The sequence below is a fragment of the Cibotium barometz genome, chromosome 13, assembly GCF_041138505.1.
Source record: "Cibotium barometz isolate CiBa-2024 chromosome 13, ASM4113850v1, whole genome shotgun sequence".
In the NCBI taxonomy this organism is placed as follows: domain Eukaryota; kingdom Viridiplantae; phylum Streptophyta; class Polypodiopsida; order Cyatheales; family Cibotiaceae; genus Cibotium; species Cibotium barometz.
Window position 1 is genome coordinate 29,425,031 of NC_141058.1, and position 72,089 is coordinate 29,497,119.

Below are 72,089 nucleotides of genomic sequence, written 5' to 3' on the forward strand. Positions count from 1 at the left end.
CAATGTCCATTTTGCATTTCTAAGGAGATGACTCTATTGTCATCATTAGTCAAGTTGATTGTTAGGTCATACTGCATAAATTTTTCCTCTGAATCCAATGGCATCCAAGTCCCTCTACTATTTCTCCATCATTTGTACTCTAAGATAATGTACAAGGTTTGTTGAGAGATGTTGTATGCCATCACCACAAAATCAATGCAAGCATTACATTTTATAAAATCACCCCTACGGATGGCTTCACTCACTTTTCATTTTGCTCCAACTGCATTATCCAACTCAGACTCATATATGTGTGTAGACAGCCACATTGCTTTTGTCCTCTTCATGTTTGCTTCTCGAAACACAAATACATGGAGAGGTATAAACCATGATAGCCTAATCCTCTTAAAAATCCTTCCTGCTTTCATAGACTTTTGAATATCCAAGACAAACTTGGATTTAAATGCTAATAGAGTACCTTTGTCTGGAAATTCCCAATCTAATGAATTTAGGCTTTGTATAGCCAAACTCTCCAGTCTTCCATAAGCTTCTTGTAGGGATAATATAATTAGCATTGTATAAAAATATCTGTTTATTAATGAAAAAAGTAGATGGTTGAATTAAAAAATAATACTTTCCCAAGATTAGCATGCATGGCTTCGAAAGTCTCGGTAAATGACTCCATAGTTTACCACTCAATGCTTGTTGATGGATAAATATCTATGACATATACAACACATGTGAATAAACCATAGAATCATAAAGAACATAAATAAACTACAAAAAATATCTTATAATGAGCTTGCAATGCGGATGCTGAAGTAGAAGGATGCATATGCATGTCTCTTATCATGTACACATGTTGCACCTTTGCCTTCCACCCATCTTTTGCTATCTTGAACTCCAAGATACATCCCTTCCAATGGTATTGTACTAAGCCTCTTCTTTGCCTTTTTATCCTATGAGGACCTTTGCATGATGGTTGCATAGTCATCCAATCGTTTAATTTGAAGTTTATACCTTTTCACACATCCTGATCATCTTTCACATTATGAAGGATGCATGATAAAATGCTCAGCAAAATGGTGTTGCTGAGAGGAAGAATAGAGTCATTTGTGATGTGGCTAGGGGCTCAATGAAAAAAGCATGCCAGCTTATTATTGGGCAGAAGCGTGTGCCATCGCGGTGTATGTACTTAATAAGACACCCACAACAGCCATACATGGAAGTACGCCAGAGATGCGGCTTACAAGTTTTAGGCCAGACATTGGACACCTCAAAGTGTTTGGTTGCATAGCTTATGTACATGTGCCTGACGAGAGAAGGAGGAAGTTGGATCCTAAGGCAGAAAAGTGTGTGTTTGTTGGTTATGCATAGGATCGCAAGGCAGATAAAGATTAGTGCATAAAGAGTCAATGTATGCGAGATCTTATGATGATTGATGCATATAGTAATGGCTTTGTGTCAAAGCAAGCACTAAAGGCAAAAAGAGAGGTAATATGTCTAGTTAAGAGAGCTCAAGACCATGATGACATGCATTCCAATCTCTTGGCATTTGCAAAGTTGGATCATAGTGTTAGACAGCGGGCAAAGATCCTTGAGGACCCACAACCAACTGCTACTTCTACCTCCCAAGCATCTGTTTTCCAAGCAGCTGAAGAAGCCCAACCCTTTCTTGTGAGACAAATTTCTACTGCAGGTTTGGTTTCTAAGCTTATACGCTCAAAGAAAAGAAAATAATTTTTGTAACTATTCACTAGATTCTAAGAGAGCTTTCTTCTACAAGGAGTCTCTGAGCTAGCGGCATTGATTTTGTAAATATCTTTTTCTTTATTAAATATAAATTTGTCGTTTACCTTAAGGTGTCTAGTTAAATATTTTGTGGAAGTTATTCTTGTCTCTTCATTGCACAATAGAATGGCCCTAGGTCCAAACTACATATGAAAAGTCAGGTTTTTTTGCTATGCACAATATAGTGATTTAATACTGGTCATAGAGCCATTCTTTTTATGCACATTAACCTTAAGATTGGCCCTAGGGCCATTCTTGCAATGCTCTAGTGTATTCTTTTCCAAGAAAGGCCCTAGGACCATTCCAGTCTTGCATGCTCTTCGAGCCTCAAGATTGTATTGGAATGGCCATGGACCATCCAAGACTGGCCCTAGGGACATTCTTGATGAGCATGTGCATCCTTGCATGTGCATGCAAGGATGGCCAGGGACCATTCTAGCCTTGGTGCCACCAAAATTTCTTGCATGCTCTTGGGCACCCAAGAAAGTTTGGTGGCCTTAGGGCCTTTCTTGGGCACCCAAGAAAGGCCCTAAAAGGCCATTCTATTCTTGCACAATAGGTGCAAGAATGGTCCTAGGGCCATTCTTTCATGGGAACTAAGGCCACTATTTTGATATAAGGGCCTCAAAAATCACCCTCTGAGGTACCCTAGGGCATGCAAGAATTTCCCGTGAGCCATTCTTGCATGATCCCAGGGTTATTCTCTAAGACTAAGGTCATTCTTATATCCTCTTTTGTTCTTAAGGTTGTGTTGGAATGGCCATGGCGTGCACAATAAGTGTAAGAATGGGCCATTCTTGATACTCTTGTGCAAGAATGGCCCTGGGGCCATTCTAGCATGGGCTTAGTAGATCACCCAACTTTCTTGCATGCTCATGGGCATCTATGAATGGCCCCTAAGGCCATCCTTGCATGGCAAATAAAGCCCTTTTGCCTTAAAGGCCTCAAAGAACATGTAAGAGTGGCCCTGGGGAATCCTTGAATGGCCCCATGGCCATTCTTGCATGACCTGATGGCCTCAAGGAGATCATATTTGAGATGGCCATGGGGCATCCAAGAATGGCCCCTAGGGAAATTCTTGGATCATGGGGCATCCAAGAATGGCCCCTAGGGAAATTCTTTTCATGCACATGAGGTGCAAGAAACGGCCACTACTTGCCTTCTAGGCCTCAAACAACATGCAAGAGTGGCCCCCCTTGGGGCATCCTAGAATGGCCTCAGGTGCAAGAATGGTCCTAGGGCCATTCTTTTATGGCAAATAAGGCGTGAAAGAGTATTCAAGAGTGGCCTGAAAGAATGGCCATTTTTGTCATGCGCAAGAATGGCTCATGGGCCATTCGTTTCTTGCACCACAAGTCGAAGAATTATCCCAAGGCCATTCTTACATGACCCAAGGGCCATTCTCCAAGGCCATTCTTGCATCCTCTTTCAATCTTAAGGTTGTGTTGGAATGGCCATGGAGCAACAAGAATGGCCCTAGGGCCATTCTTTTCCTACACAACAAGTGTAAGAATGGCCCATTCTTGATGCTCTTGGGCACGCGCCAAGGGACATTCTAGAATGGGCTTGATGAATCACCCAACTTTCTTGCATGCTCCTGCACATAATAGTTCAATTCTCATCTCTCCACGTATAGATGAGCATAGAGTGGCCTCAGGGAAAATTTATTCTCCGTATATTGATGAGAAAAGAGATATTCTCTTCTTTAATGATATAGATCCAATTTATAGCTTTGTTACCATTTATATATTGGCTTCAAGACATGCTTTTCTACTTTTTTGTGTTTGATGAAGATTGGCATCTACTCCCCTTGTACCTTTTGTACCTTGTTGGATATTAGAATGTACAACAGGTGCCTATCTAGTCTCCCTTGTGTCTACTAATGGTGTATAGTAAACTTGTAGCATGGATTTCTAATTTCACTTATACTACTTGTGCTTGGTAACAGACCCAAAAAATCAAGCATACCTCCCTATACCATGTGTTGTGCAATATGTGAGAGAGCGTGATCCTCTTGGAACATATTCTAGTTTTCCTGTTCCCAGTGATGAAATGTTTGAAATAAATAATGTAGCCTTTATGGTCCATTCTTCAACCATACAAGAAGTAGGTCTTGGACTTTTTTTATCCTCTTCTCTTCCAAGAGGTGTGAATATTCTTCATTATGGTGAGACAAGTACTATCTCCATGATTGGAAGGAGTTGTGCAAATTGATCCAAGAGCTTTGAAGTACTCATTTGAAGAGGATACCAAGGTAGATAGTCCAGAGGATAGGGTGTTCATGGAAATGTAGCAGGATACATAAATAGCTGTCAAGGAACAAACATGGGACCAAATGTATATTTTACTCGTCACCTAGAATTACCCCCTTGGGTGTACATCAGATCAGATAAGAATGTCAATTCAACAGAGTATGGCTACATATGTGTGGAAACCTTATGCAATATTCATGCTGGTGAAGAGTTGTTAGCTAATTATAGCTTTCTTTGATTCTATGTACATTCTTGATGATTGATGACATAAATATTAATCATTTACATTGTCATATTTAATTATTTTTCCAAGTTAATTTCTTTCATAGTTTTAGTGTAAACGTCGTGATTGTTGTACATAGTCTATTTGTGTAATTATTTTGCATGGAAAGAATGGCTTGAATGCCCCAAGCCACTCCAACATGGCCTTGAGGCTAACTAAGAATGGTTAAGGACAATTCTTCTATGCCTCTCATGATAACTCCAACGTGGCCTTGGAGTGAAGCAAGAATGGCCTAGGGCCATTCTTTCTCCTCTTGTTCATGTGAGAATGACTCCAAGACTATTATTAGATGCATTAGGGCCATTTCAACATGACCTTCAGGTCATTAGGGCATGTGAGAATGGCCCTAGGACCATCATTGCAATTGTTGTGCATGAGAAGAAAGAACCTAGGGCCATTCTTAGATGCCCAAGGTCACTCAAACATGGGCTTGCATTAGAGCATGCAAGAATCTCCTAGGGCCATTCTTAGATGCTCAAGGTCACTCGAACATGGGCTTGCATTAGAGCGTGCTACTCATTCACATCCATTCTTCACATACACATTCACATCCATTTTCATCACATACATTCACATCCATTCTTTAACATACATCCACTCACATCCCATATCATTCATTTACATCCTGATTTACATGACATGACATCTCATCCATCCATTCATATCACATCTCATCACATCTATTCACCTCACATCTCATCACCTCTATTCACCTCACATCTCATCACCTCTATTCACAGCACATCCATCCATCCATTCATTCACATCTATCTAATTCACATCACATCTATTCACCTCACATCTATTCACCTCTATTCACATCACATCCATCCATCCATTCATTCACATTTATCTGATTCACATCACATGTATTCACCTCACATCTCATCACCTCTATTCACATCCATCCATCCATTCATTCACATTTATCAGATTCACATCACATGTATTCACCTCACATCTCATCACCTCTATTCACATCACATCCATCCATCCATTCATTCACATCTATCTGATTCACATCACATCTCATCACATCTATTCATAGAATTTAAACATAGAACTTAAGAGAATTCTAATTTTGATATAAAAATTATTTATACATCTATCTATGCATAAAAATCAATTTTAATGAGAATGGAATAAAAATAATTCCTTTATGCATCTTTATATGCATAAAAATCAATTTTAATGAGAAAAACACTTTTGGAATAAAAATAATTTCTTTATGTATCTTTCTATCAGGGAAATACAAGAAGCTCTCTCCTAGATATTGTGGGCCTTATGCTGTCATAAAGAAAGTGGGCGATCTAGCCTACAAACTTCTTTTGCCTCCCCATCTCACGGTACATGATGTATTCCATGTCAGTTTGCTTAAGAAGTATGTATCATCCCTAGTCACATTCTTGATGATGAGCAATTGATCTCTCCGACTCAAGGCTAGATGGCACTCCAACCTGAGGAAATCCTTGACGTTCAAGAGAAGATTCTTAGGAGCCGAGCCCTCATAGAATTCTTAGTAAAGTGGAAGTTGACTAGTGCCATTCCTATTCCTATTTGTACATTAGAAGAATGGCCCTAGAGGTCGTGTTGGAATGGCCTTGGGGGATCATAGAATAGCCCTTATGCATGAGAATAATGGTCTATTCTTGGAATGGTTGTGCATGAAAAGAATGGCCCTAGGGTCATTCTTTCTCTTCTTATTTATGTGAGCACCGCTCTATGGGCTATTCTTAGATGACCTAGGGCCATTCCACCATGACCTTGAGGCCATTAAAGCATGTAAGAATGGCCCTAGGACCATTCTTGCCTTGGGGTCATGCAAGAATGGCCCTAGGGCCATTCCTAATGCTATTGTGCATGGAAAGAATGCCCCTAGAGAAAGGTTATCATATTTTAAATTTTGTGTAAGTTAGAGATTTAAATTGGCTACCACGTCTTTTTGTTTCAGACTTGTTTACTTGTAGTTAAGTTTTATATATCCTTTTAGTTTGTTGAGATTTGCATGATGAACTGGATGCTACCAAGTCGTTGCAAAGTTCTAATGCAGTAGAATTAAAGCCATTTTGCTATGGCAACAAATATATCAAAAGTTCTATCTAGGAGATTTATTACTTCTAGGTAGATATACATTTCCTTGAGAAAATATTTGCTTAAAAAAGAACATATTTGTTTACTATGCATATGGGTACACCATTGTGTAGGCCATAGCATTCTTAAAAATGTTATCATTAGAGTTATTTTGTGCAAGAGCCTCTTATGATCCATATGAAATAACTATAACATCAAGCATCACGGATACTAGCACGAATGAAATTGCCATTGAAGTTGTGGAGGAGTCAATTCCACTTGAGAAGGAGATTTGTTCAATACAAAACACATCTAAGAGAGCAATGCTGACTGTGGTATTGTATTTAAATGGATTACTCTTGAAGCATTGCTTCGAGCCATGTTCTCTACACCAATCCATTATGTATGCTCCAAATAGATACCTTATACTTCATCTAGGGCGTATACAAAACACATCTAAGATAGCAATGCTGACTGTGGTATTGTATTTAAATGGATTACTCTTGAAGCATTGCTTCCAGCCATGTTCTCTACACCAATCCATTATATGTATGCTCCAAATAGATACCTTATACTTTGTTTAGGGCGTATATCATTTTTGCTGAATGTTTTAGAAAAATTCAATGTTGGTATCTGGTCAACTATAACACATGAGAATGTTCTCCAGATGGTGAGAGCTTTGCAAGAGAAAGCTGGGAGAATACTTCCTTTCTTTGCTATTTGGAGTCAGAATGCATGTTCTAGTTTTGAGAAGAGAAAAGTGTTCATGCCAAATAACCCAGGTGTTGAGGCAATGTTTAAACCACTTGCAAGAATGTCAAAAGCCTTTCAATGTGATCCAGGAAGGACAGTTTTTATTGATGACTCTCCATATAAAGCTTGTGTTTCTCCCTCTAATAACTGCATCTTTCTAAACAAGTTTGATTTAGATAAGAAAGATGACAATATTCTCATGGGAGAGCTACTACCACACATAATGCTTCTTGATGATGCAGAAGATATGCATATTGTTGTTGAAAATAATTGATATGGTCAGCTCCCAGTATCGAATAGCCATGATTTATATAACCTTGTTGGTGATGTTATTGACAAATGGAAAGAGTATAATGTGATTTGGTCGCAAACAAGGTTCAACACTGGTAAACTTCCTCTTGTAAGTCAATTACAGGACTCTTCTAAGGTGAAGGACACATGTGGAAAGAGAGGTGATAAAGGAGAATTGATTGGTGCAAGAAGCATGCAAACCCTTAGTGGTAGCTCATCTCACATCATGGGAGATGAGATAAATGATATTCTAATCAAAGGAGGTCCTCAAATTTCAAGCATGAAGCCATCAAAATTGATTTCTCTAGCTAAAAGATTGGGTTGCAAAGGAGGGAGTAACTTGAGGTCTCAGTCAGCAAAGGCATTTATCAATAAATTGATAAACGATCATGGTCTTCTAAATATAAGTAAGTAGAGCAAAGGTATTATCCTATCTAGAATTTCTCACTATATTATAGATATATTCAGAAACTATGTACTCTAACATTCTAACTTTCATGACCTTTTATGTGTAGGTTTTTCTAGGTTGTAGAATTTCCAAAAGATCTATTCATGTAATGCAATGGATCAAGAAATTTAAATCAAGATATAACTTGGAAGTTTAGAAATATTCACAATGATGTACATGTTTATTCTCTTGATGAATCTATTCAATTTTTGTGGAGATATCTCTATTCTCTTGATGTACATGTTTATTCTTTTTATTTAAGTTTTGATGGATTATTTTAGTCTTTAGGGTCTTGAACTTTGTTGCATTTTTTCTAGTGTTAGCCTATAGTGGGCGTGCATCCTATTCTAACAAGGCTCCTTTACTATTATTTGTCTCAGACAATTTCTTCGTCGAAGTGCACTCTACTTCTTTGTCGGGGTGCATCCTCTTGGAACCCTCTTGAGGCTTATTCATAAGTGTGTTCACAACATAAAGTTTATATACCACTTGTTTCTTATAATGTACCTAAAAATTATTATGCAATCTATTATTTAGTATCTTCTCTTTTGTTGTTCTATAATTTAAAGCCCCTCGCTCAAGGTTTGATTAGCACCTTGTACTAATAGCTTTGCACAAGGAGTTTTGAATGGCCCTAGGACCATTCTATAACATGCACCTAGGGCCAATCTTTTATGGTAAATAAGACCATTGTTTTCCCTTGAAGCCTGAAGGTCTCAAAAAGCATGCATGAGTGGCCATGGGGCATCTTCATGCACAAAAAGAGCAAGAATGGCCTAGGCCATTCTTGCATGACCCCAAGTCCTCAAGGTCATGTTGGAGATGGCCGTGGGGTATTCAAGAATGGACCTCAGGCCATTCTAGCATTGGCTTTGTGGATCACCCAACTTTCATGCATCCTTCTAGGCATCAAAGAATGGCCTTAGGGCCATTCCTGGATCATCCAACTTTCTTGCATTCTCCTCAGCATCAAAGAATGGCCTAAGGGCCATTCTTTTCATGCACAATAGGTGAAAGAATGGCCATGGGTTCTTTCTTTTTCATGGCAAATAAGGCCCTTGTTTAGCCTTAAAGGCCTTATAGAGAATTCAATAGTGGCCTTGGGGCATCCAAGAATGGCCCTAGGGCCATTCTTTTCATGCACAACAAGTGCAAGAATGGCCCTAGGGTAATTTTTGCGTGACCACAAGTCCTCAAGTCCTTTGTCTATAAGTTTTATCAAGGTCTAGATTAGCATGCCTCACTAGGACTATTATATTGTGGTAATATATTGTTGTGTAAGAAGGGGTACATAATGATTCTAGGACCATCCTACTATACACACTTTTGTACTATTTCTCTTCGAAATGTCCCCAAGATCACTATACCACTAGTAAGTCCTTGTTTGAGCCTAGACATAAAGGGTTTTATTCTTTCCTTGTCTTGTAAATGAATGAACGAACTTGGCTAATTATCTGTGTTCCTATTTCAGATGATAGCATAGGAGAAATCTTGGCAAATTAAAATGTTTGTGAGCCGTCAAATCCGTTGATGCTATGTTGGCATGTTTCATTATCTTTGGTACCATGACAACCAATGTTCGCATCTGTGCCTTCACTTAAGGATCAAAAGAAGGGTTCTCATTCTTGATATGATTGGAATACTTCTTGAATCGTTTGAGGTGGACCATGTTGATGAGATGCCATATTGGACTAAGCATATGTGAATAGTTCAAGAAAGCAATGAACTGTACCATGCTGTGCATTTGGATATAGAAAATGTCTTAGACTTTTGCTTTAAATGTTCGAGGTTTGAATTTGGAGCAGATGCAAATTAGATGATATTCTTCGCATCCTCAATTTATGTCTTCCAAAACATCATATGAAATTCAAGTACGTGCAAGAGATGTGCCAAGACACTAGGATGTTCTTTAAAAGCCTATGTTCTTTGGTTATGAGCATGCTTACAACAAGAACCTACCAGCAATCTGGACATATTTTCAAGACTTGGATGGAGATAACACTTTGATTTTTGATGACACACCATTTAAAATTATGTGGAACATGCCAGGTTCCTATCTTGTATTTCCAAAGCCGTGGAATTAGACACCAAAGGAGCTTCAAGGCTTCTTAAAAACCACAACTATCCATTGGTTGTGTCAATGGTTATATGCTCATAATAAGAGACACTACATATAGAGCAATGTCTTTCAGACTAAGATTAATCTTGAAACAAAGATTATATTGGAGAAATATTTATGGAGGCAACGTCATTAAAGGAAATGTGCTTTGGACACAAAAGCAATGTTCATTCATGTATGTTATCACAAATCTTGTAAATACTTCAAGCCAAAAGACCCATCTTGACATACAAAATCTCAATGGGTATCCCTTCACTTGTATAACAGAAATGTAATTCTACTGTGTACTCTTTATGAGAGATAATGTACATTTCTCACACGAGAAATAAAAATTTAATGTTATTTGCTAGAGCCTCAAGTCTTATGTATCTTGTTTATTGGTATTCCTCTTTTCTTTATTATTCATGTAGAAGTCTCAAATTTGATTACAAATGCAAGTTATTTTGAATCATTCTAGTTTATACCAATTCAAGTGTCAAAATCAATAACTATCATGCATGGCCTATTGTTATTTGAATCATTCTAGTTTATACCAACTTAAGTGTCAAGATCAGTGTCCATCATGCATGGCGTATCGTTTGTTGGTGTCTCCTTTCACATTATTTTATATTTTCATATTTTTCTCATCTTGCACCACTCCCATTATAAACAATCAGAGGTACAAAATGGTCCTAGGGCCATTTCTCTATTAATACACGTGTTTGTTCTTAAATTTAAGGGAGTCTTGTGCAAGCATAATGCCAGATAAGGGACATAGTTTAAGGGACCTATGTAGCAGCGTCTAGAGTAAAACTTATTCTATTATTCGAACTAAAACTTTACTTATTATTTGAAGGTGCACATTAGCGCTAGAATGGTTGATTGCCCATAAACTCCCATGTAACTTCAATGTGTTGCATATAGGGTTTGTTCTACTTTTATTTCAAAGCACCAAATTACAAGAGTTTCTCTTTACTCTATAGCCTTAGAATGGCCCTAGGACCATTCTTTTATCTTGTTCTTTGGACTACACATGGGGCTCCTAATTTCATAGTATATATCATATATTTCTTAACAATTTTGCACACTCTTTTAATATTTTTTCACACAAGAAATATATATCATATATTTCTTAACAATTTTGCACAGTCTTTTAATATTTTTTCACATAAAAAGCATACAAAAATGAAAAACACAACCAACCTAGGAATGGGATTTTTCTCACTTTATCTAATATATTGGTGTTTATATATATATAGGAATTTAAAAAAAAGGAAAAAAAGAAAAAGAGAGCTTATATTTATATAAACTTCAAAGTCTTTTATTTAAAAAAAAGCTTTCTATTAAATCTTCTACTCTTTTCATTTTTGTATATATATATATATATGTATGTATGTATGTATGTATGTATGTATGTATGTCTATATATATAACAAGAGTTTTAAAATCTTAAAATTTTATATTACGATCTCTTAAAAACTAAATTCAAAGGCTTTCAAATGTTTTTATCTCCTATATTTTATCTAACTTAAATCTCCCATGATTATATTATTATTATTAATGTTAACTCTTTCACAAAATGCCACAGTTACTCCAAGGCCTTCCTTCTCAAGGCTTAGAAGAGACCCTAAATTCTTTGTTCCAATCTAATTATTTTTGTGATACAGAGATTACAATATTTTCAGGATATCTACAACAATGCGCGAAACTTCAAGAGTTTTCATATTTTTATTGTTGTGATATTTGAACACCACTTTTATTGTTTTATTCTCAACTCATCACACCTTGAGGTAAATTATCTAGTCTTCCACACCAATCATGAAGCCATCCTCTCATGTGTTTATGCAACTGTATATCGGGGACGCTCGTATATGGCATGCTTTTGGGCCTCCACTATTTGTTTCAATTGGTTCGTATGGAGGGGTGATTCCCGGGTTACTTTATTTCAATACTTATGGGTTGTCTATATCTCAAGACGACGTTGGGATTAATTGATATGTTCAATTAATTATTTAACTAATGTGGACAGTGTCTAAGTATAGCCAACAAGAAGTGCGAGGGTACCGATTGAGGTGTCGTATGGCTGGTGGATTGATTGATGGTGTGAAGTTGATCATTTTGTGTGAATCATGTATTAGACTTTTTGTGCATATTATTTTTTATTTGATGATCAGTGTGACGGTCACCAATTTAGGTACCGCACGAGTTTTTCTTGTTGGTATTCCATGTCCATAAGAACCTCTGAGCCATGCCTTTGTGCCTCTGAGCTATGTTCGGACCTCTGAGTTTACCTTGCATGTTATGACATCAATACCTACGAGTTTACCATGCACGTTATGACATCAATACCTACGAGTTCTCTCAACATTTTTCTTAAACAACTGAGGACATCAATACCTACGAGTTCTCTCAACATTTTTCTTACACAACTGAGGACAGTTGCGTCCTCAAACGGGAGGACTATTACAGGTATATATTTTATCATAAATTTTTTATGAATTAATAATCGTAGAAAAATATGCTTAATTTAATTTATGTAGGGTTCAGCTTAATGGAATGTGCGAATGTGGATTATTATATATGCAAATGTGCACAAAATCTAGAGTTAGACCCGCGTTTGTACGAGATGGGGTCAAGATCTGGACATCTGTCCTAGTGTAAAGCATCCAATGATGGCGTTCACATGTCAACAAAAAATGTAAAGAAATACCCAAAAAGTGGGAAAATCAAACCCATTTTGTACGCACATCTATTATTATCTCCTTGGGCTATTTTTATAAATAAAAATTCTCCAAATACTCATGTCGTGGAGGTGGAGCTACACGACATGGGGGGAGATTGCACCCAATCTTGTCTTGATGGTGATTTTATTCTATTTCTCTTGCCTTGTGTTATGCTATGTTATTTAGCTTCAATTTAATTCAAGTCTTTGTTTCAATTTTTGATGTATTTTATGAGTCTTAAATTATTTCTTCAAGAAGTACAAAAGGGTCCCATGACAGAAACATGGCTATATCCCCATATTTCTTGTAGTTTTTTGAGATGTCTTTGTGCACTCTTTTTAAACTTTGGTGGTTTTTGGGTCGAGTCTCTCCTTTCCCCACATGGCTTAGATGGGACAGCTTCATCTTGTACCCCCCCTCTTTCTAACCCTTGGACTCTCCTATCAAATAAAGCACATGTTTCCTTATGCGTTTTTGACCCACGTTTTGCTTCTCGCCTTTAGCTTCTGTGGAGATGGAGCGTGAGGCTGGGGCTTTTGTAGAGGTGGGGGGGATCCCAACTTCTTGGGAGTGGACTTGCATTTGGTGGTGCTGAGTCCTTTCCCTTCCTCTATTTTATCATTATTCTTTTGTTGTTACTACCATTTCCTTCTTTGCATCATCTTTTCCTTGTTTGGGACCCTTGTGCCTTACCTTTCTTTCTCCTTCTATCATTGTTGAGGCTCTTGGATCTTGAACTTATTCCATCCTCTTGAACTTTGGCCTTCTTTGCCTCTAGTTCACCTTCTTGAAAATTATTCCTCTTCTTGGGCAATCGGCTCTCCACCTTCTCTCCTTCCAGCATGATCTTGGTCAAGAGGAATCAAGGGACCTATGGTGGAAATGGCTTTATTTCTATTCCTTTGGAGACTTGGGTGGCTCTTTCTGATTGTTTGAGTGGGGCTTTGATGGAGTAGGGGACGAGGTGGTTTCTGGGACAGGGAATGAGGTGATTCCATCTGGCCTCCTACTAAAGGGGAGAAACATCTTTGCCACACAAGCTTTGTGGCACAAAGATTTTTCTAATGGTTGGATTTTATCCATCCCTTTAAAGGCATCCCCTTGTGCCACTAAGGAGTGTCTCAACTTGAGTCTCCTATTATCATTATGGAGTATATGGCCAACTTTCGGGTCACACCTCCATGCTCAGTCTCCTAGTATCATTATGGAGTATATATGGTAGGGGTTTGCTCTCTATGATCTTCAACCATGATTCATTCATGATGGTTTTGTAACTCTACCCCCCTCTCCTCCTTTAGCTTAGTGTTCTCCACTACTTGCATAACTTACTTGTATAACTTGTAGATACACAAAAGGTCACACCATGCTCAATCTTCCTTATTATTTCTTTTGTCCTAGCCATACACAAGTTATAAAACGATGATGGCCAATTCAAACTTTTGAGCTATAGATTTTTGCCATGTTCCTTGATGCTAATGGTGCCAATAAAACCAAGTCAGCCCACCTTACGTGTAGTTCGGAAGTAGTTAGTCCTTGATAGTGTGATTTCTTCGTTCCTTGGGTGTTCCATATAGAAAAAAGGGTCCCTATTCTTTGATGCAAGATATTCCATGCACAAAGACAATTTTCTTCATATGTAAACAAACAAAAAAGTACATTAGTGACCTTATATCATATCCATATAAGGAGATTTATATCAAATAGCCATGATGATAAGCAAGTGACAACAATGTGGGTATTTTGTGAATCTATATGGGAGCATATAACCAATCAAGCAAGCCATCCAAAGATGGGTAGTCTATGATTAAAAGTGTGGATGGAACTAACTTCATCAAACTCTTGAGATAATCAAGATCTCAAGCAAACTACACGGATGATTATACAATGGCCATGAAAAATAAAGGCTATTGTGGATGCATGGGGAGAAAAGGACATGACTTATCATTTTGTAAGGGTAAGAATGCCTTACAATATATTTAAGGCTATTGTGGATGCATGGGGAGCAAAGGACATGACTTATTATTTGGTAAGGGTGAGAATGCCTTACAATATATTTAATAAATATGATATAAGGTCACTCGAAGGTGCAAAAACAACAAAGAGTTCGATCAAGAACTACAATAGAATGATAGTACAGTAGCATTTTTACAATCATTATTATAGCTACAAACCTTGGTAAATGTCGAGGTCATTTTACTGCTGCTAAAGATGCCTGTAGTGAGAGCGCTGCTTTTAGCAGTGTTCATAATAGTAAAATTTCACTGCTCAGGAGTGAATAATGTTGCCTAGCAGTGTTACTTCACTTTTATAGGCATTGTAACTCAGTAGTGAAAACAAACCTGTAAAAAAAAGTTGGGGCAGACTGGGGATATAACTCCCCAGTCTGCCCTAGCTTTTAAAATGTTTTATATGTCCTCCATGAGAATCCATTTTAGAGAATAATTTTTTGCATTATTAAATGCATGCATTTGGATAGATGCAGTGGTCTAATAGAGTAAGCATGATCAAGATGAAGCCACATCATCACTAAATTTGGGAACTTCTTGAATATGCGAAATCGCCCATCATGCTATATATCATTGGAAAGGTCTCGAAGAGTAGATTCCAAATGTCCAAAATATGCTCACTTCTAAGTTGATTTGTAACAATTTCACCATAAGCCCATTTTTGTAGAGAGAGAATGTGTAACAATCCTTAAAGGACCCAATTTGAGTCCAAAGTTCCCCTAATACCTGACTTCATTGAGCACTCTTGGTCTTCTTTCCTTGTGACTCTATTTGCTTCATCTTATCTCTACTTGAGGTCTACCTAGGGTCATTACAGGTCTCTCGGGGGGTCCACTATGACGAAATCATGTGTAGCATGTGCATTCAAGGAGTATTTAAAAAACCCCGTACACTTACATAGTTTGGTGAATAAAATGACCCCTTTTTCTTCATAGACTTATAGTTTTTTTTTCAAAATTGGTTATAAAACCCCCTCCTATAAATGTAATTCTGAAACTTTCTTAAATTAATATACCCCTCCTCCTGATGAACTCATGTGCTACACTTACATATTTTTAGGTGAAGCCACTGGGGCACGTTTGCATCAATTAGTTGTGCTCATACTTGCCATTAAATATAAACATGGATTTATGGTGTCAAACAGATCCACTTATCCTGTACATGCATTTCAAGGATTTGAGCCTCATCAAGCTCAAGGGCAAAGACAAGATTACCACCATTACTCTCACAACAAGTGTCAAGGCAACATGTATTCACCTTACATCCACAAAGACATTGTTAAATATATAATATTTAAATATGATTTTCTTATTCTTCACCTTCTATAGTGGTATAGATTCTTCAATGTGTTTAAGCTCACCTATTAGTTATAGAATAGCCAAGTTTTGTTGAAGTCTCACATTACTCACAATATATGGTTATGGTAGACCAAATACCCTTAGGCAAAAAGGTTTAAGACCTTTGAATCATAGCTTGGAGATAGCACAATATCCCTTAAATCTACTTATTTCAACTGTATATCACAAGCCTCCACCACCTCCTCTGGCTCATGAAGGTCTTTCAAAACTTTCTTCCTTCTTTGAGACAACCCTTCAACTTTTTCAAGATAACCTCAAGCTAGTTTCACTGCTACAAGATCTTTAGCCTTTGACGGTCAGTTTTGTGGCGGTACTCGCATCATCAAAATGAATGTCGGAAAGACCATCTATGTTCAGGTCATCGTAAGAGCGTCGAAATATATGTCGAGGGATAACATCTATACTGGCATCGAAAAAAGCGTCGAAAGCATAACCTTTTTTTTTGTTTTTTGACATTTGGTCTGATTTTTGAAAAAAGTTCAAGTGTTTTTAGTTCTCATAGTCCTAATCAACCCACATTTTAGTTACTTTTCAAACAAATACAAAGATATATGCAGAAATATTTATAAGAAATTAATATGACAATATTTGTCTGCCACCAAAGCTTGCACTAATGATCCCAAATACAAGGATATATCTAGCGATATTTACAAGAAATTATGACAAGTGTCTGCCAAACCTAACATTAATGGTACCAAACAAGAAAACTGTGACAAAAACATATATTTCTTGTCAAATAAAAAGAAATAAGATGTTATAGCTCATTCATGGGCTCTCTCATCTTCCATGGCTCCAAATACATCTATTTCTAGAAAGATCTATCCACATCTGCATCTTCATCACATGACTTGCACATATGAATTCGACGAGAATGACTATACATACATTCATGGCTCAGGACTTGGAACTTAAAAGCACATTACATAGTACATACATATCTCATGAGTGATGACACAAAAGGGAAGAGAAGGACTCTTTCCTGGTTTCAATTATCCTTCGAGAGGTTCGAGAAAGAGGATCTCGCGCTTTGTTTTTCTCTCTCTAGATGCAAACAGAAAATACATGACACATGGCATGCAACGTTTGATTGCTCTTTCAATTATCTAGTGAACCTACCGGGAGTCTGGTGCGCGGAGGGGGTAGAGGGATCTCACATTCATCATGACTTGCACATATGAATTCGACGAGAAGGACTATACATACATTCATGGCTCAAGACTTGGAACTTAAAAGCACATTACATAGTACATACATAGCTCATGAGTGATGACACAAAAGGGAAGAGAAGGACTCTTTCGTGGTTTCAAAATGATCCTTTGAGAGGTTCTAGAAAGAGGATCTCGCGCTTTGTTTTTCTCTCTCTAGATGCAATAGAAAATACATGACACATGGCATGCAACGTTTGATTGCTCTTTCAATTATCTCGTGAACGTCATGATGATAACACAGCCAATGGATGTTGCCTACACATTCTACTTGCACACGATCACCACGAGCTGAACAATGATATTCTCTCCACCCAAAATATTATAATAAGATATGGTCTATAGCTTCCATATATATACATATGGTTCATTATCCAAGTGTTACATTTTTCACATCGTATCATTTTCGCACATTGCTACATATATTAGTAAATAATACTAGTCATAATATATATATTAGTAAATAATACTAGTCATAATATATATATATATATATATGGTGTCGGTCGTATTTTATGTTTATTAGAACTCGCGTGGGCGCTTGCTCCCGGCGGCGGCAGCATAAGGATATGCGCAAACATATGGCATTGATTATGAGGAAACTTTCAGCCCAACTGCCAAGATGGCAACAGTGAGAGTTGTGATAGCAGTGGCTGCGTCAAAGCAATGGTCTTTACATCAGATGGATGTAAAGAATGCATTCTTGCATGGGGATTTGCAAGAAGAGGTGTATATGTTGCAGCCACCTAGTTATGAGGATGTGGGTCACCCCGAGCATATTTGCAGGTTGAAGAAAGCCTTGTATGGCTTAAAACAAGCACCAAGAGCATGGTCTGATAAGATTTTTGAATATCTTGTCACTATTGGCTTTCATGTAGCCAATGCAGATTTCTCGTTGTATGTGAGACATGGTGATAGAGGGGTTGTGCTTGTTGTCATCTATGTAGATGACTTGATCATTACGGGGGACCATGATGCAAAGATCTTTGATGTAAAGATCTTGCTTAGACAAAAATTTGAGATGAAGGATCTGGGGGAGCTCAGATATTTCTTAGACATTGAGGTGATTAGGTCACCACATGGTATTGGATTACTGTAGAGACAGTATGGCTTGGACATGTTGTCCAAGTATGGTATGACAGGCTATGAGCCTATTTCCGTGCCATTGGATCAGAATGGCAAGTTGAGTGCAGATTCAGGAGAGATCTTGGACGATCCTACTATGTATAGGTGCATAGTAGGAAGTTTGATCTACATGACGATCACCAGACCAGATTTGAGCTATGCTGTTGGGTTGGTGAGTCAGTATATGCAGGTTCCACGGAAACTGCATTTGGATGCATTGAGACGCATACTGAGGTATGTGAGGTCTACTTTGCATTGTGGACTATTCTATGAGACTAGGACAGAGATATGTGTACATGGGTACACAGATGCTGATTGGGCTGGTAGTATCTTAGATAGAAGATCTACCAGTGGCTTCATGTTTTCTTTGGGGAGTGCTGCTGTGACTTGGAGCAGCAAGAAGCAGCCTACGGTTGCTCTATCCAGTACTACAAAGGTCGAGTACAGAGGAGCTGCTATGGCAGCATGTGAGGTAGCTTGGTTGAGAAAGCTACTTGCAGATTTGGGTCTATCAGTGGATAGACAAGTTGTCATTTTCTGTGACAACATTAGCAGTATACAGTTGGCCAAGAACCCAGTTTTTCATGCTCGTATGAAGCATATAGAGGTCCACTACCACTTCGTCAAAGAGAAGGTCTTGGGGGGCAGGAGAACTTGACCTTGTTTATGTCAGCACAGAGGATCAGGTAGTTGACATCTTCACCAAAGCATTGGGTACAAAGAAGCTCCGCAGATTCAGGGCTTTGCTTGGTGTACATGAGATGGAGTTGAGCTCGAGGGGGAGTGTTGAGATATCGAGCTCGTCTAGTGAGGCGGTGGACACTGATGAGGGGATAGGCCCCACACTTACACCACTGGCATCGTTGGTGAGATCTTGGGTGATATGCGGCCAGTGGGATGACAGGCTGTGTGACAGCCATTTTAGAGACTGGCATAGTTATAGCGCCAGCTCATTTAGTTGGGTTCACACTATAGAGAACCCTCGTATGTATTTGGTTGAGTACCTTTCATATTGTGAGTACTCTTATCTTGTATATGGTGTGTTGAGTGTTGAGTGAAGAAGTAGAAGATTTTCAGCCTCTCACCGTGTGTGTTCTCTATTAGGGTTTTGTGAGTGTGTGTGTGCTTGCAAGAGCTCAAGCTCTCTTCCCTCCTGCATCTTTTCAGGTGGCACAAATCAAGGAGCAGATCATGGATGTAAACACTATAAATTGAGGCATTGGCTTAATGAGTATTTTTTTTGGTTTTTGAGTATCCATGCCTACATTAAGCTATCAGTAAATTGCACTAATCTCATCCTAATCATCATATAATCACTCACTAATGATGTTGATTCTTCCATTTGATCCACCATAGCTCATCACTTTGCTGAAATTCAACTTGGTATCAGAGCCAAGCTTAGGATTCATCTCGTTTTTAAGCCTAATTACCTTGCTAATAATTCTACTAATCATAATTATGAGATAATCCAATTTTTAGCTCTTTTTCAATTAGCCCACTGTACCCTAGCTGGTGGAGGAGATCTCTCTCCCTTCACACATACCCGTTGCCAAGACCTTTTAGAGGCTCATAATAGACTCAAGGGCCTACACATAGCTCAAAGGAATCGGGTGATTTTAGCGTAGAACGGTGGCGGCAGTGCGAATTTCAGGTGCTAAAAAATTTGGGAAAAAAGCTTTAAGCAACGCTTCCACTTCAAATTTGCCTAATTCCAACTAGGCTTGGGGGTTTTCAAGCATGCTCTACAAGATGGTGAAGGTGGTTTTTGATTTCATCAAGTCTACAGTGAGATCCAGCACTGTGCACAACAGTCAGGGAAGTACCTCTGCTAAAATCACTTGATTAATTCTTCATTAAAGCTTTAATATTGATGTTTGTGGGCTCAAAACATCTCTAGATACATTTTTCTACTACTATATTAAAGAATTTTGAGATTAGATTTGTGCAAGTGGACCAATTGAAGACTCTAAGTTGGGACAGTCTTTTGCACATGAACAATGAATATCTTGGCAAATTGCTTAATTAATCCACCTAATCAAGGTGTTAATTAGGAATTGGTGGATCTAATCCAACATTGGGAAGGTGCTACACATGTCTATGTATTCAAATTGAATTTTTCCTCACAATCACTACCTCGATTAATCCCTCCAAATCAGTGTATTTTTTGCACACACAAAATAGGAGATTATTTCACTAATCATTGTATTTTTTGCACACACAAAATAGGAGATTATTTTACTAATCAATGGATTAATCAATATTAATCACTATATTTTGGTGCAATTGAGGGTTCAAATTCACTATATTTTGGTGCAATTGAGGGTTCAAATTCACCATTGGGTATCTGATACAGATTCCTATCACTTAAAATTGCAATTCGGAGATGGTTTGATACTCCAACCATTCAGTACATATCAGTGTTTTTTTTCTAATTTCCTAGTGTATCGCTTACATGACATTTGTATAAGTGACGTCGTGTAAGCCGTGCAATGTAGTATGTAGTCGTTTTGCTACTATTGTCCTTCAAACGATGATAAATGAGCCGTTGTGTGAATGACATCCAAAGTGACATTTATTTGCCATTATTATTTTTTTAAATGTCGCTTATGCGATGTTCCATCATTGTTTAAGCAACGTGTTTGAATAAACTCGTCATTTTTACCCGGTCACTAGGGGGGTTTGTTCTAGTGATTGCTAACCACAAAACGCTAAGGACTCATTGAAAGATACTTGTAACGGTAGCATTGATCCAACCATACATGGTCTGCAAGTTTAGTAACTCCAAGGTTGAATGAAGGTTGGAGTATGCACACCCTTTGTATCTAGTAGACATAAAATGCAAGGCTAAAGAACCAGAGTGGTTAAGTGAGTATGCAGATGTGTTTCCTAAAAGAGCTGACTGAGATGCCTCCGTCTCGTGAAGTAGATCATGAGATCGAATTATCCCCCCCCCCTTAGCCAGTAGCCCAGCGTGCATACAAAATGCTAGTCCCTAAAGCCATAAAACTTAAGGAACAGTTAAGACAACTGTTAGAACTTGTTGCTTTAGCCAGCCTATAGACTCTTCTTGTGCTGGGCTAGGTGGCTGAGGAACCTGTTTAGTGATGGGTAGGGTTGTGGTGTGGCCTCTTTGCTGGTGGGGAGTTAGGAGAAGTTGATGGAGGAGACATAGAGGTGACTGCTCCGTCCGGGCCACTAAGTTGGATCGCCACGAGGCAACTCCTCCCACACCCGACAGCATAATAAAGGACTTGGGTCAGCAATGTAGCGGCCAGCTTCCCTTGGGGGTTATAGCAAATTGCGTGCAGCTCCTGAAAAGATAATCCACCCAGTTAACCATCTGACCTTGGTGCACCCAAGCCAAGGTGGTCAAGTTGCATCGGCTAAAGCAGTTTGTCCACCGGGTGGTGAGGAGAAACTACAATGCTTTGGCTGGCATGATAAGATCTTCTTGAATGTTGGCCCATTCTATGCCATCCTTGTTTTGAGGCTGCCCCCAAAATAAACCTCTAGTCAGCTTTGGTGCATTGGTAAGCCTAACATACGGCTGATCCATGTGGGGGAGTGACAAAGCTTCTCTGATCAATTCCATATTGAGCTGTACCTGTGCCTAAATTGGCATTATCCAAGACCTCACTAGTATGGTGATTGGTGTCATAGGTTTCCATGAAGTATAGGGCGTTGTAGAGGTCAGGCCCCCATGTCTCTAAAGTTGGAAATCTACCTAAGCCAAGTTGCTCCAGCTTTTACACCACAGTGAGGTATGAGGCTATAGCCCTATAACATGGCCCAGTGTAATAAAGGAGCTTATGCTCCACCTACAAATTACATATGATAGAAGACAACCTGTAAATAAGAGAAGGGAAGGGCCTATTTGTGGATTTTATAGCTCTTTAGAAGAAAGCACCTACACTCATGTGTGTGTGGGTGTTTTTTCTTCTTAGTTTTTGATACACACACATGACATTGACAAATGACTAGCAAATAAGGCATGACTGCTTAGGCACACGAATCATGCAAATAAGGCATGATTGCTTAGGCACATGAATCATGACTTGCACATATGAATTCGACGAGAAGGACTATACATACATTCATGGCTCAGGACTTGGAACTTAAAAGCACATTACATAGTACATACATAGCTCATGAGTGATGACACAAAAGGGAAGAGAAGGACTCTTTCCTGGTTTCAAAATGATCCTTCGAGAGGTTCTAGAAAGAGGATCTCGCGCTTTGTTTTCTCTCTCTAGATGCAAACAGAAAATACATGACACATGGCATGCAACGTTTGATTGCTCTTTCAATTATCTCGTGAACGTCATGATAACACAGCCAATGGATGTTGCCTACACATTCTACTTGCACACGATCACCATGAGCTGAACAATGATATTCTCTCCACCCAAAATATTATAATAAGATATGGTCTATAGCTTCCATATATATATATATATATATATACATATGGTTCATTATCCAAGTGTTACATTTTCACATCGTATCATTTTCGCACATTGCTACATATATTAGTAAATAATACTAGTCATAATATATATATATATATATGGTGTCGATCGTATTTTATGTTTATTAGAACTCGCGTGGGCGCTTGCTCCCGGCGGCGGCAGCATAAGTTGCCGCCACGCGGGAGGCGACTGCGGGAGCAGCTGCGAGGGATCTGGGAGGGTGTTTCTCCGAGAAGCGGTACTGTGATGAGCTTATGCCCAGTCCGAAGTCCGCGTACACATCAGTGGTCTCCCCCTCGAAGTCGCTCAGGTTCAGTGAGGCCGCTCCCGCAACGTGAGCAAGGGCCGAGACGCCGAGCTCTGACACAAACAGGCCCGTGCGGTGGGGCAGGATGCGGTGCGTGAAGCAGCGCGGCGTTGCCAGAGTGATGGTGTGCTCGCTGGTGACCCGATTACCGTCCAGCTGGACGGCGAAGATGGCATCCGCACCGGTGCTGTGGGAGAGCAAGGAAGAGCCCAGCAGCCACATTCGTAAGGTTGGTTGGAGCTTGGCATCCTGCTTCTTCTTGGCGGCCTCATGATCCCAATCAAATGCCAGGTGGATGAGGCCGGCATTGGCTCCCGCAGGCGTGCTGAGATGGAACCATTTGATTTCGCCCGTTCCAGAGATGCGACCGAACGTCCCTGTCCCACCCGAGGCGCCACCCAGAAGCACAAACCACACATTGCCGTCTGGCCCGGAAATGAGCCCCACCGGCGTGCTGCCCTCGGACGCCGGGATGTCTTCTTCGACGGCCTGGCCGGTGGCCGAATCCAACCGCCAGATCTTGCTGCTCTGGTCCATGTAGGAATTAATGCTATAATGCCCGCATGTGTGTGAACGCATGTGAGCAATGAACGGACACACGAAGAGGCACAACTCAATAACTATATAAATGTAACCAATCGATCAATCAATTAACAACGATTCATCTGCAACGCGATTCTCTCCATCTCCCTTCTTGCGCGTTTCCTGCTGCAGCCATGGCAACACCAGCATGGCTGTAGCCTCCCCTTCGATTTCCACATGGTATCATCGCCTCTTTCCTGGAGTGCTTGTGGTGCCTGCCTTGCATGCTTCCGCCTTCAGCATCGCCACCTTCGCAAGCCAACCAAAACCTCTGAATCCGCCTCGTCCACTCGCGTTTTAACTTCCGAGTCCGGGCAGTTCTCTATGAACCCGAAGGAAACCTGAGAAGACGACATGGCTGCGAGTACACCGGTGGACGTGCCGGGCCTCCGAAACATAGAAGTGAAGGTCCAGATCGAAAACGACACTGTCTTGAAGATTAGTGGGGAGAGGAAGCGAGACAATATTGATGCCAAAGAGGTAGACGTTAAATACGTTCACGTGGAGAGGCCGGCGGGCAGGTTCATGCGCAAGTTCAACCTGCCTAGCCACGTCAATTTGGAGGCCATCTCTGCGGCCTGCCAAGACGGTGTGCTTACCATCGTGGTGCCCAAAATGCCTGCCCCTGAGCCGCACAAGCCCAAAACATTCGATGTTCAAGCTTCGGAAGTACCTGACCGGCAACAAGTAAGTTGGCACACCTGCACGTGCATCACACATAACACAAATTAATAATAACAATAAACTTTAACAAAAGTTAATATTTTATTTGTAAGCAATAAAAATAATTTTATTTAATAATTTACTCACATCACGAACATGCCTAAACATTCAGGCTATTCGTGAGCGCAAACATGCCTACTCTTTCAGGCTATTTGCGTGCACACATGACATTTTATCTCAAACTCTTGAGATAATCAAGATCTCAAGCAAACTACACGGATGATTATACAATGGCCATGAAAAATAAAGGCTATTGTGGATGCATGGGGAGAAAAGGACATGACTTATCATTTTGTAAGGGTAAGAATGCCTTACAATATATTTAAGGCTATTGTGGATGCATGGGGAGCAAAGGACATGACTTATTATTTGGTAAGGGTGAGAATGCCTTACAATATATTTAATAAATATGATATAAGGTCACTCGAAGGTGCAAAAACAACAAAGAGTTCGATCAAGAACTACAATAGAATGATAGTACAGTAGCATTTTTACAATCATTATTATAGCTACAAACCTTGGTAAATGTCGAGGTCATTTTACTGCTGCTAAAGATGCCTGTAGTGAGAGCGCTGCTTTTAGCAGTGTTCATAATAGTAAAATTTCACTGCTCAGGAGTGAATAATGTTGCCTAGCAGTGTTACTTCACTTTTATAGGCATTGTAACTCAGTAGTGAAAACAAACCTGTAAAAAAAAGTTGGGGCAGACTGGGGATATAACTCCCCAGTCTGCCCTAGCTTTTAAAATGTTTTATATGTCCTCCATGAGAATCCATTTTAGAGAATAATTTTTTGCATTATTAAATGCATGCATTTGGATAGATGCAGTGGTCTAATAGAGTAAGCATGATCAAGATGAAGCCACATCATCACTAAATTTGGGAACTTCTTGAATATGCGAAATCGCCCATCATGCTATATATCATTGGAAAGGTCTCGAAGAGTAGATTCCAAATGTCCAAAATATGCTCACTTCTAAGTTGATTTGTAACAATTTCACCATAAGCCCATTTTTGTAGAGAGAGAATGTGTAACAATCCTTAAAGGACCCAATTTGAGTCCAAAGTTCCCCTAATACCTGACTTCATTGAGCACTCTTGGTCTTCTTTCCTTGTGACTCTATTTGCTTCATCTTATCTCTACTTGAGGTCTACCTAGGGTCATTACAGGTCTCTCGGGGGGTCCACTATGACGAAATCATGTGTAGCATGTGCATTCAAGGAGTATTTAAAAAACCCCGTACACTTACATAGTTTGGTGAATAAAATGACCCCTTTTTCTTCATAGACTTATAGTTTTTTTTTCAAAATTGGTTATAAAACCCCCTCCTATAAATGTAATTCTGAAACTTTCTTAAATTAATATACCCCTCCTCCTGATGAACTCATGTGCTACACTTACATATTTTTAGGTGAAGCCACTGGGGCACGTTTGCATCAATTAGTTGTGCTCATACTTGCCATTAAATATAAACATGGATTTATGGTGTCAAACAGATCCACTTATCCTGTACATGCATTTCAAGGATTTGAGCCTCATCAAGCTCAAGGGCAAAGACAAGATTACCACCATTACTCTCACAACAAGTGTCAAGGCAACATGTATTCACCTTACATCCACAAAGACATTGTTAAATATATAATATTTAAATATGATTTTCTTATTCTTCACCTTCTATAGTGGTATAGATTCTTCAATGTGTTTAAGCTCACCTATTAGTTATAGAATAGCCAAGTTTTGTTGAAGTCTCACATTACTCACAATATATGGTTATGGTAGACCAAATACCCTTAGGCAAAAAGGTTTAAGACCTTTGAATCATAGCTTGGAGATAGCACAATATCCCTTAAATCTACTTATTTCAACTGTATATCACAAGCCTCCACCACCTCCTCTGGCTCATGAAGGTCTTTCAAAACTTTCTTCCTTCTTTGAGACAACCCTTCAACTTTTTCAAGATAACCTCAAGCTAGTTTCACTGCTACAAGATCTTTAGCCTTTGACGGTCAGTTTTGTGGCGGTACTCGCATCATCAAAATGAATGTCGGAAAGACCATCTATGTTCAGGTCATCGTAAGAGCGTCGAAATATATGTCGAGGGATAACATCTATACTGGCATCGAAAAAAGCGTCGAAAGCATAACCTTTTTTTTTGTTTTTTGACATTTGGTCTGATTTTTGAAAAAAGTTCAAGTGTTTTTAGTTCTCATAGTCCTAATCAACCCACATTTTAGTTACTTTTCAAACAAATACAAAGATATATGCAGAAATATTTATAAGAAATTAATATGACAATATTTGTCTGCCACCAAAGCTTGCACTAATGATCCCAAATACAAGGATATATCTAGCGATATTTACAAGAAATTATGACAAGTGTCTGCCAAACCTAACATTAATGGTACCAAACAAGAAAACTGTGACAAAAACATATATTTCTTGTCAAATAAAAAGAAATAAGATGTTATAGCTCATTCATGGGCTCTCTCATCTTCCATGGCTCCAAATACATCTATTTCTAGAAAGATCTATCCACATCTGCATCTTCATCACATGACTTGCACATATGAATTCGACGAGAATGACTATACATACATTCATGGCTCAGGACTTGGAACTTAAAAGCACATTACATAGTACATACATATCTCATGAGTGATGACACAAAAGGGAAGAGAAGGACTCTTTCCTGGTTTCAATTATCCTTCGAGAGGTTCGAGAAAGAGGATCTCGCGCTTTGTTTTTCTCTCTCTAGATGCAAACAGAAAATACATGACACATGGCATGCAACGTTTGATTGCTCTTTCAATTATCTAGTGAACCTACCGGGAGTCTGGTGCGCGGAGGGGGTAGAGGGATCTCACATTCATCATGACTTGCACATATGAATTCGACGAGAAGGACTATACATACATTCATGGCTCAAGACTTGGAACTTAAAAGCACATTACATAGTACATACATAGCTCATGAGTGATGACACAAAAGGGAAGAGAAGGACTCTTTCGTGGTTTCAAAATGATCCTTTGAGAGGTTCTAGAAAGAGGATCTCGCGCTTTGTTTTTCTCTCTCTAGATGCAATAGAAAATACATGACACATGGCATGCAACGTTTGATTGCTCTTTCAATTATCTCGTGAACGTCATGATGATAACACAGCCAATGGATGTTGCCTACACATTCTACTTGCACACGATCACCACGAGCTGAACAATGATATTCTCTCCACCCAAAATATTATAATAAGATATGGTCTATAGCTTCCATATATATACATATGGTTCATTATCCAAGTGTTACATTTTTCACATCGTATCATTTTCGCACATTGCTACATATATTAGTAAATAATACTAGTCATAATATATATATTAGTAAATAATACTAGTCATAATATATATATATATATATATGGTGTCGGTCGTATTTTATGTTTATTAGAACTCGCGTGGGCGCTTGCTCCCGGCGGCGGCAGCATAAGGATATGCGCAAACATATGGCATTGATTATGAGGAAACTTTCAGCCCAACTGCCAAGATGGCAACAGTGAGAGTTGTGATAGCAGTGGCTGCGTCAAAGCAATGGTCTTTACATCAGATGGATGTAAAGAATGCATTCTTGCATGGGGATTTGCAAGAAGAGGTGTATATGTTGCAGCCACCTAGTTATGAGGATGTGGGTCACCCCGAGCATATTTGCAGGTTGAAGAAAGCCTTGTATGGCTTAAAACAAGCACCAAGAGCATGGTCTGATAAGATTTTTGAATATCTTGTCACTATTGGCTTTCATGTAGCCAATGCAGATTTCTCGTTGTATGTGAGACATGGTGATAGAGGGGTTGTGCTTGTTGTCATCTATGTAGATGACTTGATCATTACGGGGGACCATGATGCAAAGATCTTTGATGTAAAGATCTTGCTTAGACAAAAATTTGAGATGAAGGATCTGGGGGAGCTCAGATATTTCTTAGACATTGAGGTGATTAGGTCACCACATGGTATTGGATTACTGTAGAGACAGTATGGCTTGGACATGTTGTCCAAGTATGGTATGACAGGCTATGAGCCTATTTCCGTGCCATTGGATCAGAATGGCAAGTTGAGTGCAGATTCAGGAGAGATCTTGGACGATCCTACTATGTATAGGTGCATAGTAGGAAGTTTGATCTACATGACGATCACCAGACCAGATTTGAGCTATGCTGTTGGGTTGGTGAGTCAGTATATGCAGGTTCCACGGAAACTGCATTTGGATGCATTGAGACGCATACTGAGGTATGTGAGGTCTACTTTGCATTGTGGACTATTCTATGAGACTAGGACAGAGATATGTGTACATGGGTACACAGATGCTGATTGGGCTGGTAGTATCTTAGATAGAAGATCTACCAGTGGCTTCATGTTTTCTTTGGGGAGTGCTGCTGTGACTTGGAGCAGCAAGAAGCAGCCTACGGTTGCTCTATCCAGTACTACAAAGGTCGAGTACAGAGGAGCTGCTATGGCAGCATGTGAGGTAGCTTGGTTGAGAAAGCTACTTGTAGATTTGGGTCTATCAGTGGATAGACAAGTTGTCATTTTCTGTGACAACATTAGCAGTATACAGTTGGCCAAGAACCCAGTTTTTCATGCTCGTATGAAGCATATAGAGGTCCACTACCACTTCGTCAAAGAGAAGGTCTTGGGGGGCAGGAGAACTTGACCTTGTTTATGTCAGCACAGAGGATCAGGTAGTTGACATCTTCACCAAAGCATTGGGTACAAAGAAGCTCCGCAGATTCAGGGCTTTGCTTGGTGTACATGAGATGGAGTTGAGCTCGAGGGGGAGTGTTGAGATATCGAGCTCGTCTAGTGAGGCGGTGGACACTGATGAGGGGATAGGCCCCACACTTACACCACTGGCATCGTTGGTGAGATCTTGGGTGATATGCGGCCAGTGGGATGACAGGCTGTGTGACAGCCATTTTAGAGACTGGCATAGTTATAGCGCCAGCTCATTTAGTTGGGTTCACACTATAGAGAACCCTCGTATGTATTTGGTTGAGTACCTTTCATATTGTGAGTACTCTTATCTTGTATATGGTGTGTTGAGTGTTGAGTGAAGAAGTAGAAGATTTTCAGCCTCTCACCGTGTGTGTTCTCTATTAGGGTTTTGTGAGTGTGTGTGTGCTTGCAAGAGCTCAAGCTCTCTTCCCTCCTGCATCTTTTCAGGTGGCACAAATCAAGGAGCAGATCATGGATGTAAACACTATAAATTGAGGCATTGGCTTAATGAGTATTTTTTTTGGTTTTTGAGTATCCATGCCTACATTAAGCTATCAGTAAATTGCACTAATCTCATCCTAATCATCATATAATCACTCACTAATGATGTTGATTCTTCCATTTGATCCACCATAGCTCATCACTTTGCTGAAATTCAACTTGGTATCAGAGCCAAGCTTAGGATTCATCTCGTTTTTAAGCCTAATTACCTTGCTAATAATTCTACTAATCATAATTATGAGATAATCCAATTTTTAGCTCTTTTTCAATTAGCCCACTGTACCCTAGCTGGTGGAGGAGATCTCTCTCCCTTCACACATACCCGTTGCCAAGACCTTTTAGAGGCTCATAATAGACTCAAGGGCCTACACATAGCTCAAAGGAATCGGGTGATTTTAGCGTAGAACGGTGGCGGCAGTGCGAATTTCAGGTGCTAAAAAATTTGGGAAAAAAGCTTTAAGCAACGCTTCCACTTCAAATTTGCCTAATTCCAACTAGGCTTGGGGGTTTTCAAGCATGCTCTACAAGATGGTGAAGGTGGTTTTTGATTTCATCAAGTCTACAGTGAGATCCAGCACTGTGCACAACAGTCAGGGAAGTACCTCTGCTAAAATCACTTGATTAATTCTTCATTAAAGCTTTAATATTGATGTTTGTGGGCTCAAAACATCTCTAGATACATTTTTCTACTACTATATTAAAGAATTTTGAGATTAGATTTGTGCAAGTGGACCAATTGAAGACTCTAAGTTGGGACAGTCTTTTGCACATGAACAATGAATATCTTGGCAAATTGCTTAATTAATCCACCTAATCAAGGTGTTAATTAGGAATTGGTGGATCTAATCCAACATTGGGAAGGTGCTACACATGTCTATGTATTCAAATTGAATTTTTCCTCACAATCACTACCTCGATTAATCCCTCCAAATCAGTGTATTTTTTGCACACACAAAATAGGAGATTATTTCACTAATCATTGTATTTTTTGCACACACAAAATAGGAGATTATTTTACTAATCAATGGATTAATCAATATTAATCACTATATTTTGGTGCAATTGAGGGTTCAAATTCACTATATTTTGGTGCAATTGAGGGTTCAAATTCACCATTGGGTATCTGATACAGATTCCTATCACTTAAAATTGCAATTCGGAGATGGTTTGATACTCCAACCATTCAGTACATATCAGTGTTTTTTTTCTAATTTCCTAGTGTATCGCTTACATGACATTTGTATAAGTGACGTCGTGTAAGCCGTGCAATGTAGTATGTAGTCGTTTTGCTACTATTGTCCTTCAAACGATGATAAATGAGCCGTTGTGTGAATGACATCCAAAGTGACATTTATTTGCCATTATTATTTTTTTAAATGTCGCTTATGCGATGTTCCATCATTGTTTAAGCAACGTGTTTGAATAAACTCGTCATTTTTACCCGGTCACTAGGGGGGTTTGTTCTAGTGATTGCTAACCACAAAACGCTAAGGACTCATTGAAAGATACTTGTAACGGTAGCATTGATCCAACCATACATGGTCTGCAAGTTTAGTAACTCCAAGGTTGAATGAAGGTTGGAGTATGCACACCCTTTGTATCCAGTAGACATAAAATGCAAGGCTAAAGAACCAGAGTGGTTAAGTGAGTATGCAGATGTGTTTCCTAAAAGAGCTGACTGAGATGCCTCCGTCTCGTGAAGTAGATCATGAGATCGAATTATCCCCCCCCCCCCTTAGCCAGTAGCCCAGCGTGCATACAAAATGCTAGTCCCTAAAGCCATAAAACTTAAGGAACAGTTAAGACAACTGTTAGAACTTGTTGCTTTAGCCAGCCTATAGACTCTTCTTGTGCTGGGCTAGGTGGCTGAGGAACCTGTTTAGTGATGGGTAGGGTTGTGGTGTGGCCTCTTTGCTGGTGGGGAGTTAGGAGAAGTTGATGGAGGAGACATAGAGGTGACTGCTCCGTCCGGGCCACTAAGTTGGATCGCCACGAGGCAACTCCTCCCACACCCGACAGCATAATAAAGGACTTGGGTCAGCAATGTAGCGGCCAGCTTCCCTTGGGGGTTATAGCAAATTGCGTGCAGCTCCTGAAAAGATAATCCACCCAGTTAACCATCTGACCTTGGTGCACCCAAGCCAAGGTGGTCAAGTTGCATCGGCTAAAGCAGTTTGTCCACCGGGTGGTGAGGAGAAACTACAATGCTTTGGCTGGCATGATAAGATCTTCTTGAATGTTGGCCCATTCTATGCCATCCTTGTTTTGAGGCTGCCCCCAAAATAAACCTCTAGTCAGCTTTGGTGCATTGGTAAGCCTAACATACGGCTGATCCATGTGGGGGAGTGACAAAGCTTCTCTGATCAATTCCATATTGAGCTGTACCTGTGCCTAAATTGGCATTATCCAAGACCTCACTAGTATGGTGATTGGTGTCATAGGTTTCCATGAAGTATAGGGCGTTGTAGAGGTCAGGCCCCCATGTCTCTAAAGTTGGAAATCTACCTAAGCCAAGTTGCTCCAGCTTTTACACCACAGTGAGGTATGAGGCTATAGCCCTATAACATGGCCCAGTGTAATAAAGGAGCTTATGCTCCACCTACAAATTACATATGATAGAAGACAACCTGTAAATAAGAGAAGGGAAGGGCCTATTTGTGGATTTTATAGCTCTTTAGAAGAAAGCACCTACACTCATGTGTGTGTGGGTGTTTTTTCTTCTTAGTTTTTGATACACACACATGACATTGACAAATGACTAGCAAATAAGGCATGACTGCTTAGGCACACGAATCATGCAAATAAGGCATGATTGCTTAGGCACATGAATCATGACTTGCACATATGAATTCGACGAGAAGGACTATACATACATTCATGGCTCAGGACTTGGAACTTAAAAGCACATTACATAGTACATACATAGCTCATGAGTGATGACACAAAAGGGAAGAGAAGGACTCTTTCCTGGTTTCAAAATGATCCTTCGAGAGGTTCTAGAAAGAGGATCTCGCGCTTTGTTTTCTCTCTCTAGATGCAAACAGAAAATACATGACACATGGCATGCAACGTTTGATTGCTCTTTCAATTATCTCGTGAACGTCATGATAACACAGCCAATGGATGTTGCCTACACATTCTACTTGCACACGATCACCATGAGCTGAACAATGATATTCTCTCCACCCAAAATATTATAATAAGATATGGTCTATAGCTTCCATATATATATATATATATATATATATACATATGGTTCATTATCCAAGTGTTACATTTTCACATCGTATCATTTTCGCACATTGCTACATATATTAGTAAATAATACTAGTCATAATATATATATATATATATGGTGTCGATCGTATTTTATGTTTATTAGAACTCGCGTGGGCGCTTGCTCCCGGCGGCGGCAGCATAAGTTGCCGCCACGCGGGAGGCGACTGCGGGAGCAGCTGCGAGGGATCTGGGAGGGTGTTTCTCCGAGAAGCGGTACTGTGATGAGCTTATGCCCAGTCCGAAGTCCGCGTACACATCAGTGGTCTCCCCCTCGAAGTCGCTCAGGTTCAGTGAGGCCGCTCCCGCAACGTGAGCAAGGGCCGAGACGCCGAGCTCTGACACAAACAGGCCCGTGCGGTGGGGCAGGATGCGGTGCGTGAAGCAGCGCGGCGTTGCCAGAGTGATGGTGTGCTCGCTGGTGACCCGATTACCGTCCAGCTGGACGGCGAAGATGGCATCCGCACCGGTGCTGTGGGAGAGCAAGGAAGAGCCCAGCAGCCACATTCGTAAGGTTGGTTGGAGCTTGGCATCCTGCTTCTTCTTGGCGGCCTCATGATCCCAATCAAATGCCAGGTGGATGAGGCCGGCATTGGCTCCCGCAGGCGTGCTGAGATGGAACCATTTGATTTCGCCCGTTCCAGAGATGCGACCGAACGTCCCTGTCCCACCCGAGGCGCCACCCAGAAGCACAAACCACACATTGCCGTCTGGCCCGGAAATGAGCCCCACCGGCGTGCTGCCCTCGGACGCCGGGATGTCTTCTTCGACGGCCTGGCCGGTGGCCGAATCCAACCGCCAGATCTTGCTGCTCTGGTCCAGGCTGGCGTACACGTCGCCACTTGTGGGGTGGATGGCCACGAAGATGGGGCGGCCGCTGCACGGGTACACGGACACGTCGGACGTGTTGCGGTGGTTCACGCGCACCACGTGCCGGCTGTCCTTGCAGCTGGTCCAGAGGTCGTCCCCATTCTCGAGGACGCAGTGGGGGCCCTCCACGGAGGCGGGGAGCTGTATGATTTGCACCACCGCGGGATCCTTGCCCGCGCCCAGCAGGCTCAGGCGGATGAGGGCGGCCTTGAACTGTAGCGTGGCCCAAACCTGGCCCGGGTGCTCCCGAGACGCGGCAAGCCCGTGCAACCCAGCCCAGAAGTTGCCCACCGTGAACCTGGTGCAGGAGAGCGGGCGCCCCGTGGCCGGGTCCAGCTTCACCTTCACCAGACTGCTGTTGGTTTGCTGGCTCACTAACAGCAGGTGCTCGCCCACCACGGCCATCTCGTGTGTCTGCATGGCGCCCGGCATGGGGTACTCCGTCACCACTTTGGGCACCTTTACCACCTCTACGGGGGGTGGGCAGTGCGGTGCTGGCCTAATCATCACCAGCTTCTCACCACCAAACGTCGAGTCGTCGACATGCATAGCAGTAGGCGCAGAGCCAGCTTCATGCCCGACGCCGCGTACGGATGAAGCATCGGCATCGGCATCGGCCGCAGCAGCAGCAGGACCAGCCATATACTTATATAAATAATAGAAACAGATTGATTAAGCAGCTAATATAATGCAGGACAGAGCTAGTATGTGTTATGTATGCGTAGAAGCTGGTAGTTATAGCTAGTAGTGCTCTTAGGATTCAACAACCGGAGTGTGGAGGACTGCCGCTGTATGCTGTACGTTTTATATGCGCCGGTGGGCAGTTTCTCCTCGGCGGAAGCGATTCCAAGTGCGCTCAAAGCGAATGCCTATCTATTCCATGCGTAATCAGGCCACGCGTGCCAAAAGACTCCAGTCTTTCCAGCAGAGCAAGATGCGATCGATGGATGCGTCTTTAATTGTGTGAGATAGACGAAACAATCAGTCCGATGCGCAGGCGTCGGCGAGAGCGCCTGATTGAATGAAAAAGGCAGCACGTCCTAATTCATCTCGGTGGGGAACCACCCCTCTTCGAACATTCTTATAAGGCTTTTGATCTTCCGGCACCATGGTATGGCGTGTCTTTTGAAAAAGTGCTGCTCTACGCAAGCCTTAATTACAAATGTTCGAGTTAGTGGATGCGTAACCTCATATCTAGCCTACCTTCTTTGTTTTTCAAGCTTCAGTACTCTCTTCTCTCCATGACTTAATTTGAAATTCTGTTTTGAAGTTTTGTCACTGTTGGTGGATGTGGAGGAGGCTAACCTTTTTTTGAGAGAGAACACCTTTTATTTAATGATGACACTAGTGAGTCTAGTGGGTGTACCCAAGCTTGTGAAGGGCAACGGAGCTTAGGGAGCCATAGCATGCGTGACGACAAACGCATGATGCGAAGGAGGAGAGGACTCGAGAAAACAAAAGTACACGGCGTAGTGCGTGGGAGGGATGTATCCAACAAAATTTCCCAGTACGTAGCTATGGCCGTAGGTATAGCCGTGCCCATAGCTGCGTGTTGGGACAAAATTCCAGAGAGCTAATTTTGTATTTGGAATATGCATATATAGTTGCGTCTGTTTAGCAGCGTATGTAGCTTCTAACTATCTACAAGAAAAAAATGGGGACAAAATGGGGGAGAGATATGGGGACATGTGTCTCCACATCTCTCCTCCATTCTATGCATGCTTTTTTTTAAATCACATTATTTAAACACTACTCAATCACATTTTTAAAAAAACACTTAAACACGTAAAACATAAAAAATAATTGTAATATAATAAGGTCATGGATTAGATTGAAAATTATATACATAGTTGTAAATTCCATAAGGTGTTCATATCCAAAAATAAATAAAGATGAAGACATTAAAAACTAATTCAATTAATGCATCATCTTCTTCTTCATCTTTATCTACACCCACATCTTCACCACGTGCACCACCACCTTCATCACCACCATCACTTTCAACATTGTCTTGCTACATTAAATAGTGATACAATGTAAAAAGGTTAGCCACAAGCATTCTTCAAGAACCTACAATATCCTTATAATTTTGGCATATCATATCCTTAATAAATAATATTTGAAATTCTCTCAAATCCATCATAGGCTCATGAAAAAGATGCTTCCTTTCGACAACAAGATGCTAAACATAAGGACGCATGATAGGAGAGTATTGACAGAACTTGGCATGGATTATGAACATATACATGCCTTGAGGGGTTCACCTCTAAGAAATTTTATGTATCACATGTTCAAGGGGTATTTTCAAGACCCCTTACACTTACAGGGGTATTTTCAAGACCCCTTACACTTACATACTTTTATGAATAAAATGACCCCTTTTTCTTCATAAAGTTACGGTTTTTTTTCAAAATTTGTTTAAAACACCCCACTTGTAAATGTAATTATGTAACTTTTTTTAATTAATATACCCCTCTTGATGAACTCACGTGCTACACTTACATATTTTTAGGAGAACCCCCCGAGATACATGCATGTGTCAATAATTGTGTGCTATTTCTGGGTGCTTATAAATGTGTGTGTGTGTGTGTGTGAGAGAGAGAGAGAGAGAGAGAGAGAGAGAGAGAGAGAGAGACTACAACAAATGAAGAGCACAGTCACGTCTAGAGAAACACAAATTTAAAAGCATCTATATATGGAAAGAAACATTTACATGGCTATCATCACGGCTATACACGTGGCTATAGCCGTGCGCCTGTAGAGCAGCATGTATAGTCGTAGACTATCTGCAAAAAAAAAAGGGGGACATAATGGAGAAGAGATGTGGAGACACATGTCCTCACATCTCTCCTTACTTTTTTTAAATCATATTATTTAAACACTACTTAATATTTTTTAAAACACTTAGAACATAAAAAATAATTACAGTATAATAATGTCATGGAGTATATTGTAAATTATCTACATATAATTGCAAATTACATAAGGTATTCATGTCCAAAAATGAATAAAGATGAAGGCATCAAAAACTAATTAAATTAATGCATCATCTTCATCTTCACTTGCATCTTCACACGTGCACCACCACCTTCATCATCACTGTCACTTTCAACATCATCTTCTTGCGTTAAATAGTGATACAATGCAAAAAAGTTAGCCACAAGCAAAACCAGTTGGGTGATAATTATAATTCAAGTTCAACTACTCACTAAGTTGCCCTGCTCAGCTCGTTGTGGATATTTGCACTGGTGACCACTTTCTTGCGTTTGAGCCACTCCCAAGTCTCAACTTCATTGTGATACTTATGGTGTAACCTATTCTCCTGAGACATTCGGGGTGACTTGTTCTCCTTTCCTACAACAAATTACAACATGCATGAGATATGAAATTCATGACAAAAGATGAAATAATTTTATTGAAAATTTCCAAAGAGAAAACTTACAAATCATGCAAGCCATCTTTCCTTTCCTCCAGATCCATACTTTGTCGCACTGTACTTTAGCAGTTGACGACTCGCATATTTGCTACCTCTTGCTGAGGGTATAAAGTACCCTTCCCAGCTTCTTTCTTTGCTTTCTTCCACTCCTTAATGGTGCAATTGGCGGGTATTTGTGAACCATCTTTCGTGCACCTCCTTGTGTGAGACTTTCTATTATTAAGGATCTGTATTATGTGATTCCTCACCCACTTGTCGAAAAAATGCATGTGTGGTGGGTTTGGGAACTCCTCATGCATGCATTGCACAACCACATGCATGAAATCTCTATCCTTCTACTCTCCCCATGGTTTTAAGGCATCCTTAGAGGTTTGGTTGACGAATTGACAAAAGGTATAATAAACCTTCATCCCCTGTGTCATCCACAAAAGGTGACCTGCAATTTGAAGCAACGCTTAATTCCTTCCAGTCACCACCGTAAAACCTTTGATCGAGGAGCTTCAGACACTATGTCTCGGCAGATCCAAGTGTATGATGTCTACCGGACGCTTACACAATGACAATAAATGTAGCACAGAGGTGAAGATAATTTTAATGTGGATAATGAATAACTTTTCAAGATATGGAAAGCACGCTTGTCTTTTGAAAAAGTGGTGCTCTACGCAAGCCTTAATATTACAAATGTTGAGATTTTCACCTCACATCTAGCTTACCTTCTTTTTTCTCAATAGCTTGAGTACTCTTCTCCATGACTTAGTACTCTTCTCCATGACTTAATTTGAAAGTCTATTTTGAATCTTTGTCATTGTTGGATGTGGGGGAGGCTAACCTTTTTCTTGAGAGAGAACACTTTTTATTTAATGATGACACTAGTGAGTCTAGTGGGTGTAGCCAAGTACATCGCATGTGTGTGTGTGTGTGTGTGTGTGAGAGAGAGAGAGAGAGAGAGAGAGAGAGAGAGAGAGAGAGAGAGAGAGAGAATTACATCATAGCAAAGTGCATAAGGTGTATATAATGGCATTGAAGTGTGAGGATTGCAACTTGAACATGGGATCTCTTCGCTAGAATATGTGTGATTCCTATACTACTAAGGATTCCTATACTACTAAGAGAGAGAGAGAGAGAGAGAGAGAGAGAGAGAGAGAGAGAGATAGACTACAACAAAAAGCCGCGTCTAGAAGAATATATATATGGAAAAAAACCTTTAGAGGTGATTATCAACGCGGCTATACTCCTGGCTATGAGCACACGGCTAAAGTCGTGCATATAAATGCATATATAGTTGCGTCTATTTAGCAACGTATGTAGCTTCTAACTATCTACAAGAAAAAAATGGGGACAGAATGGGGGAGAGATATGGGGACATGTGTCTCCACATCTCTCCTCCATTCTATGCATGCTTTTTTATAAAATCACATTATTTAAACACTACTCAATCACATTTTTTAAAAAACACTTAAACACGTAAAACATAAAAAATAATTGTAATATAACAATGTCATGGATTATATTGAAAATTATATACATAGTTGTAAATTACATAAGGTGTTCATGTCCAAAAATAAATAAAGATGAAGACATTAAAAACTAATTCAATTAATGCATCATCTTCTTCAATGTCATCTTTATCTACACCCGCATCTTCACCACGTGCACCACCACCTTTATCACCACCATCACTTTCAACATCGTCTTACTACATTAAATAGTGATACAATGTAAAAAGGTTAGCCACAAGCAATCTTCAAGAACCTACAATATCCTTATAATTTTGACATATCATATCCTTAATAAAAAATATTTGAAATTCTCTCAAATCCATTGTAGGCTCATGAAAAGGATGCTTCCCTCCGACAACAAGATGTTAAACATAAGGACACATGATAGGAGAGTATTGACAGAACTTGGCATGGATTACGAACGTATACATGCCTTGAGGGGTTCACCTCTAAGAAATTTTATATATCACACGTTCAAGGGGTATTTTAAAGACCCCTTACACTTACATACTTTTATGAATAAAATGATCCCTTTTTCTACATAAAGTTACGGTTTTTTTCAAATTTTTTTAAAATATCCCACTTGTAAATGTAATTATGTAACGTTTTTTAAATTAATATACCCCTCTTGATGAACTCATGTGCTACACTTACATATTTTTAGGAAAAACCCCTGAGGTACATGCATGTGTCAATAATTGTGTGCTATTTCAAGGTGCTTATAAGTATGTGTGTGTGTGTGTGTGTGTGTGTGTGTGTGAGAGAGAGAGAGAGAGAGAGAGAGAGAGAGAGAGAGAGAGAGAGAGAGCTTCACATCATAGCTGAGTGCATAAAGTATATATAATGGCATTGAAGTGTCAAGATTGCAGCTTGAACATGAAATCTCTTCGTTAGACTATGTATGATTCCTATAGTGCTACGAGAGAGAGAGAGAGAGAGAGAGAGAGAGAGAGAGAGAGAGAGAGAGAGAGAGAGAGAGACTACAACAAACAAAGAGCACAGTCACGTCTAGAGCAACACAAATTTAAAAGCATCTATATATGGAAAAAAACATTTATGTGGCTATCATCACGGCTATACACGGGGCTATCATCAGCATGGCTATAGCCGTGCCTGTAGAGCAGCATGTATAGTCGTAGACTATCTGCAAAAACAAATGGGGACATAATGGGGAAGAGATGTGGAGACACATGTCCCCCACATCTCTCCCTGCTTTTTTTAATCATATTATTTAAACGCTACTTAATATTTTTTTTACACTTAAACACTTAGAACATAAAAAATAATTGCAGTATAATAATGTCATGGAGATGATATTGTAAATTACATACATATAATTGCAAATTACATAAGGTATTCATGTCCAAAAATGAATAAAGATGAAGGCATCAAAAACTAATTAAATTAATGCATCATCTTCATCTTCACTTGCATCTTCACCACATGCACCACCACCTTCATCATCATCATCACTTTCAACATCGTCTTCTTGCGTTAAATAGTGATACAATGCAAAAAAGTTAGCCACAAGAAAAACAAGTTGGGTGATAATTACAATTCAAGTTCAACTACTCACTAAGTTGCCTTGGTCAGCTTGTTGTGAATATTTGCATCGGTGACCACTTTTTTGCGTTTGAGCCACTCCCAAGTCTCAGCTTCATTGTGATACTTATGGTGTAACCTATTCTCCTGAGACATTGGGGGGTGACTTGTTGTCCTTTCCTACTACAAATTACAACATGCATGAGATATGAAATTCAGACCTCTATAAAAGATGGATCATGCTCACATAAACCACGTAGTGACTCCAAGAAATCATTCTTGAAGACTGTGAAACTAAGTTCATTAATCTGTGGCATGCGATTAAGTGCATCTGCCACCACGTTATACTTACCTTTCTGGTAACGTATTTGAAGGTCAAACTCCTGTAGAATCACCGCCCACCGAGCTTTTCTACCCTTCAGTTCATTTTGACTTGAAAGCCATTTCAGACTTTCATGGTCCGTCCGGACCTCAAAAGTAGCACCATATAAATAGTGTCTCCACTTTTTTAGTGCATGAACTATCGCTAGTAACTCTCCCTCGTAAGCCGAGTAGTTACGCTGCACACGATCTAACTTTTTACTCTCAAATGCAATTGGGCGTCCCCTTTGCATAAGTACGGTCCCAATGGCCTCATTACTAGCGTCTGTTTCCAAAACAAACGGCTCATTTGGATCAACAATAATCAAAATAGGTGCAGCTGCTACGGTCACCTTGAGCTTATCAAAGCTCTTCTGTTGGGCTTCCCCCTCTTCGAACATTCTTATAAGGCTTTTGATCTTCCGGTGACCTGCAATTTGAAGCAACGCTTAATTCCTTCCACTCACCGCCGTAATTTGAGTGGTTGGTTTGCCAACTCGCGAGCGTTGTCACCACCACCATGGTATCATGTATGGCGTGTCTTTTGAAAAAGTGCTACTCTACGCAATTACAAATGTTCGGATATCCATGTAGTTAGTAGATGCGTAAATATTATTAACCTCACATCTAGCCTACCTTCTTTGTTTTTCAAGCTTCACTACTCTTCTCTCCATGACTTAATTTGAAATTCTGTTTTGAAGTTTTGTCACTGTTGGTGGATGTGGAGGAGGCTACTCTTTTTCTAGAGAACACCTTTTATTTAATGATGACACTAGTGAGTCTAGTGGGTGTAGCCAAGCTTGTGAAGGGCAAAAACGGAGCTTAGGGAGCCATAGCATGTGTGATGACAAACGCATGCGAAGGAGGAGAGGACTCGAGAAAACAAAAGTACACTGCGTATGCGTGGGAGGGAGGTATCCAAAAATTTTTCCCAGTACGTAGCTATGGCCGTAGGTATAGCCGCGCCCATAGCTGCGTGTTGGGACAAAATTCCAGAGAGCTAATTTTGTATTTGGAATGGAGTGTCCATACACTTTTGTATTCTCGATGTTGACAACTAGGTGCCCACCATTTGGTCTCAAATCGAGATGGCTAGTGGTAGAAGTAAACTACAATCTCCCTCCTTGGAAGTTAATAAAGAGGAGTCATGTGATGTTAGCTCTTCTCTTGCCCCCAGCAAGCACAAGGTCAAGAACATGGATGTGTACCTTGAACCTTTGATCGAGGAGCTTCAGACACTATGGCTTGGCATCCAAGTGTATGATGTCTCCCGGACGCTTACACAATGTAGCACGGAGGTGAAGATAATTTTAATGTGGATAATGAATAACTTTTCAGGATATGGAGAGTGCTTCGGTATGTTCTCTATGGCGTAAAGCACGCTTGTCTTTTGAAAAAGTGATGCTCTACGCAAGCCTTAATTACAAATGTTGAGATTTTCACCTCACATCTAGCTTACCTTCTTTTTTCTCAACAGCTTGAGTACTCTTCTCCATGACTTAATTTGAAATTCTATTTTGAAGGTTTGGCATTGTTGGATGTGGAGGAGGCTAACCTTTTTCTTGAGAGAGCACTTTTTATTTAACGATGACACTAGTGAGTCTAGTGGGTGTAGCCAAGTACATTGCATTTGTGTGTGTGTGTGTGTGTGTGTGTGTGTGTGTGAGAGAGAGAGAGAGAGAGAGAGAGAGAGAGAGAGAGAGAGAGAGAGAGAGAATTACATCATAGCCAAGTGCATAAGGTGTATATAATGGCATTGAAGTGTGAGGATTGTAACTTGAACATGGGATCTCTTCGCTAGAATATGTGTGATTCCTATACTACTAAGGATTGCTATACTACTAAGAGAGAGAGAGAAAGAGAGAGAGAGAGAGAGAGACTACAACAAAAAGCCGCATGTAGAAGAATATATATATGGAAAAAAACCTTTAGGTGACTATCAACGCGGCTATACTCCTGGCTATGAGCACATGGCTAAAGTCATGCATATAAATGCAGATATAGTTGTGTCTGTTTAGTAGCGTATGTAGCTTCTAACTATCTACAAGAAAAAACTGAGGACAGAATGGGGGAGAGATATGGGGACATGTGTCTCCACATCTCTCTTCCATTCTATGCATGCTTTTTTTTAAATCACATTATTTAAACACTACTCAATCACATTTTTAAAAAAACACTTAAACACGTAAAACATAAAAAATAATTGTAATATAATAATGTCATGGATTATATTAAAAGTTATATACATAGTTGTAAATTACATAAGGTGTTCATGTCCAAAAATAAATAAAGATGAAGACATTAAAAACTAATTCAATTAATGCATCATCTTCTTCTTCATCTTTATCTACACCCGCATCTTCACACCACGTCACCACCACCTTCATCACCACCATCACTTTCAACATCGTCTTGCTACATTAAATAGTGATACAATGTAAAAAGGTTAGCCACAAGCATTCTTCAAGAACCTACAATATCCTTATAATTTTGACATATCATATCCTTAATAAATAATATTTGAAAGTCTCTCAAATCCATTGTAGGCTCATGAAAAGGATGCTTCCTTCCGACAACAAGATGCTAAACATAAGGACACATGATAGGAGAGTATTGACAGAACTTGGCATGGATTACGAACGTATACATGCCTTGAGGGGTTCACCTCTAAGAAATTTTATGTATCACACCTTCAAGGGGTATTTTCAAGACCCCTTACACTTACATACTTTTATGAATAAAATGACCCCTTTTTCTTCATAAAGTTATGGTTTTTTTTAAATTTGTTTAAAACACCCCACTTGTAAATGTAATTATGTAACCTTTTTTAATTAATATACCCCTCTTGATGAACTCACGTGCTACACTTACATATTTTTAGGAGAACCCCCCGAGATACATGCATGTGTCAATAATTGTGTGCTATTTCAGGGTGCTTTTAAGTATGTGTGTGTGTGTGTGTGTGTGAGAGAGAGAGAGAGAGAGAGAGAGAGAGTACAACAAACGAAGAGCACGGTCATGTCTAGAGCAACACAAATTTAAAAGCATCTATATATGGAAAAAAACATTTACGTGGCTATCATCACGGCTATACATGCGGCTATAGCCATGCCTGTAGAGCAACATGTATAGTCGCAGACTATCTGCAAAAAAAACGAAGACATAATGGAGAAGAGATGTGGAGACACATGTCCCCACATCTCTCCCCACTTTTTTTAAATCATATTATTTAAACACTACTTAATATTTTTTTTAAACACTTAGAACATAAAAAATAATTGCAGTATAATAATGTCATGGAGTATATTGTAAACTACATACATATAATTGCAAATTACATAAGGTATTCATGTCCAAAAATGAATAAAGATGAAGGCATCAGAAACTAATTAAATTAATGCATCATCTTCATCTTCACTTGCATCTTCACCACGTGCACCACCACCTTCATCATCATTGTCACTTTCAACATCGTATTCTTGCGTTAAATAGTGATACAATGCAAAAAAGTTAGCCACAAGCAAAACCAGTTGGGTGATAATTATAATTCAAGTTCAACTACTCACTAAGTTGCCCTTCTCAGCTCGTTTTTGTGGATATTTGTATCGGTGAACACTTTCTTGCGTTTGAGCCACTCCCAAGTCTCAGCTTCATTGTGATACTTATGGTGTAACCTATTCTCCTGAGACATTCGGGGTGACTTGTTGTCCTTTCCTACAACAAATTACAACATGCATGAGATATGAAATTCACGACAAAAGTTATTGAAAATTTCCAAAGAGAAAACTTACAAATCGTGCAAGCCATCTTGCCTTTACTCCGGATCCATACTTTGTCGCACTGTAGCAGTTGACTCGCATAATGTGCTACCTTTTGCTGAGGGTCTTTTGCTGAGAGTATTGAGTACCCTCCCTAGCTTCTTGCTTTGCCTTCTTCCACTCCTTGCAATTGGCAGGTATTTGTGAACCATCTTTCATGCACCTCCTTGTGTGAGACTTTCTATTATTAAGGATCTTTATTATGTGATTCCTCACCCACTTGTCGAAAAAACGTATGTGTGGTGGGTTTGGGAACTCCTCATGCATACATTGCACCACCACATACATGAAATATCTATCCTTCTACTCTCCCCATGGTTTTAAGGCATCCTTAGAGGTTTGGTTGACTAATTGACAAAAGGTATAATAAACCCTTCATCCCCCGTGTCATCCACAAAAGGACCGCCCTCCTCATCAACAAGGGTATAGTAAATCATACCACCCTCCTCGGGTACGTTATCTGTCGCCATAGGTGAAGGTGACGGTTCACCCTAAAGCATTTGCCGCACCCACCTCCCCCACTACTAGATTTTCGACAGCTCTAAGAAGCCCTCAAGCTATCACCACCTGAGTAGCGTCGCGTGAGGATGCTGCATGATGGGGAGATAGCACCACAGATGAAGTAGGAGTGCATTGAGCACTAGGAGGAGATGAAGAATGAGGAGTAGGGAAAGTGGAAGAGTGAGGGGTAGGAAAAATAGAAGTGAGAGGGGTAGGGAAGGTGGTGGGATGCATGGAAATGTGTGACAATGGGATAGTTGAAGTGTTTGGCACATAGAAGGTGGGGGGGATAAGCCCAAGCAACTCAATTTCTCACCCCCATACCTAGAGCTCATCATGTTACAAGCCGCATGTGTCTTTAAAACACGTTGCAAATCAGGGTCATCGGGTATGGGAGGGACGTATACTAGAGGATGCCCCTCTATATATCAGATCTTGGTCCATTTGGTGATGATCCCCATGATGGCCACATCTATATGCATAAAAACATTACATAAAAACATAGCTCACACAGAGCATATATTACATAGCCCACATAAAGTATACATAGCTCACATATGCAGGCATAGCTTATAAAGAGCATGATTATGCTCTATGCATAAACAAATGCATACATAGCTCAAACCATGCATCAACTTAATACATAAGTTAATGCAATATTGCTTTATGCATAAGCCTATGCATAAAGCATTATTGCATTAACTTAAGTATTAAGCTTATGCATTTGAGCTATGTGTATGCTCTACGCATAAACATATGCACACATAGCTCACAATGTATAAGCATAATATGTATTAAGCATATACTTAATGCATTATGCATAATGCATAATATATACTACATTAAGCTTAATACATAATGCATAATGTATTAAGCTTAATGCATTATTTCATAATGTATTAAGCATTCATGTATTAAGCATAATGTAGTATGCATAATGCAATAAGCTTAATACATAATGTAGTATGCATAATGCAATAAGCTTAATACATAATGCATTAAGCATTAATACATTAAGGTAATGCATTAAGTATATGCTTAACGCGTTATGCATAATAAATATTGCAATAAGTTTAATACATAATGCATTAAGATTAATACTACATAATGCATAATGTATTAGGCTTATGCCTTAATGCTTAATACATAATGCATAATGTATTAAGCTTAATGCAATATAAGTTACACATAAATATGTGCATACATAGCTCATAATACATAAGCTTAATGCATTATATATTAAGCATTAATGCATTAAGCTTATTACATTATGTATTTTGCATACTTTTATGAATAAAACGATCCATTTTTCTTCATAAACTTATGGTTTTTTCCAAAATTGGTCTAGTAGGGTGTAGCCAAGTACATCACATGTGTGTGTGTGTGTGTGTGTGTGTGTGAGAGAGAGAGAGAGAGAGAGAGAGAGAGAGAGAGAGAGAGAGAGAGAGCATTACATCATAGCCAAGTGCATAAGGTGTATATAATGGCATTGAAGTGTGAGGATTGCAACTTGAACATGGGATCTCTTCGCCTAGAATATGTGTGATTCCTATACTACTAAGAGAGAGAGAGAGAGAGACTACAACAAACAGCCGCGTCTAGAAGAATATATATATGGAAAAAAACCTTTACGTGACTATACTCTTGGCTATGAGCACACGGCTAAAGTCGTGCATATAAATGCATATATAGTTGCGTCTGTTTAGCAGCGTATGTAGCTTCTAACTATCTACAAGAAAAAAATGGGACAGAATGGGGGGGAGATATGGGGACATGTGTCTCCACATCTCTCCTCCATTCTATCCACACTTTTTTTTAAATCACATTATTTAAACACTACTCAATCACATTTTTTAAAAAACACTTAAACACGTAAAACATAAAAAATAATTGTAATATAACAATGTCATGGATTATTTTACAAATTATATACATAGTTGTAAATTACATAAGGTGTTCATGTCCAAAAATAAATAAAGATGAAGACATTAAAAACTAATTCAATTAATGCATCATCTTCTTCTTCATCTTTATCTACACCCGCATCTTCACCACGTGCACCACCACCTTCATCACACCCTTCAAGTTCAACTACTCACTAAGTTGTTTTAGTGAGCTCGTTATGGATATCCGATTAGTGATCACTTTCTCGCGTTTGAGCCACTACCAAGTCTCGACTTCATTAGGATACTTGTGGTAGCTATTCTCGTGAGACATTAGGGGGTGACCTAGATGTTCATACTCTACACTCCGAGAAAACTTGGAGCTATTAAAGTTGCAAACAACTTATAATGCATGGAGTGATGCAAGTGTTACAAGTCTTCTTAAGTAATATCCAATCAATATATTCTCTTAAATAGAAAATGTCTCTTGTTTTATACTCTCTTATTATTTTCTTTTATATTGTTTGAAATAGAAAATGTCCCTTATTTTAACATATGATTTCGTATGTTATGTTGCAGTCTTCTCAAGAAGATTATTCCCCCTCAAAATCTATTTTCCGCACTCATGAGATGGGGCTAAGACCATATTAGGCAATTTGGAAAATCCCATTACTTTTTGTTGTATCTTGAGCATACCAATTCAAAAGTTATCAGAGAATGTGGATTTAGAACCTACTCTTCAAGAGCTTTCCAACGATATGTCACATAAGGGGGTTTTGACAAAATCTTAAAAGGGGAAAATTGGGATTTTCTGAAACTTCCTAATATGGTCTTGGCTTGTAAATTTCTCTCTATGCTAGGTATGTCCAATGATTGCATGCTATTTAGAGGGGTTAATAAAGATGCAAAATAATGTCTACAATGTGGAGAGAGTCGATATAGACATGATTTGCAACAAGGAGACATAATTGCAAGGAGACAGAATTCCTCGAAAGGTGTTGAGACACTTTTCTATCATTCCTCGAATCCTACACATGTTTACATATAAGGGAGTTGTAGAACTCATGACATGGAATGCAACTCATTGCTCAACGTCGATGGCATCATGACGATCATAGTTGATTCACCGAAGGTTGCAACATGTGGACCATTAATGGCGAGACTTTAAAGATGAGCCCCATCACTCACATCTTGGCTTAGGCATGGATGGTGTTAACCCATTTGGATTGAAGTCTACATCATGGTCTACTTGGCCTATTGTATTCGTGAATTACAACCTCCCTCCATGGGTGGCAATCAAGAAAGATCATGTCATGCGTACTCTCCTTGTACCAGGCAAGTATAAGGTGAAAAAATGGATATATACCTTGAGCCTTTGATTGAGGAGTTTGAGGCACTATGGCAAGGTATTAAAGTGCATGATGTCTCAAGGCCAATAAATAGGTGTGATATGGAGGTGAAAAGAGTTTTTCTTTGGAGATGCATGACTATCCCGAATTCTCAGAGTGCTTAGGTACATACTTGAACCTTCTAGCTTTAAACTTCAAACTTGTCTTACTCTATCTCTCAATCATCTTAATTTCATAATAGATTTTACAATCTCTTTTTAGACATCATGCATGTCCTATTTGTGGAGCATAACTTGTTTTAGAGAGGCTCTCTACACTAAAGAAGGTGGTGTATGACAAACATCATCGATTTCTTGCCCCTTCACATCCCAAGCATGTGCCTCATGATATCTCCCCACTTGTGGATAAGAGGTAGAGATTGGTTTGAGGTATGGAGAAGCATTCCAAATCCACCAACCAATGGGATGGCAAGACACTTAATCTTCTTTGGACTCCCATATTGGTGTAAGTTTAAGATCAATCATCTCTTAGACCCTATGCACATCCTCAAGAATGTGGCAACAAATATTTGGTACCATGTAATTGGTAAAAGAGATACCAAGGGCATGAGGGATGACTCGTAAAACATTGGTCGCCTTTAAAGTGCATGGCCAATTATAAAAGAGAGTGGAAACATGTTCCCATCAAAGTCACCATGGGTATTGATCAAGAAGAAGTAAAGAAAGGTGAAAAGCATGATTGTACACCAATGGGAGTAATGCATTCATTGAAGGGTTCCTTCACAGAAACCAAAAAAGAAAGCCGGAGAGGAGCAATTATATATGGCCTGAAGACACATGATTGGCAACAGATATTACAAATATTCAAACATTCTTTTATTCATTTTCTAATTATCGTACCTAATTTAAAGGCTTGTATACTAACTTCATATTTTTTCAAAGCATAGTGTATTCTTCCAATAGCTATAGTTGGTTGTTGAGATAAGAAGGTGAAAGAGGATATTTACAAAATGGGAAGATTGGTGAGGTATCAATCTTCTCTTGAATTCACTATTTAAGTTACATTTAATATTTAGTTTTCTCATGCAATCACAAGTTGTGTATGATAAATAGTATACATGATTGTTATGTATGTAGGTATATATATCCTCAAAGGAGATATACACCTACATAGTATACATGATTGTTATGTATTTAGGTATATATCCTCAAAGGAGATATATACCCACATACATGATTGCTATATATGTAGGCATATATCCTCAAAGGAGATAGATCCTAAATCCATTGAGATGTCTCATCTCAATGCTATTGAGGTAGTGTGTATGATCAAGGAAAACTTTCCTAGAACAATACTCACTAGCCAATTACATATTGTGGTACATTTGGTTGATGAAGTGACACTTTGTGGTGTTGTTCATGTTCGATGCATGTTTTTCTTTGAAAGGTTGATGAAAACCTTAAAAGACTTTGTAAGACAAAGAGCAAGGCCAGAAGCAAGCATGGTGGAGGGATGGTTAATTTAGGAGTCTCTTGTGTATATCTCAGAATATCTCTCTCGAATAGATCCTTCCGTGCCATGATTATGGAGTAATGAGGAGGATGATCAACTAATCACTAATGTGCCACAAGGAAAAGGAAGGCAACGAAAAGGAAAAGGAAGGCAAAAAAAATGGATGAAACATTATGCCAAAAGGCAAATACATTCTGTATTCTAAATAGTTCTATCATGGAGAAGTGGATTGAGAGATACAAGGATGCAATCAATAGATGAAAGGATGAGAGAAGAGCTTTTAGAAGAGAAAATAGACACTTGCCATTTCCACCTGGCTTAGAAACTCTTCCAAGTGTGTGGTCAATATGGCTTCTTAAGGCAATATTGGAGGCATAAAAAAATGGAGGGATAGTCATTAAGAGAAGAGCAACATTATGCACAAGGATGTGACCCTCAAGTAAGTATATCCTTGTTCTCTTTCTCATGCTTCGATTGCTATATACCTTGTTTAATGGAAGTTTAATGCATTATATTGAATACCATGTTTTTGTTTAATGTTAGTACAAATTATATAATGTAGAGGGAAGGCACTTTTGCATGGAGCATGTGGATTCTAAAAGAAACACATTTCATTGTGGTGTCATGGTAACTTTTGAGCAAGAAAGTTAAGCTAGTAGACATGATAGTACCGGGGATTTCACTGACATAAACGAGAACATGTGAACATGTTAATAACATATGTTAATAACGCAAAAAATCTTGTGATCACATGTTATATTCACAAAGCTTTCACAAGGGCCTAAAAAATTATCTTTGTCGAGCATAAAAAAATCTTCTTAGGTGGCCACTGACCCGCTATTATGTGAAGATGGTAACATGAGAACATGTGAATAGCTTATTCCCATGTGTAGCCAAGCTTTTAAGGGGTTCCCAAATGGCAAGTGACCTGTTATTTTGTGAACGGTAACATGAGAACATGTGAATAACTTGTTCACATGTATTATTATCACAAAAAATCTTGTGATCACGTGAATATTAAATCCCTACATGATGATACCAATGTCATAGAGCACAATCTTGAGTATTGTGGAACTATTCAAGATATGATTGAGGTTGGGTTTAGAGCATTCAATCTATTCATCTTTAATGTCAAATGGTTTAAGGTGATATATAGAGGTACTCAAGAAATCGTGAAGAAATATCCAAATGGGTTTCTTCAAATTGATTCCACCAAGTTTTGGAATGATGAAAAAGGTACTTTCGTACTTTCTCAACACTGGCAACAAGTTAGTACCTAAACCAATCACTAGTAAATCATGATGTAGCATAATAAATGTGTAGATTGCAAGTATGATTAATGACAATCCCTTTTCTTTGTGATTTTAGATTGTGTTGCATGCAGATTGCATTGATCCAAAGTGGTGGTATGCTATACAAGTTTTCCCTCATTCAAAACATATCTTTAAAGATCAAGATGTTAAGGCTGAATCTTGGATGAGATAAAGATACTACCTCAAATGAACTCATTGGAGGAATATGATGAACAAAATGAACAAAAAAATCTAGAGGGGGCCAATTAAGAGAACAAGGAACATTACTATAAAGAAGATGATGAGTCATAGCCTATCGATCATGACAATGCTTTATTGGATGATAATAGTGATATTGACATTGAATCCCATCTTTTTATTGACCTTTCATTAGATGTAAAGATTGATGAAGCAACACAAATGGATCTATTACAAGATGGGATGGTATCATGATCTTCAAATGTTTATGTAATCATTTCATTATTCATTTCAAAAGCTTTCTTTCAAAGTATCTCTTTTTTTTTAAAACATGGCTTTAGGGTTTCATGCCTAGAGATGTTTTTTTTTAACCACCATTTTTTCTTTATAAATATGATATGTACAACTTTAAATCAATTCCCAATCACTCTCTGGAATGTTTTTTTTACAATATAGTAATGTTTCTTTGTTGCTAAGAATGTTGTTAGGCAGCGTTATTTCGTTGCCTAGTAGCGATATTTCACTGTTGAGCAGTGAAAAAACGCTGCCTAACAGTGTTGTTAGAGAGAAAAAATGCTACTAGGAAACATTAAAAACCTCCAACACCCACGTTGTAGAAATGTTGCTAGAAAATGTTGATATGCTTCCGACATGTTGTAGGTGAAGGGACTTACCTCTTGTGATTTTTAGAAGCTTGTACACGGTTGATCTTATTTGGAGAAGATTTCCTTGACCTAGCCAAAGAATTCCTTGATCTAGCTACAAAAATAAAGAGTTAAGTAAAGTTTTTATTTATAAATAACTATTAATATAACTAGTTAATATGACTAGTTAAGTATATAAGCATATAAGGGAGAAACAAAGAAGATAAGGATATGGTACATACCTTGATATGGATTGCTTAGGATGCTTGTGGAGGGAGACCTTTCTTCCTTGTGAATGGCAAAGAGGGTTTGTTGTGAAGGGAGAAGGCTTGTGAAGGTAAGAAAAGGGTTTTCTTATGAGAAGGGCTTGTGAAGGTTAAAATGGGGTTTCCTTATGAATGTGAGGGAGGGCTTGTGAAGGGAGTAGAGGAGAAGGACTTGTGAGGCTTGTGAAGGGAGAAGAGGAGAAGGGCGTGTGAAGGTGAGGAGAAGGGCTTGTGAGGCTTGTGAAGGGAGAAGAGGAGAAGGGTGTGTGAAGGTGAGGGAGGGATTGTTAAGGGAGAAGAGGAGAAGGGCTTGTAAAGGGCAAGGGAGGGCTCGGGGGGGTCACTCTATGTAGAATATCCCTATCGCGTGCGTTCAAGGCCTATATTTTAAATCCCTTATCTGTGAATTTTTTAATCCCTATAATATCCCCTTGTCTTTATGAATCTGTAATTTTTTTTGAAAAAATTTTAAATCATACCCTTATGTAAATATATTTCTATAAGTTTCATAAATTAAAAATATGCTTCTGTTGAACTCACGTGATATTCACATTTTTTTATGAGCAACCCCCCCGAGAGGGAGGGCTTGTGAAGAGAGAAGAGGAGAAGCGCTTGTGAAGGGAAAGAGAGCTTAGGGAGCCATAGCCTACGACAAATGCATGTGAAGAAGGAGAGGACTTGAGAAAACAAAAGTACATGATGTAGTGCATGGGAGGGAGGTATCTGATTATTTTTCCCAGTACGCCGCTATGGTCGCAGGTATAGCCGTGCCCATAGGCACATATCGGAATAAATATCTAGAGAGCTAATTTTTATTTGATGAAATGGAATGGAGTGTCCATCCACTTTTGTATTTTGGATGTTGACAACTAGGTGCCCACCATGCATAGATGACTGTCGACGCCTTCTTCTTTCGATACTGACATGACACCTCTGCAAAGTCAACATGAGTGGTTATGTCAAAAGATTCCATGTCCATGTGAGATATGCAAGGGAATAATCATGTGTTTAGGATGAATCAAAATAAAGCATGTGCAAGATTACGGTCAATTTTAAAATGTACGACAGTATCCAGAGAGTTTGATGAGTGTATATATTCACTAAATCATGTGCATGTTCTTATGCATATGATTTAGGTATTGATAATGTATTCCATGTTTTTTAGGAAGAGGATGAGGAGGAGACACCTATGTAAAGGCTTTAAAGGCCTGCATGATGTAATTGGCATGAGTCCACATGCTCGACATGAGGAAGAAACACCTCCATCAATGGCACATGAAGTCGGTGAAGATTTGGTCATCATGGACGAGATGATGGATGACTTCTCTAAGAAACAAGGAGAGGGGGATCCCGAAACCACACTTGACAAAGATCAATTGCGACAATTTGCTTGTACTCCACTGTACACAGGGTGTGCATACGCCAACCCTTATGCAACCTTGGAGTTACTAAACTTGAAGACCATGTATGGTTGGATCAATGCTACCATTACAAGTATCTTTCGATGAGTCCTTAGCGTTTGTGACCGGGTAAAAATGACGAGTTTATTCAAACACGTCGCTTAAACGATGATGGAACATCGCATAAGCGACGTTGAAAAAAATAATAATGGCAAATAAACGTTGCTTTGGATGTCATTCACACAACGGCTCATTTATCATCGTTTGAAGGACAATAGTATCAAAACGACTACATGCTACATTATGCGGCTTACACGACGTCACTTATACAGATGTCATGTAAGTGACACACTAGGAAATTAGAAAAAAAAACAATAATCAAATGGCTCCCGCGAGTTCACAGGAGCCATCTATGTTCTCATCTCAGCTCAAGCAAAGGATCAATCAGCACCCGCCACACCTGCTACCCACCGCCTAGTTAAATTTGCAGCAAAGTGATGAGCTATGGTGGATCAAATGCAAGAATCAACATCATTAGTGAGTGATTAGACAATGATTAGGATAAGATTAGTGATTAACTGATAGCTTAATGTAGGCATGGATACTCAAAACCAGCAAATACTCATTAGGCCAATCCCTCAATTTATAGTGTTTACATCAGCATGGATACTCAAAAACCTGCAAATACTCATTAGGTCAATCCCTTAATTTATAGTGTTTACATCCATGATCTGCTCCTTGATTTGTTCCTTGATTTGTGCCACCTCCCCTGGGGGGACACCTCATCCTTGATTCACTCCACCTCTTCACTTTTCCCAGAATATCTCCACATCCTAGATCTTCTCATGCTACCCTTTATTCTCTCCTAGTAGATTCCACTCATCTTTTCACTACTGTTACCCACTCATTTATAGACTCTCTTTTATAGCCTCTTGCTAAGGGCTTGTTCCTGCACACTCACCCATTCACGTCCCCTCAAGTGAATAATCCTAGCACACCTGGATCCTATACTAAGTTTCCCTCTTACTTGGTAGCCCGCGACCAGTGCCTCAAGTCCCTAACTCTTAGTCCTTGACACTCTCTCTCTCGCTCTCTATGTGTCCAAGGCTTACTACAAGTGCCCGTGACCTTGACTAAAGTCCTCACACATACATCTACCACATGGCCTACATCATTGGTGGCTTAGAGGTGGTTTTACTTTGCTGGGGCAGGTTACATTGGGTTGTGGGGTTTCTCTCTCTTTCTCTCTCGGAATTGATGATCTGACTCCACTTCCTTAGGAGTCTCCATGAAGTTTGTCGATGTTGATCCTTCTTCACTATTGGGTTTTTTGTAGCAGTCTCTTGCCATGTGTCCTGGCTTCCCATAGTTGTGGCAAGTGAAGGTCCTTCCTCCTCCCCTGCCTCTTCCTCATCCTCATCCTCGTGTGAGAATCCTCCTCGGGTGAAGAATGTTTTTTCCTCTCCAGTTGTTGGGTCCACCTCTTTCTTCTCTTTGACCTTGGTCTCTTGCTCTAGTAGAGCTCCTTCTATCTCATGTAGCTTCAATTCTGGTACATTCTTTAAGGTTGCCATGATGTTTTCATATTCTCCTTTGTCCACACTCTTTAGAAGCACTGCTAGTGCCTCATCATCCTCTACCTTCTTACCAATGGCTGCCAGTTGTTGCTTAATGCTTTTATATTTGTTCAAGTGTGTAGTTAGAGGTTCAGTTTCCTTCATGTCAAGTTTGTAGAATTACATTAGCATATTTATCTTTGAATTTTTTGCTTGAGTGCCAAATAATTTATTAAGTTCATCCCATGCATCTTTAGCCCGCTGTATCCCTGTGATGTGGAGAATGATTTCATCATTTAAACTGAGTGCAATGAGTCCTAATGCTTTCTCATTCCTACTCTTCCACTCATTCTCCCTAATCACCTTTGGGCATTCATCTCTTCTCTCAACTAACCCCCCACAGATTTTTCCTCATGAGCAAATACATGGTCTTTGTTTGCCATGTATGAAACTCCTCCCCATTAAATTTGGCTATTTCTTGTGCCGTGCTCATGATGATGTGAAGGGGGTCTTACATCTTGATCCAATTTAAGATTCAAGGGCAGTGTCTACCCTTTTACAACTCAAATCTGGTGTAGATTTATCAACATAAATTTACCAAAAATTAAAAAAAGCCAAGTGTAGTTGATCTGTACTGAATGGTTGGAGTATCAAACCATCTCCGAATTGCAATTTAAAGTGATAGGAATGTGTATCGAAATAATCTCCTATTTCGTGTGTGCCAAAAAATCATTGATTTGAAGGGATTAATCGGGGTAGTGATTGTGATGGAAAATTTAATTTGAACACATAGACATGTGTAGCACCTTGCCAGTGTAAGATTTCTCCCTCCAGCTTTTGAGGTAGGTGTAAGAACCTCCCCTTCAGATCTTATAATTATTCCCCTCTCTGAAATAAAAGAAAGATCCTATTTTATCCTGTTTTGGCCTAGAGAGAGAAAATATTCTAGAGAGAGATTATTCAATTTTTAGATATTTTTGGATGGAAAAATATCTCTTCTTATTAAAATAAATTCCCCCAAAATAGAAGTTCAAAAAAAAATTCAAAAGGTGCATTAGAAATAAATTATAATATGTTCAAAAGACCTTAGCCTAAGGGTCCAGATTTTTTGAAAATTTTAGATTAAGGTTTTGAGGGGCCAATTAGATTAATCCAAATGTATGGAGAAGATAAATTGAAGAAATAAATAAAATCCCCCCAAAAATGAGTAAATACTCAAATAAGATGAAGAGTTGACTAAGGACAAGGTTATTAGTTAAAAAAGAAGAGATATTTAGAGGAAATGATGCATTTTTTACACCTCAGTGTGGGGGAATTTCCCTCATGAAGGAGGCGCCTGTTTCACATGTGTGGTTGAGTTTTAAACTCACAAATAATGAGATATTTTCATCTCTCCTCTCTCCTGCTTCAACTAGATCCAAAAAGTAAGCTAAATTGACCTAAAAATGGTCAAAATTTTACCAAACTGATCTGGAAAATTCTAGAATCAGTTTGCTTGGTTAGAGGCTCACTTTTTCCTATAAATGAAGCCTCCCCCTTTGTAAATGGTTAATAGTGTTTTATGCACTGTTACTCTACTCTATCCCAGAGCCAAAAACAGTGAATTTATTGATAATTCATTAGTTTTTGACCTTTTCCTCTTCAAAAGAATTGGTGGCCCCTCTTGTTGCAAACAAGAGTAGATCCCTCAAACCATCAAGCCAAAGGAAAGCTCACAGAAATTCATGTAAGTTAGAAATCCTACTTTTTCTTTATTCCTTTTAGTGGCTTTCTAATTTTTGTTTTCTTTAAAATGAAAAAATGATGTTATGCCTTGTTGGAAAGGCTTTCCGCCTCTCTTCATTCTTAAATTCATCCTTTCTTTATCCTAGATAAGTAATCAAATTGTTAGAATTAAACTTTTCATATTGTTTCTCTTTTAAAAGTGGAATTTGATTAGTTTAGAATGCTTTAAACCATTTGGGATAATTTTTAAGTAACTTGAGGATAGAAAAATTTGAAAAATGGTCAACCATACAAAGGAGGTTATGGCAAAATTTTCTTAAGTTTTGTGAAATAAGTTTTATCTTTTATTATTCAAAAAGAGTAATCCCCACCGTTTGTGTATTCTAAAAATGTTATTTTCATTCTAGGCATATAAAAATGCATAGTAGAAATAATTTTATTATAAAAGTGTTATTTCCATTAAAATTAAATTTTATGCATAGAAAGATGCATATTGGATAATTTCTTTTTATTATAAAACAGTGATTTTCATTAGATTTGAATTCTATACATAGAAAGATGTATATTGGAAATAATTTTTATTATAAAAGCGTTACTTTGATCAAATTTTGATTTTATGCATAGAAAGATGCATAAAGAAATTTATTTTTATTCCAAAAGAGTTATTCCCATCAATTTTGATTTTATGCATAGAAATATGCATAAAGAAATTTATTTTTATTCCAAAAGAGTTATTCCCATCAATTTTGATTTTATGCATACAAAGATGCATAAAGAAATTTATTTTTATTCCAAAAGAGTTATTCTCATCAATTTTGATTTTATGCATAGAAAGATGCATAAAGGAATTTGCCATTTCTCCCCCCCAAAAACTCAACCGAAGGAGATATCTATGACAAGGTTCCACCACATCCTATATATGGGTCTTTGACTTCCCATGTTCTTGCATATGGGATAATCCACCACAACTTCCAGTCATGCGATAACCCGAGAGTAGCTATGAGAATTTCCACCTCCAACACTATGGCTCACTACTGACATTCTTGGGACACTTTGACTTAGAATGGCCTAACATGACAATAAAAGCATCAATTCTCCTATGCTAGGTGGGCATCAATATCTCCCAACTCCTTTTCTTCTGAGCAATCAAAAGAAGCGATTATACTGGAGTTCAATGAGGCTTTCCTTACCCGGCCAGGTAGTGGTGGCAAACCAGGTTCTTCTTACCACCATGTGGTATATCAATTCTTGTTGGGCCTTCTCATAGGCCAGCATTGGGCAAGTTCAATGATTGATCCACAAATTTCTGTGGGCTAGTAAGGACAGATTTGTAGTAAGGACAGATTTCTGTGGGCTAGTAAGGACAGATTTGTAGCCAGTTTACTATGAGCTTGGGATCATCTCAGACCAAGCAACACTCCGAGAGGTGGGTGGTGTTAAAGGATCGCATTGGTTGATTCAGAGGCACTCCGAAGTGGTAGTGGAAGATGAGGTGATGCAAGCTCTGGTGACAAGGGTGTTGCAGTACATGAGGTGGTAGATGAAGAGCAGAGAGTGTTGCCGTTTTTGAGTGGCAAAGAAGTCCATTGAGTAAGAAGTCCCATTCCCTGTATAGTCCAGATCAGAGTTTGGAGAATCAACTTCTAGTGAGAAGAATTGGTTCTCTAGGAGTGCAGGTAGACGATCCATGCTGTGTGCTTTTGATAGATGTGATACCATGTGAGGGCAAAAGGATGAAAGGACCAAATGTACGAGAGATCATTGAAAAACAACACAGCAAAGCAGAAGCATCGTCGATGACAAAGGCTTACACGTGGATGTGAGGAAAGGCACTCTGAGAGGAGGTGGTCGGTGTGTTAAAGGCTCGCGTCAGTGGATGTATAGGCACTCCAAGGTTGTAGTGGCAGTGAAAGATGAGGTGATGCAGGCTCTGGTGCAAGGGTGCTACGGTACCTGAGGTGGAGAGCAGAGAGGGCTGTGATCCAAGTGGTATATGACCATTCACTTACTGCAGCACCCTTGTCACCAAAGTCTGCATCATCATCACTTCATCTTCTATTATCCACTACCACAAAGAATACTTAGGTAGCACCCAAGTACATGGGTGCTTCTGGCGCATGCCGGTAGCTCCAAGTCAGGGATTTCATTAACGTCTTCACAATTTCGTGATCACGTTAACAAAACCCAGTGTTAACATATTAAAACTTGTGATCACAATGTATATTCACATGACCTGAGAAATGACCTGCCGGAACCCACTACTCCAGTAACACCTCCGGGCTTTCCCCTTTCCCGGCGGGCCCGCCGGGAAAGGGGAAAGCCCGGCGGGCCCGCGGGGAAAAAGAAGAAAACCCTGCGGGGTACTATTCTGTATATAAACACTGCCCGACACCCATCGTACAACTTTTGGGAAGATAGTCCTTGTTTTGGGGGCGTGATATCTCTCCTCAAAGTACTTGTAGAGCTCTCGAGTTGCTAGAAGTGTCCTCTTGGGAAGAACGTCCTTATTTTAGGGGCTGTCGTCTTTCCTTGTAGGCACTCCTAAGGCTATTGAGCCACTCGTCCTTAGTTCTTTGAACTGGGGGCAGGGTGTGGTTCGTAGCTAATACTTGCGGAGATTTAGGGACAAATTTGGAGTCATTCAGCTTTGCATTTGAGCCACGTACGTAATCTACCTCATTCTGCTTTATGAATGGTTTGATGGAGCCAAGAGTCCTGCTTAGGGGCTTGTATTGGTTCTTGATACTTGATATAGTTTAGAGTAGACAAGGGTCTATTGTCCTATACTAGAGTATTGGGCAAGCATAGATCTTTGATTTTTTTTTGTGAATGTTAAAGAAGGTCTATTGTCCTATACTAGAGTATTGGGCAAGTATAGATCTTTGATTGTGTAAAGTATCCTTAATTGGGTACAAAAGGCATCCTTCATTGGGAGTGCAATGTGCATGATAGTTTCGAAGTAGTTTTGTAGTAAGACCTTGCAAGATAGTTTGAAGTAGTTTTGTGTTATGTGATGATCTTTTGTATTTGTCAAGATAGTTTCGAAGTAATTTGTTTGCTAATGTATGTTTTGTTATACGTGAGTGATTTGTTGTTTTTTCATTTGTGTATTCATTGTTATACGCTTGGTTGAATAGGTTATCTGTTGAGATGGAGGACAATGTTGGATCCAGTGGTACCTCCAATAGAGTCCAAATTTCAAATAGCAGGAAAAAAAAGGCACCTGGGATAGAGTGGCAATATGCAATTAACGTTGGTGATCGATTCATAGATTGGGAGTGCAAGCTATGCCATGCAGTAAAATCAGGTGGGGCTCCTCGACTAAGAGAACACTTTTTAGGCGGACCGAAGAAAAAGTCATGTACCCACCCCTCTGCACCTATAGTGGCCAAACGCATAAGAGAAGAAATTCAAAAGAAAGATTTAAGAAAACATGACACTCCTACCGTTAATGTATCAAGGCAGCAAGAACACTGTTCTTCTAATCATCAAACTCCCGCTACATCGCCTACTTGTACCCCGAACGGCAATGTGCAACCGGAAAGTAATCTACCCAGTGCATCTTCTTGCAAGCGAAACTTTGACGTAGGAAATGTACCCATGCGTCAAACTTCATTGCAAGAAAGCCTACGTCAAGGTCGACTCGATGATGCACAACTCGTCCTCGCTGAAGCGATTTACTTTTCTGGGAGTGCTATGATGATGGTGGACAGTGACCATTGGAAGAGAGCATGGAAGAAAATTGGTGAGTTTGGACCAGGATTTTCACCGCCTACGTACCATGCTATGTGAAATGATCTATTAGAGAAATGTTATGCGTCAGTAAAAGAACGTGTACAAAGAATAATTCTTAGCAATATAGAGCTTTCTGGATGTAGTATAGTAAGTGATGGATGGTCTAATGTGCAAAGAAAACCATTAATTAATGTAATGGTTATTTCACCTAGAGGTGAGACTTTCATCCGTGCCGTGGATTCAGCTGGTTCAATCAAAACTGGGGCTTACATTGCTCAAGTCATTAGCTCTGTGATAGAGGAAGTGGGTGCCAAGAATGTAGTCCAAGTCGTCATGGACAATGCAAAAAATTGTAAAAATGCATCCAGAATCCTACAGCGACAATATCCACATATTTTTCCGGTAGGATGTAATACTCATAGTTTGAATCTTGTATTAAAAGATTGGTATAAATCTGATGATACCAAATGGTTTGCCTCGATCGTCGACACTGCTCGCCAGCTTGTGAAATTCATGCTCAAGAGACAGAGAGTTTTAGATATGTTTCGACCTCGCATGTCAGTTATGTTAAAGCTTCCAGCGGAGACTAGGTTTTGCACTCACTTTTACACTTTTGAGTCTCTTCTTAGAAATAAAGATGCAGTTTGTGAAACATTTACATGCATGGCATTTCATGACTGGGAGAACACTCAACTTGAAAAAGTGAAAGAGAAAATCAAAGTCTTGAAGGGAGCGCTTACGAGGAGAAGTTGGTGGAACAGTGTGATGGATGCATACCATGTAATGATGCCTGTTATGTATGCTGTACGAAGTCTTGATCAAAGAGCGCCTAATCTCGGAAAAGCATGGATGCAATGGTGGACTGTCCAGCGGAGTTTGGAGTGTCCTGAGAAATTAGAGCATTCAGTGGTGGAAAAGCAATGGCGTGTACCATTCTCCAGTAGACAAAGAAAAGTTCTGTTGAAGTACTTTCATGCTAGATGGATTGGAGCGCACTCGCCACTGCACAGTGCTGCTTACATGTTAGATCCTGAATATTGGAATATGGATTTGATGTCCAACGTTGAGGTGGTGCAAGATTTTTATAAAGTGGTAAACACTTTCTATAATAATGATGATGATCGTGTACAGTGCATAAAGGAGATGACCTCATTTCGGTTGAAAGAAGGTTTATTTTCCAACTCCCTTGTTCAACAAATGGCTAAAGAGCAACCTGCATGGAAGTGGTGGATGATGAATGGTGGTGAGCATTATGCTTTATTGCGCAACCTTGCGATGAAGGTTCTAAGTCAGTGCTCTTCAAACTCAGGCTCAGAAAGGAACTGGAGCATGTATAAATATATTCATAGTACTATTCGCAATCGACTTCTTGCAGATCGAGCAGATAAACTTGTTTACATGTACTGCAATGAAAAGATCTTGCGAGACATTGAAAGCGAAGAGTATGAAGAAGATATGCCCAGATGGATGTACAATTGTGATGATGTAGTAGACGAGAACTTTGATGTTGGACGTACGTTGTGCACCACCCTTGAGATAGAAGACAATTTAGACATTGACTTAGATGAGCTTAATTTAGCAGACGAGAGAGTAAACGGTGAAAGAATTTTGGAGCAAGATATTGACATAGAGGAAGAAGTCACTTCATTAATTTAATAAAAAGTACTTGTACAAATGATCATATTTGAAGAAATTATCAATACAAAAGTAGGATTTGTTTTTCTTAACTCTCATCTTGAAATAAATTACGAATTGCACTCGGAGTTGCATCTAAAGGTCCTGGTGGTTTATATTCGCTAGCCATGCCGAACACTGTATAAATACCTTGATTTATTGGGACACTGCACAATGCACATGTAGAAGTATTTTGCATTTGTCTCACTAAACATATTAAGTGGTAGTAGTGTCCACATGGTAGTATATACTGGCCGCTCCACCCATCGAATACTTTGTAACATACAGGACATTGGGGGGTGGAGGAACTTGTAGCCTCAGCAGAAACTCCCACAAGATCAGGATGTATCAAAAAATGAGAGATGTGGTTTCCTTGGCGCACAGGAGCAATACGTGAAGAGATGCTCTGTACATCTTGGCTGATCTTTGTTAGCTGCTCTTGAATCCCTCTATTGGCCGGGGGAGGAGTTGACGCTTGAGTTAATCGGTCAGCTTCTTTCTCCTTCTCTGCTAACTGGGCCCCTAAGCTTTCTTTAACCTGGTTTAACTCCAGTCCAGTGCCCTCCACCATGAGTGCAAGTTCTTCTCGTGTAAATGTCACTGTCTCTTCACGAATGTCGTGGGTGTTGACAGTGGCCTCTCTGGAGGCGAAGTCCACTGGAGTTTGTAAGATAAATTGAGCATATAACATTTTAGCAAAATACAGTGGAGCGTCGGCGTTATGGAGAGGACGTCCATACACCTCCAAGAAAATGCGCTCGGCATTAGTTTTGATATCGTTGTGGGTGCACCGAGAAATCTTCCATCTTCCCTTCTTAATTTCGCCATCTGGACATGGCCATATTTCCTTTATCATCTCTGTAGTTACGCGTTTGTTTATGTCTTTCCACTGGGCATAAGTTGGATTTGTCCATTTCGATAACCTGCATGCTGTTCGTGTCGCTTCGCGGGCTGTCAGGCCATGTGATAGGGCCTTCATTCGCTCGTAAGCCTTCTTGGCTAACTCCTGATGCTCGTTCGCTTGCGCCTGCTCCATATCTGCATGAACGTAAATGACTTTAGGATTTTAATGAATTGTAAAGATCAACGTAAGATAAATTGACCATTACTCTCAAAATCTTAAAGTCAAACACCACGAGAGGAGATATGTATTGCAAAGACTCAATGAAGTGTATCCACTTGACTCCAAAAACACTTCAAACAATGCATAAACATCGAATTTTGAAGAGGAAACATAAACTTAAACACCACAGGAGGAGAGAGATGTTGCAAAGACTCAATGAAGAGAGAAACAAAATTTTGAAACATTGGACACATCAAATTTTGAAGAGAGAAACAAAAAGCCATTCCTGAAACTTAATCCCTTGGTACTGTATTATTACAAAGTTGGGGTGAATGCCACCGATAGCTCTACAAGAGGACGTTGTGCCCTCGTAGGGTCAGTATTTAGTGATCTAAAAAATTCAACTACTTGCAAAATTGATTTTCGCTCATCGCGATTAGGCAGGAACATCCAATTTTTGACTCTATGACTAATAGTATCCATGGTAACTTTGTCATGGGAACTATTATCCATCCACAACTCTTGCACTTTCTTCCAGAAGTCATATAAAGTTTTTAATAAATATCCCAAGGCAAAAACGTCAGATGCAGGAGTGTATGCATCTGCCAAAAATGGATCATAAAGCTCTGGGGCTATCCACGGCCGTTTATTTCGCTCTCTGTCTGCGTAGGAGACTGCCTGTGCCACCTTGTCCGGGTTCTTGTCTGCTTCAAAAACAAAATTGAGAGACACCCGTTTTTTGGGCGCTCTCAGCAGCAACCCCCAATCGATAATACCCATGCGTGGCTTTAGCTCTTTTGTATAATCCAACACTACATTAAAAGGATGTAGGTCGGTATGTACAATGCCTGCCATATGTGCTGCCGCTACACCTTCCACCAGGGCATGCATAATATGTGGCATATTTATTACTACCTCTTTTATTTTTGAAAGTTCTAGATGACCTAAAGGGATATTATCAGGCGGGGGTTGTCTCCATCCTCGATCCAAACGAAAAATGGCTCTGGTGAACTCACTGAATCTGAAGGGAACCTTCAGAAGAGTATCACCTAGAGCGCCGCCATTATAGTACGGAAAAATTGTGATCCAAGGAGCCTCTTTTGTAAAGGCAATGCATCGGACAATCGATGGATGTAGCACTTGCATACCCTGCTCTGCTTGGAAGCTCTCGAACTTCGCGCTACCTTCTCCTTTGTAGTACTTTCCGCAAAAAGTGATGTGCTCTGGTAAAAATGATATACCTTTAATTGCATACTCTTTTACTGTTCCAAACACACCGGAGCCAATTGATCGTCCTTGGTGAAGAGCTTCGTGCGGGATGCCAATAAGATGTGTGCACATAGAATTGTAGATGGTACGATTAATGACACCTGTACCACTTGCATCTGCCTGAGTGGACGTTGCAGCAACGTCCTGGGCAATTCGCACTCTTTTGGGGAGGGACTCTGCATCCAACGCCTTCATGCGCTTGCTCTTGGCCCTTTGCTCGCTCCATACAACGTCCCATAACTGTAGACGTTGCATGTTGGCTTCAGGCGGGGCAGCATCTCTAAGATCACTGCACGCTACTCGCATGCTCCCCAAAATGGTTCGTGTTATGTGCTGATGGTTGAAATCTGCTATCTTCTGTCTATCTAGCAGCTCAGCATTGCCTCCGCTTCGAAGCCGACGCTGTGCATTTTCCCATATTTGGTCTATGAGATCTCGCATGAGTATCTCAGACTCGTTGATCTTTTTGACGACATCATCAGTACATTGTGATACCGTGATGACCGCTTCAACGCGAATTGCTTGCAAAACAATTTTGCGCTCTTTGGGAGAAAGCATGTTGATCGTCTTCGTAAATCTAGCAAATGTCACTAAACACAAAAAAACAGAATATCAAACATTACTGAAATAAACATCAAGCAAACGTGAGAGAACAGCAACAAGTATATCAATATCGTCAATGTTCATACAAAAACGGAATATCAAATAATTTTAATGAACTCAACATCATCCAATACATCATCAAACGTGAGAAAACAGCAATAAGTGTATCATTACTTATCAATGATCAATCAAAAACAAAATATATCAAACAATATTACTGAACTCAACATCATGCAATACATTATCGAACGTGAGACAACCGCAACAAGCGCATTATTACTTACGAAGTGTATACATTATCGAATGAGAGAGAGAGAGAGAGGGGAAGGAAGAGAGAGGTGTGACAGATAGAGAGAGGAAAAATTAAATGACATTTTTTATAGTTTTGTGAGTTCCTAAAGAGAGAAAAATAATGTTTTGTAATCCTAAAGCACTCCTCATCTACATACCTATCGTGATAGAGAGAGATGTGAAGTGTATCATGAGAGAGAGAGAGAGAAAGAGTTGTGAAGTGTATCATTGCGAGAGAGAGAGAGAGAGAGACTTGTGAAGTAAATAGAGGGAGAAAAAAGAAATTATTAAAAATTATGTGTATTTTAAGAAAAATAAAAAAAATCATTATCTACACATCTATCGTGTTGTGAAGTGAATCATGAGAGAGATAGAGAAAGAGTTGTGAAGTGTATCATGAGAGAGAGAGGGGGGTAAGAAGAGAGAGATTCATATTTTTCGAGTTACGAATCACGATATTATAAAATAAAACGTTTAGACAATATGATTAAACTTTGATCCTTCAAATACTAATGCCGCGTTAGCAACCAAGTATCGCATGGATCAAACACAATAAAAACAATACAAGTCAAATCAAACAAATTTACGACATTTATTCGACCGCGTTAACGATCATATGCCGAAATACGCAAGCAAATTTACGACACTTTTTCGACCGCGTTAACGATCAAATGCCGCAATATGCAAAAAACATTTTATGCACTAGCGGACGACACCAACTTGCCGTGTTAACGACAAAATGCCGCCCGATTCTATGGGAATTTCAATAAGATACGAACATACACTGGCCGCGTTACCGACCATATGTCCGCATTTGACAAAGGGAAGGGAAGGGAAGGTGACATCGCCATAACGATACTATGCTTGCCGCGTTACCGACTAGTACCGCTACGGCGTGCCATACTTACCATAGGACACAGACTAGCCGCGTTACCGACTAAGTGCCCCAGGGTAAGCACCATTCCGAAGAATGGCCTTACACACACACACCAGTCGTGTGGCGGGCCACCCAAATCCTGCCGCGCATTGCGACAATGGGCGGCTGCCCGCACGAACTCACTCACACACACATCCCTCGTGTGGCGGACCACCCACATCCTGCCGCGCATTGCGACAGTGGGCAGCTGCCCGCACGAACACACCCACATACACACACACACACACACAAGTTTTTATTACCTGTGTATGCTGTCAGCAATGAAATCCCAAAGGGCCCCCCGGGCCCATATATATAGAAAAATGTACCCCGTCGGGATATGTGACGACCCCGCCGGGACCCGCCGGGGTAAGCAAAAGCCCGGCGGGCCCGCCGGGGAAGAGTAAAAGCCCGGCGGGATTTTTCCCGGTTACCAGGTCGCTTGCCACCGGCTTTTTTGTGAACATGTTAACATGTGAACATGTTAATAACATGTTCACACATGTTATTAACAAAAAAAATTTTGTGATCACGTGAATATAAAATCCCTGCTCCCAGTACATGGTAGTTATCCGCATCATTGGAAGCTGTAAGACTCCACCCTCCAGATTTTGAGATGTAAAGATGTAAAAACCTCCCCTTCAATTTTGTAATCATCCCCTATTTCAAAATGCAAGAAAATATTGTTTTCCCTTGTTTTTGGCCTAGAGAGAGAAAATGTTCTAGAGAGAGATAATATAAAATTGAGATATTTTTAGATACAAAGTTTCTCCTTATATTTAAGATGAATTCCCCTGAAACAAAAGTTAAAAAAGACTTTTCCAATGTGCATTAGAAATTAATTGAATATGTGTATAAGAGACCTTAGCCTAAGGGTCCACATTTTCAGATATTTTTTATTAAGGTCCAAATAAGGTTCCAAAGGGCCAATAGGATTAATCCAAGTGTTGGGATGACAAAAATACAAAGAATAAAAGAAAATCTTCCAAAAATGATAAATGCTCACATAAGATGAAGAGTTGACCAAGTAGTGGGTTTATTAGTTAAAGATTAAAGTTTATTTGCAAAAAAATCAAATTTTGACACCTCAGTGAGGGAAAGGGGTCATGAAGGAGGAGCCTTTTTTCATCATTACCTTGCATTTTTAATTCAAAAAATGGGATATTTTTATCTCTCCTCTTGCAAACTAGATCAAAAAGTGAGCTAAACTGGTCCAAAACTTGTCCAAAATGAATCAAACGAAGCTGAAAGCCTCTAGATCCCAGTTGGACTTGGTTAGTGGCCTCCCTCACCTATAAATAGACCCTCATTCAGTATTATCTTCATTTTTAGTGTAATTATATTATTCCTCTATTTTTCCTCTACTTCTGGAAGCTTTGGAGCTTCACAATTCTCCATCCTCTCTTGGAGATTACCCTCCCCAACTTGGTGGGCCAAAGCTTGCTTTGTGGGCTTCACTTCTTTCTTTAAAGAATCAAGCCAAAATCAAAGGCAAGCCTTAATCCAATGGTTTTTCTATCTTTCTCAATGGCTATCTCCTTCCCAACCCCTGTAATGCTTGGGAAGCTTTCAATTAAATGGTTTTTTCTTGAAATAAAGCTTTCTAATGATTCATAATGTTTAAATGGTTTAATACTAAACTTTATGCTTAATTATAGTGTTTTTATTAGTAAAACTCTCTTTTTTGAAAAGATTAATCATCTTTATGGTTAGATCCTTATTAGAAGGATGTTTCTTAATGATAAACTCATTATCTTAAACAAAACTCTAGGCTTTAACAAGCTAGAGAAAAAGATTAGGTATTTTTATGATTTTAATCTAGTTAAAAATGATGATTAATTTCTTTAAGCTTGTTTATGATTAAGAAAAATCATATTAATTTATTTTAAGTTGAAAGAGGGTTATGCTAATATTCTTGGAAATGAGGAATGGATATTTGAGAATAATCAAGAGATTTAATTATAATTATGCTTATAATTATGATTATAATTATGTTATGTATGCATAAATAAATTTTAGTTTAAAAGAGGAGTTCTTATCATATTTCAATTATGAATATTCATTTAAAGTTAGAAAATTGAACATTCTCAGAAGTTGCAGAGCTATGGTAAATTTTTTCAGAAAAAAGATAAATATTATTTTTATGCATAAATTTAATAAAGCAAAAAGAGGAATTCCCATCATATTCTAGGCATAGATATTTTTATGCTAAAGAATGATTTTTGTCATATTTATAGAAAATACGTTTATAGTATTTATGCATAATTATTTAAATAGAGAAAAGATGATTTTTTTAAATATTTATCTTTATATATGTACATGCATAAATAAATTTTATGCTAAAAGTGGAGTTTTTGAGCATTATTCAATAGTAAAAAAAATAAAGAAGGTTATGCACAAATATTATAGAATCATTCAATTTATGAGAATTATGGAAATAATTCATTTAGATAAATGGATTAGTGTTTATACTAAAAGAGTAAATATGGGTATAATTTATTTTGTAAATCCCATGAATCTTTTATTCAAAAAGAAGAATATTGGGCATTTTCAAATTTTGAGAGATTTTAATGGATGTAGGAATGTTGTGAATGGATGTAGGAATGATGTGAATAGATGTGAGTGGATGTAGGAATGATGTGAGTGGATGTAGGAATGATGTGAATGGATATAGGAATGATGCGAATGAATGTGAATGGATGTAGGAATGATGTGAATGAAAGTGAATGGATGTAGGAATGATGTGAATGGATGTGAGTGGATGTAGGAATGATGTGAGTGGATGTAGGAATGATGTGAAAGGATATAGAAATGATGTGAATAGATGTAGGAATGATGTGAATGGATGTAGGAATGATGTGAATAAATGTGAATAGATGTAGGTATGATGTGAATGGATGTAGGAATGATGTGAATGGATGTAGGAATGATGTGAATAGATGTAGGTATGATGTGAATGGATGTAGGAATGATGTGAATGGATGTAGGAATGATGTACGAATGATGTGATTGGAGGTAGGAATGATGTGAATGGATGTGAATGGATGAAGGATGATGTGAATGGATGTGATATGATGTGAATGGATGTGAATGGATGTAGGAATGATGTGAATGGATGTAGGATGATGTGAATGGTTGTGATATGATGTGAATGGATGTAGGATGATGAGAATGGATGAGGAATGATGTAAATGGATGTGAATGGATGTAGGACGATGTAAATGGATGTGGAATGATGCGATGTGAATTGATGTAGAAGAATGTGGAATGATGAGAAATGACGTGGAATGATGTGGAAAGGTGGGAGTTGGGTGGAAACTAGAATTGAGACATGTTTTTAAAGATTGTTTTATGTCAAGAATGCTACGGAAGCATTCTGACTATCTTGTCAAATAAGGTCGTTGAGGACCTAAGGGAAAAGATTGCAACAGCAGCAGCAGAGTCACTGAAGGATGTCTCGCGTGGCAAGATTGGCCAAAGTCTTGACCAGCCTAGGTTCGAATAAAATGGTGAGCTTCTGGTAGGGTGAATGAGGGACCAAGGAAGCGGCCTATGAGTGAAGTGCTAGGTGACCTCTTGCGAAGAAACCTAGCATTAGGAAGTGAATGGGGTCTTCTTGGGCCCTTTAATTTGCCCAAGCCTAATCAAGGTGATTAAGGAATAGCCAAATAGGGGGTTGCCATGTGGACTGAAATGTTGGGTTTGTAAGAGAGGTGTAGGAGTGGTCAAAGGGTGCACTTTTTTCCCCAAAAAGGGGGGGAGGCAATTTTGCAATTTTCGGACCTCCATAACTTCTACATACAAGCTCCGATTTGAGCGGAGATTATAGATCCGTGATCTACGCATCAAGAGCTTTCCATAGATATGTTACATGATATGGTTTTGTCTGCTAGATTTTAAATTCTATTTTTGCCCCAAAATTCAAATTCGAATAAAGTAGCCGTTTTGAAGCTTCTAATTAGAAAACGTTTCTTCTTAAGAGAAAAGTTTGACTCCTTAAACTGCCAAATAAAAGGGCCCAAGAAACCTTCCATTGAGGTCCTAATGAGGGTGCTGACCATACGGTGCTCAGGCTTCGGGTCACCCAGGATACCCACGCATGCATCGGGAAAGAAAATGAGTTGGAGCTGTTTTCTGAACACGGGCAGGGATCTGGTTGATTGGCCTTGCTGGTCTTCAAACGAATGAGTTCATGGCTCTTTTACATGGAACTTGTTGTTTGATCTAGCTGATCTTCAACACGGAGAGTCCATATAGATTTTATGTGATTATATTCCTAGGTACTATGGGCTAGGGACTATTGAAAAGGCCTCTGTGTGAGCAGGTGGTGAGCGTTCTAGTTGCCAATGATGCAATAGGTATGCTGAGAAAAAAATGATTGAAAATTGGACTGGGAAATGAAATACTGACGATCCTGATGGGAAACATTGTGGTTTCGTTCCACTTTGTTTTAAAGACAACTGAATCTGTGAAACGGGACAGAACATAACCAAATTTTCATAATGGATCCTATCAATACAGTGGTTGGGCGGTTGGCTAACCCATGGGACTAGATGGGGTTAGGCTGGTGGACTGATGGATTCCTATAATAAAATTCAATTATGTTCAAGTTACAATAGTTAAAGTAAATCACGAATAATCCTTGTTCTATGGAAAAGAATCAATGGTTGTGCCTCTTGACAAGGAAAAAAATGTTGATCTCTATGATCCAAGTGTAAGTTCCTCCCTTGATCTAGCCATGTGATCCGCGGGTTCGGTCGGAATGCAAAAGGGAAGTTAAGGCTCGTGACTACATTAGAATATTTTCCTGGAGGAATCGCCCGTGCTTCCTGGGTGAGAAAAGTTTTTTCTGGTCTCGATTTTGGAGGAACTGCCGAACTAGTCCCTTGCCCGGACATTCGTGGGGCGAGGCCCGGAGTGAGGAGCTTTGCCCTACGTAAGAGGTTGCTACTTCCGCTGCTAGCTCCCCGGATTTCGGTGCGCAGAGGGGGTCTCATAGCTGGTATCAGAGTGAATTGGCTAAAGTTGATAAACCAAGAAGCAAGAAATGTCAAAAATCTATGAGTTACCAGTAAAAGATTGTAGTTGTGTGTTGAAATTCCTACGAATTGATATTTCAGAATGGGGATTTATAAATTGGGAATTGGGTTTTAAGATGGAAGTACCACAACTGTGTGGAATCCTTGACTGCTTGAGGCCTAGACATGATGATATTTACCTTATAGCTCCAAGGACTGTGATTACCCGTATATATCGTGGGTATAACTGCAGCTCTTTATTGACGATATATATGAGTGAATCCCAGACCTTGAAGTTATAAGCAAAAATGTTATCCTAGATTATGATTTCGAATGCTAGGTGATATGATTTTTGAATTCTGGTTGAGAATTGATGATTGATTTGGATTCTAATTAAAGGATGATGATTTCTGAATTCGAAATGATGAGCTGAATAAGTCATGATGATGATGAATGGAGAGAATTCCAGTAATGATGTTGGTAGCTGGGTAGACGATTAAGTCTTTCAGCAAATCACTATGAGATTAGTGGATTATGCTGACAGATTATTCGCCAGTTGACCTTTGACCTAGTGGACCCAATTGAGGAATGACAAATTGAGAACCTGTATAACTGAAATTTTCGTGGGAAATGTTCAGATGGAATTACGGGTCTGATGAACCATTATTG

The 72,089-nt window shown here is 39.4% G+C and overlaps 1 protein-coding gene across 1 annotated transcript; it reads right to left on the bottom strand.

Annotated features, from left to right (window-relative positions):
• Positions 1–33,026: 33,026 nt before the first annotated feature.
• LOC147632585 (uncharacterized) lies at positions 33,027–34,859 on the bottom strand. Its single transcript, XM_086806891.1, has one exon. The coding sequence runs from the start codon at positions 34,510–34,512 to the stop codon at positions 33,103–33,105; it is 1,410 nt and encodes a 469-aa protein (XP_086663017.1). The 5' UTR covers positions 34,513–34,859; the 3' UTR covers positions 33,027–33,102.
• Positions 34,860–72,089: the final 37,230 nt, after the last annotated feature.

Excerpts from the sequence above, each read along its gene's own strand:
- LOC147632585 (XM_086806891.1), bottom strand. The coding sequence starts at position 34,512 with ATGGCTGGTCCTGCTGCTGCTGCGGCCGATGCCGATGCCGATGCTTCA.